Consider the following 72,089-nt stretch of genomic DNA (forward strand, 5'->3'; position numbering starts at 1 on the left):
TAACTTGCTGCACTCGAAATAGTATTGCCGGTGCACGTATACGCAGGATTATAAAAATGCAGTTTCAGAAAAGAACAAACGGAATTAAAAGACAAAAAATTATTTGTTATTTGATAGCAAGCCCTCTCATCCCTTCGAATATGTAATATTTATACTAGCATGAAAAAATAAATTAGATGTCATATTAAATGGCCACACCAAATATGCAAATATGAAATTCAGCAAAATTGTTTGGATTTTAGTCAAGCAGTTAAGCATCAAGTGTTCTAAAATATGGGTTCAGTTCATAATATTATTTATTGTTATGAAAGTAAATTTGACCGCAAATGTAGATGAAACATCGACGTGAATATATCAGTACAAACTGTAGCAACAATCATTTGAGAGGAATTGCCACTTAATAAAACATACGGTGGCCAAACGCGGACAGAAGAAGGTAGAATTCTAGTTGAATCTTTTAGAAGCTGAAATTAATTTTAAAATTGTACTGACGTTGCAACAGCCACCGTAGTGTTTTTTCTTTTTGAAAAACGGTGCAAAGCCATTGAAATAGATCCAATCACATCTATCTATCTATCTATCTATCTATCTATCTATCTATCTATCTATCTATCTATCTATCTATCTATCTATCTATCTATCTATCTGTCTATCTATCTATCTATCTATCTATCTATCTATCTATCTATCTATCTATCTATCTATCTATCTATCGGTTCGAGACTCGGGCTCGGCCAATGTGGGTATGTGAGAAAGCTTCCCGGTAGCTTCTAGTGGGTCGGTGGTTCTTACTGTGGTTTTCCCGGGTTCTCCTCCACCATTAATACTGACCGTCATGTATAGCCTATAGTGTGCTGAAAAGTGGCGTTAAACCCTATAAATCAAGAACATCTATATGTTTGAATATGGTGTGAATATTCATGGAATGCACTTGTTATTGAAGTAAAGATGATGCAGATGTTGTTTAACTGTACCATTTAAATATAGCCATGATATATAGACAATACTCACGTTGACTATGGCCTAATATTCTCTAGAACTTTAATTTACTGACTAGATGAGTTCCAAAAGAATAGATTTGAGGAAATAAGGAAAAGAAATCTAGTGGGGCAAGTTTCCAGCCTTAAAGAGAAAATTACTTTTAGGCCTCAAAAGCTGCTGAATGAAATGGATCAGCAGATGACCAGAAATTATGATCTTTAAACCTTAATAGAAGACTAGCAGGACAACAAACGTAAAGAGCAAGATATTCACATCAACGAAATGTCACAGAATGTTTTAGCAAAGAAATATGTCAATGACCAGTCATAATTGGTTCTTCATGGAGATTACATGGTGACACAGACAAAAACTAATACCCATACTCTTTCAGATACAGACATTCAGCAAAATAATCTCTTAGCGATGACTTAGTCCCCGAACTCTGAACCATAAATGTTTTGAGTAATGTATGCCAAGTCATAGCTTTCAGATCTGCAAGTGGAGTTAATGATTCAATCATCTTTCAATTTTTATATTACAGGGTCTAACAACTAGTCCATGCTTGACAGTGTTTTTGTATATTAATATCAAGCGTAAACTGAAATAGTTCTAACAGTGTTTAAATATCGGAACTGGTTATTTTATGTTTACCATGACTTTATATTAATTGTTATTTGTAGGACATGCCTTCTGTGTTTGTTTATAACAAATACGCAGTCCACTTGGCATGAACATAGCGCTGGCAGTGGGCGGTCTCGCCAAAGTCTATGTTGGCGTTATTGCTAATCATCTGCGGGATGTGGGAGAATCGCTGGGTAAGGTACATCATCTCGGCGTTTGTGTGCCTCCCGTATGGTGGGACTCTTTTTCTTTGCAGAATTACATCATCTAAACCGCTATTGATGCTCTTCACGCGATCGAGGTTGTCTGACTACGGAGCGTCGTCTACGCTAGAGGAGAACGTGAACGGAACCTCTTGGCACCACCAAGGTAAATTGTGCCGCGATGACAACAAGGATAGACCATCTAGCCTAGGGAGGCTTCCAGGGCTGCCCTAGAATAAGTATGCTGGGGAAAAGCACACGGGGTGTTAAAACGAATGCTAGCGAGGGACTCGTCAAGATAACATGCTGGATGCTGCAAGGAATCCTAAACCGAGCGAGTTGACCATCAATAGCTATAACCGGTATAACATATATTGTGCTCGCGCAATTGTAAGCTTTTAGATAACAAAGTAAGATATTGTATTCCATAAGTGCGTTGGTAAGATTGTAATTGGCGACATATCTATCTATCTATCTCTCTCTCTCTCTCTCTCTCTCTCTCTCTCTCTCTCTATATATATATATATATGCTAGTCAACTACATCTACCTGGAACTAATCATTTACGGGACTTACACGAACCCTTCAAAAGAAAATCTTTTTCTAGGTTACATGTGTAATGTGTTAGCAGATTCTTCAGTCATCAAATGAAGTTCCGAATATTGTATCATCTTCTTACCCTGTCTGATTTGCCTACAACTGACTGGTATTTAACGAATCAAGTGTTCTAGTACAGATGCATTCAATACTGTTCTTGGTTCCTGTCGGTATATTATTCCGTTATTTAATGAAAGAACTAATATAATGAGTTAGTGGTTATTTATGACAGATTTTTACTAGCTTCTTCCCTTAATCTTTGAATTTTTGAAAAATGTGCGAAACCCCCTCTGGTCACTCTGGTCCTTCAATCTCTAGTGCAACCATTGTACGTATCATCGTGTACCGGGTGAATTTATTATTAATTATGTACTTTTTTAAAACTAGCTTTGTCCTTTAATCTTCGAAAATGTCTCATTCGTTTTCTGTTAGAAAATAAACATAGATATGCAACTAGCTCTGGCCACTGGGTCTACTCATACCCCTCGAGATTAGATCATAGGATCACATATTTGGGTGGTGGGTGGGACAAAATAAGTGGCGATGGGAATTTATAGTTTGGAAAGCACTCTATTTTTAGATTTCACTGCTACTGTGATAGCAGAAGCTGGCGTAGTGTTTTCTGATGTCAAACCATACAACCGTACTCTTGTACACCCGCAAGTACATACATATGTACGTTCGTCGTTAATCCGTCTTAGCGCGATAGCAGGAACACTATTAAACTCACAGCCGTAAATTTTATATCTTTGATTATGATTCGATTCTCAGGCAATTTCATCAAGTTTTCATGTGGTTTTTTTTTGTTGCTGTTGTTGTTGTGTGCATATCTTTGAACTTTTTGATCTTAGACAACTTGTTGCAAGAATCTTCTTTGCACGATCGAGTGGAAATTATTGAAGATACACAAATACAATCCAGTATGCATATTTGTTTTGATATGTAGACCACCTACTGAAATATTCAGGCTTTGACAGCAATGATTTACTTATTTTTACATTTTAACAAATTTGGACTAGCACTTTTCTACAGCCTTATTAGCACAATTTGAGCGAAGTTGACCTGAGGTCGACACGTGAAATTTGAAATTTAATAGGTGCATTTAAATACGACTCAGTGTAAGCAATAAAATGGTGGATGCATTTTTCCATTTCTATACTGGTGATCTAATTATGCATCTCACCTCACTCCGCATGGGTTTGAGTCTTGGCTCGATCAACGTTGTTTATGTGAGAAAGTTTGCTAGTAGCTTCTCGTAAGTCGATAGTTATTTTCAGTTCTTTCCCCACCAATATACTGCCAGCCATGTATAGTCTATCATGTGTTGAAGAATGGCGTTAAACATATAAATATATTTTCTTTTTTATAATCTTCTGTCTCTTAATTCTTTTGCTGTTCTGGAGACCCTGCTAGTTTGTTATTCACTTCACAGGTGCTAATTAAAAGTTTCAGTGGCTGCAATTGTATATATCAGAAGAAGAATAAAAATTTATATAGATTGTTAATATAATGAATTAGTGGTTATTTATGAAAGATTGTTACTAGCTTATATAGATCTCTCCCGGTTGATCCAGCTTATTCAAACATACGTGTGAAATATCACAATGTACATGTAGAAGTCTATACTAACAATAGCTTACTGTTAATTTAAATTTAAAACCTACCCGGCATTGAAGAGTGGTGGTGCTGTAAATATTGTGCATGCAGAGGGTCTATGTAACCATCACTACCGAACCGAGTTCTGTGGTGAATGTAACTACAACAGTTACTGATATTATATCTAGGAAATATGTATCATCGCTAAAATGTCATCGTAAGGGGGTCTGTGCTGACTTTTTAATCATATACGAAAGCAAAGGATTTATATAGGAGAGAAGAGATCAACAAGGAAAGGAAAGGAACTTAGAAGCTTTAACGAAAATTACATTATTTTAAAAAATACAGAGGAAATTGTAGAAGAAATATATGAATTATACAAAATCTTATATATATATATATATATATATATATATATATATATATATATATATATATATATATATATATATATATATATATATATATATATATATATATATATATAATTGGTGCAGACAATGAAATATTACAATGAAAATATAAAATCATAAAATCATAAAATATCAGGCATGAATATGGTCAACAATTTCTCCCCATCCAAAGAAGGTTTGACTAGGACGGGGGTATCCGCCACAAATAAGACTAGTTTTCCCTGTCATGTCATTTATGTGCCCTCTATGGGTTCAGATATGTAGATTTGGTTCGATTTGTCCTTGTGCATGTGGTAATAGGCGACTATGTGCAAGGCAACGTGTTTGCGTTGGTTTCTGACCCATGACGTTGGAGGAGAAGACCTTGGTACTTGAGTAGAAGTGAAACCGATTGTTTCTACTCCGACGCAACATGCAGCTTCTACGACAAGACTCACATAGATAGGTGGTCCGAAGGATCCGGTCTAATCAATCGGCTAGTCACTCCAATCTCCCTCAACTTCAAGTTCGACGTCTTTTTCGACCATGTATTTTTGATTTGGAATAATTTTAATATTTGATGTCAGATACTTATTGTCAGAGTGACATTTCATGAGGAGTGAAACTTTTAATATAATGGATGCAAATATCTTCACTTGATTAAAAGCCTAAAAAAGATTTAACATTTTAAGACATCTTTTCCATTTCGTGTAATGAAGCTGCAGCAAGCAGAGACAGATGTCAGATCAAAAATAAACTGACACATTTTTCCTCGTGGTGGAAAGATATCGTAAGGGGTGTCAGTGAAAGCTGATTGTAAATACCTTTCTAATGATGCTTATATCATTCGTTTATGTTCAACAGATATACAAATATTGACCAAAAACCAAAGATCTGACTGTCTGGTCTGATCTGATCTGATACAACTTCAAGTTGTCTGTTACTTTTAATTCCTCGACTGCACGCTTATTTGACCCCAGAAATAAATAGTTGTTATCTTCTTGAGAAGAAAATTAAAACTCTAACTGGCCATACCTATGTTTTGTTAATATCCATATTTTTGACGAAGTTATCGCCTAAAAAGTGTAATTCATATTTATGACATGGTCTACAAGATTATAAAAAAAGTAAAAAATTAACGTTACTGTCTAAGAGTATTTATAATATTCAAAAAGAGCATGGTTCATTTTGTAAAAATGAATATTTAACGATTTGTAGCTTTCACGCTTAGAAAGATAGAGATTTAAATTTCTAAAATTGACAGTTCGGCCTAAATGAGGATAGTTGACGCTTTACGGACGTTTAGTAAAATAATCTAGAAGCGGGTGATTAATTGTTTTTGCTTACGGTACGACAGTGATTCGAAAATATAGTAACATATATAAATATTTAACCTTAGAATTGAATTTTCTAAAAGAATCAATACAAAATTTCGGTCCATACGGCAAATCAGTAAGGAATTGTAACATATAAATTAGTGCACAAATTGTAGCGGGAAAGAAAACAATAACATGTTCATATCCTTATAATCGCCATTCAAAGATCTACAGCTAGGTAATAAATTACATAAAATATGATATAGAGTAACAAAACTAACACAGTTTATAAATACATATATGATGCTGTTGTGAAATAATCCAGGTTCATGTGTCTAATAACACCCGGTTTGAGGATATAATCATAACAACTGATTATAGTCAGGAATTGAAGAGACAGAACAGGTAGCGTTATAGGGTAAAAATATACAACTTGAAGTTAGAGTTTTATAGAAGATTTATCCGATTTAATATTCATCAATATCATTGGGATCTTAATTACAAAATGTAAGGCAGATTGGAAAAAAGCGTAGTAATATTATTCATACTGAAACATTAAAAATGTGTAATTATTTCAACAACATGCGTGAAAAGGTAGTTAGACATAAAGGACAACTTTTTTATTATCTATATAGGCGGATTTAGCAGCATTTAAATTTTTTATTTTCAATAATAATTAAATTACCGAATGTTACATCGTTATGTATAAATTATCATAACAAAGTTCGCTTCCTGTTTCTGAACATGTAGAGTTATGGGACATTAACCAATAAATTAACGGCATTTAAACATATAGATCACGTAGCATTATAGGATAAAAAAGACAATTTTATATTTATCAATATTAAGTGTACCTTGCTTGCAATACGTATAGCACATTCCATAAAACCGAATTCCCTTTATTAATATTGAACCGTTAGTAATGGGTTGGCAAAGACACGGGATTCACATCGACGGGCTGAAAATTTACTGGTATCTAGGCCGGTTGAATGATTCATGGGAGGCAACTCTGATGTATATACAATATTACATTGTATAATAGTTATCTCACATTGATATGTTCGTCTGATGCTTATACTGGAAAGAAATGTTTGGAAAAGGTTCTTTTAGGAAAGACACCAGAGGATTCCTTAAAGAAAAATATTTAAGCTTAGAATCGAGTTTTCTAAAAAAGCAATACAAATTTCGTTCGATAAGGCAGACATATTAAGGAATTGTAACAGATAACAACTGTTGCAGAACGGTAATATGAAAAAAGCACCAACATGTTGGTATCATAATCGCCATTCAGAGATATACAGCTAAATAATATACAATATTATAAATGAGATAGGATAACAAAAATAGGAGTTTATAAATACATATATGATGTTGTTTTGAAATAGACCAGCGTCGTGTTCCTGATAATGTCCAGTTTCGGGACATAAAAATAACAACTGATTATAGCCAGGGACTGAGAAAAAGAACATGTAGCGTTACTGGGTAAAAAAAGACAACTTGAAGTTTCAGGATGTCTTTTAGCATAAATTCCTAAATTAAACGATTATGTTGATCTCAGAAATAATATTTGTTTCCTTCTTGAAAAGTAATTTGAAACAGCTAACTTTCTGTACATACTCTTTGTTGACATCTATATATTTGGTGACGTTATCGCCCAAGACGTGTAATGCATATTTATGACACACACACACACACACACACACACATATATATATATATATATATATATATATATATATATATATATATATATATATATATATATATATATATATATATATATATATATATATAATGATTAACCTTATAATCGAGTTTTCTATACACCGATACAAATTTCTTTCCATACGGCATAAATATTAAGGATTATAAAGAGATAACAGTTTAGTCATATGGAAATGAGAACGATAACATTGACATATTTATATCGTTATAATCGCCATTCAAAGATCTACAGCTAGGCAATATAAAATATAAAACATGATATAGGGTAACAAAAATAACAGTTTATAAATACATATATAATGTTTTGAAGTAATTCAGCTTCATGTTTCTGATAATGTCCACTTTGAGGACATAATCGTAACAAATGATTACAGCAAGGAATTAAAGAGACAGAACAAGTATTGGGTAAAAATAGATAACTTGAAGCTTAAAGAGATATGTTAAACTTAAATTTTTTGATTACTCTCTTATTTGATGCCAGAAATACATATTTTTTACCTATATTTATAAAAGTTAACTGGCCATACCTACGCTTTGGTAATATCTATATATTTGGTGAAGTTATTGCTATAAAAAAGTGTAATTCATATTTATGACATGGTGTGCCAAATATTTAAAAAAGACACAAACAAAAATCACTGTCTAAGATTCTTTACACTATTCGAAAAGAGCACGGTCCATTTGATAAAAATGAACATTTACAGATTTGTAGCTTTCACGTCAAGAAAGATAGAGATATTTAAATTTCTCTAAAAAATCAATTTCAGCTTAAATGAGGATACCGATGTTTAGTAAAATAATCTCGAGGCGGTTGATGAATTGTTTTGAAAATATAGTAACATACATAAAATAATTAACCTAAGAATGGACATTTAAAAAAAAATAATACAAATTTCGGTTCATACGCATAAATAGTAAGAAATCGTAACATTTACAAGGTTGCTCAAATTGTAGTGGTAAGGATAACATTACCATATGTATATCCTTGTAATCGCCATTCAAAGATCTACAGCTAGGTAATAAATAATCTAAAATATGATATAGTGTAACAAAAATAAAACTGTTTATAAATACATTTATGATGTTGTTATGAAATAATCCAGGTTCATGTTTCTAATAACATCCGGTTTGAGGATATAATCATAACAACTGATTATAGCCAAGGATTGAAGAGACAGAACAGGTAGCGCTATAGGGTAAAAATAGACAACTTGAAGTTAGAGTTTTATAGAAGATTTATCCGATTGAATATTCATCAATAATAATTGAATTACCTAATGTTACATCGTTAAGAATAAATTATTATAACAAAGTTGACGTCATGTTTCTGAACATGTAGAGTTTTCGGACATTGATCAATATATTTAGTGGCATTAAATATATAGATCAGGTAGCATTATAGGATAAACAAAAAGACAACCTACAGCTAGAGTTATCCTAGAGGTATATACTCGCAAATTTTATATCCATCAACATTAAGTATACCTTGCTTGCAATACGTTTATCATATTCAGTAAAACCGAATTCCTTTTATTAATATTGAACCGTTACTAATGGGTTGGCAAATACACGGGATTCACATCGCATCGACGGGCTGAAAATTGACTGGTCTTTAGGCGGGTTGAATGATTCATGGGAGGCAACTCTGATGTATATACAATATTACATTCTATTAGAGTTATTTCACATTGATATGTTCGTGTCTTGCTAATACTGGAAAGACGTGTTTGGAAAAGGTTCTTCGAGGAAAAACACCATAGTATTCCTTAAATAAAAATATTTAATCTTAGAAAAGAGATTTATAAAAAGCAATGCAAATTTCGTTTTATACGGCACCGATATTAAGGAATCGTAACAGATAACAACGGTTGCTCAAATGGTAATGTGAAAGATAGCACTAACATGATGGTATCGTAAACACCATTCAAAGATATACACCTAGGTAATATATGGATATGTATTTATAAACTCCTATTTTTATTACCCTATATCATATGTATTTATAAACTCCTATTTTTATTACCCTATATCATATGTATTTATAAACTCCTATTTTTATTACCCTATATCATATATCAGAGGATTCGCATAACCACATAAATAGAATGTTCAATATTTACAAATAAAATTATAATACAAAAAATGTGATTGGAGAAATGTGTAAGGTATGGCGAAGAGCCGATCATCACGTGCAGGACTTTAGTCCACCCGTGGGACGTATCGAAAGTTTAAATTAGGCAAACGGATAAGAATCAAAATTGATGGCTCACGGCTGTACAGTTGGATAACAACCAACAGACAAATATTGAGGACACATTTACTGCTGAGTACAAGAAGTTGACAAGGAAGGATGTCACGTTTGAATTCGATGATTTTGTGAAGTAAGATGATGCAATAAGTTCAAAGTTGGTAAGTGCAAACAAACTATTATGTTTAATTAAATCTCCACCCTTGATGACATTGTACACAGCTTGTTGATTTCACTAAAGATTTCTAAACTGTGAAATAGTATTTGGGATTTGAAAAAATTCCGAAACTAGGGGCACTTAAATTCCAAAAACAAAGTTTTCTGAAATATTTTAGAAAAATTCGTATCCCAACGACGAGCGCCAAATTTTCTATTACGAGTCTATGGTCTTAAAATAGGTAGCAGAAAAGAGTGAAGACAACAAGCTTTGTAAAATGTAAGAAATTTATTTTCGTAGAATACAAAGTGAAAAATGAGAACAAAGAACTTGCGGAATTGCGAATTAATCCAAAAATAATTCAAGAATTAAAGATAAAAGTCCTAGTAATAAAAAGTTCTAATTAAAACTCGGTTCAAGTCCCGATGATATTTAAAATTGAAGGCGATGATGTGTGTTTGTTATGGCTTGCGAAGAGTTGATGTGTGAACAGTCTCTTGTTAAATGACAGAAGTATTATTCCAGGTTTCAATTCAATATAAATTCCAATGAATGTCTTTATCAGAGAATTTTTTAGAGCACTTTTGTATTTCCAGAGAAAATAATCACTTGAATTCAACAATTTGAAGAAAATTAATTTCAGCCCACACTGGTCAAAACATAATACAACTTAAAGTACTAGATCTTAAAGCACGACTGGTAAAATTCTCAGTCACAAGATAATATAAATCTCTGCTTGACCTCAGTTCACAATTAGCATTTCCTAAAAACAACCATTATCTGATAGAAAATAACATTCTAGAATGATCTATTTTATTGTGCAGCACAATAGCCTACAAAATTCACTTAAGAATATCAAACCCTGACCCTGATGAACATATTTACACCTTCGGTGCTTACCAGCATTATAATCCTGATAATAAGCTCATGCACATAGAGAATAATGCAGCTATTATAAGCTGTTTTCATAAATGAAATAAAAAAGTCAATCGGGTCAACCAGTAATGAACTCAATTTTGAAGTTCAAGTCCATCATACAATGTTACATTACAATAACATGTAAATTCGGCTTGCAATCTGTGGGGTTGACCGGTGCTAGACATGTTTCTTACAAGGCCAAACAACAAGCTTCCCAATTTCATCTCTCCATTCCTGAACTCAGACACGAGGGATGTCAATAACCTATCTATCGAACTGTTGTTGTTGAGTTTAATTATAGTGGCGTGCGCACAATTGTGCATGTGCCACTTTTTTCTGACTGCACCGCAGCCTGCTAGTTGTTACTGGGGAAAGGAATGGTGCCACCTACCCCAGGCTTTTTATGGATTCAAGGAACCCTGATAGTTTGGCCTCAATCTGTGGGTCCATAAAGGTCCCTTACAGTTGAATGGTTGGCTAACATTAGTGGGAAGAAGAGCTCGGGAACGGTCTTGCTTGCTTTGCATCGCTGGTTTCTTGTTGCATTTGCCCGGTGTTTCCTGCGATTTTTTTCTCGATTGTTTTTCTTTTTCTTCTTCAAAATGTTCTAAAAAAAAGGGGGGGATGTTCTATGCTGTTTGTAGAGGTTCTTAGTAGAAATCATGTATGATGAGAGATTTTCAAGGTTATTATGGTATTACTAGTCGAGGTGTTTAGGGTGTGCTTTCTACGTTATGTTATTTATACGTTTTTAGATATTGCCTCTTTAAGTCATTTATTTATTAATGTTTTTAGAGATTGAATATTATTTATACTTTATTTAGCAAGAGACCGGAGTCCTAGCCGATTACACGGTTCGTTAAGGACATCTAGGACCGGAGTCCTAGCTGATTACTCGGTTCGTTAAGGATAGGAGAGAATCTAGGCCTATGCCTTCGCCTAACAGATCTGATCAGAAAATTAATCCAGAAATGTAGATCATCGATCGAATGTCAATATTTAGATACACAACGTATCAAAAGTGCATAGCTATAATATGACAAATGAAAAATAATTGCAAAAAGAAACGAATGAAACTTGTCCTAGCGTTATTTGAAAGGAAATCATGTACTGTATTTTTGTGACCTCCTTTATCACGGTATCGTTGATGGGCGGGGCTGTGGTAGACATAAATCAAAATAAGGTCAATCTATAATCTAGGTCTCCATCGTTTGCATTTTTCGCAAAACGGTCATTGTTCAGGTATTCATTAATTTTGTAGCGGAAGTCATATTGACCAATCATTTTGAGTGGCATGTTTTTAAACTGCAGTGGACATTTCCACTCTTTTATTTTTGAGGAGGATCGAACTCGCTAGTTCGTCATCCTGTTTTCTAATGTCCTTTAATCGGTTTCTGTCGCCATGTTTCTGTTGATTATTATTTTAACTGCTGGTTTAGGACCTTCTTTTCTTTTAGTTGTGTTTGGTGTCTTTAGTTGTGTTTGCTGTCTTTAGTTGTGTTTGGTGTCTTTAGGGTGCTGTGCCGAGTGACAGTCGGTCTGGCCTTCTCAAATCTGTTCAGTCTGACCAAGGGTCAAATTTTATGTCTTGAGTTTTTCCAGAAGTTATGCATTAATTAGTCATACAACAGTTTAAGTCCTCTACCCATCACACTGAAAGACATGGAGCTTTGCAGTGATTTCATAAAACTTTAAAGACTACGATTTGGTCATATTGGTGTGGTACAGAAAACAATTGTGACGAGCATCTTTATTTACTGAAATTTATTCTTAGGGGATCAGACCTATGTGGTTAGAGCGTCCGCCTTAGTTGCGGCAGGTTGCAGGTATTAACCCCGGCCCAGTTATACCAAAGACTTATAAGGATGGTATTAACAGATGCCTCGCTAGGTGCTCAGCATTAAGCGTTTAGTGTCAGGACTGGTTGGCCTGGTGTCAAGATATTGTGAGTGGGTGGGGCATGATGTTATAAGTCTCCAACATGATGTTCCAGTGCTAGATATTAATATAAACTGACACACTGCAGACATGGTCGCGATATGACTGAATCGTTTTACAGCTACATCAAAAATCCAGATCACAATAAAACAGGGAAACAGTTAAAAATCATTAGGTGTTAGTTCTTTGGAACTAGTTTTTGGATATACGGTCCGTTGACCATTGAAAATATTATAAAAGAAACTACTTTCTTAAATTAATTTTCTTGACTGTAGTTCTGATTTGAAATATAAGTTGTCAAAAACTTATTAAACGACATGAACTAGTCTTCACTCCACTCAGTCAAAATGAAATTAAGGTTTGACAGAACTTCAAAGTAAAAGGAAATTTCAGCCTTATGATAGAGTTCTGACTCTCTTGTCCATTCCTTAAAATGCACTTAAAACTAAGTAATATGGTCCTTTCATAGTTGAAAAGAATGTAAGTGGATTAAGGTATATCACTAACCCTCCTGTATGTGAAAATATAATATTTGGTATATAAATATATTAAAGAGCATGTTAATTTTGACAGCCTTGTTAATCATACACTTAGCTTAGTTGTTTATGTACCACACAGTGGGGATTTAAATGATGGCACGCAATTTCGGAAATTTAATCCACTCAGTATTGCTAATTGATAATTCATTTAAGTACAAGCGAGTTTCTCCATGGATAAATTACATTTATAGTAAATATTTTTTGACAAGGTCAAGTTATATCTATAGAAGTTACGGTCAAGGCTTTATCTATCAGTAAAAAGCAACTAATGCGGTTTTTGGGTATGATTGGATATCATTGGACTTTTTGCTCTAACTTTTCCCTAATTGCAGAACCTCTGGCCAATTTCTTTTGGAACAGGTTCCATCGGTCAGTAGGTATTTGATAACTTAGACGCATTGCGTAGAGGTGCACCAGTTCTTTCTGCTCCATATCTCAGTCAATCATTTAAAAATGTCTCTTAATGCAAGTGATGTTGGAGTTAGTCAAGTGTTGATTCTGGAAGACAACAATAGTGTGGATCATCCAAGGTTACTATTTTTCTAAAAATATTAAACATGCAAAAAATAATTCATTCCACAATCGAAAAGGAATGTTTGGTTTTGATGTTAGATTTGCAACAGTTTGAAGTGTATATTTGTTAAGCTCGTACATCGATTATTATATTCAGTGAATACAAACCCTTTACTTTCGTTCCCAAAATAATAAACAAAAGTCATAGATCGACATCGAGTTTGATGTTATAGGAATACTAGGCTGAAGTTAGGCACATCGGAACAACTCGGTTAAATTCGGTATGAAATGGGTTATTACATCCAGATATATGGACTTGCCTGCTAGCGAACGTAATTCTCCGTTACAATACACAGTTTCCCAGAGCATATCTTAACTCCGTTCAAAGGGCAAATAAGTGTATTTGTATGTGGTATAAATAAAATATACGTATATTATGAACGCTGTATCAATAATGTACCACTCGTATAAATTTTCCATTAAAAGGAATTTCAGCAAGCCTCGTTTTCTTTTAATTAAAAATGTATACATCTCGTGGTATATCACTGATATATAAGAGAAACTGATAATTTGCTTCCTACAGATAAATACATTTATTTGATATTGCAAATTCACATGACAGATTATTATTGGTAATTAATAATAATAATAATAATAATAATAATGAGGACTTTGTATTGCGCATAATCTTTAGAAACTCTAAGCGCTTTACAACATTAGACAACACCTATAACATAAAAAACATATATAATGATATGATTATAAAAAGCAAACACCATGCAGTTAGAAAACATATAAAACATGCTGAAAATATTTACGGGAGGAAACATTATTAGGTCTTTAAGTTTGTTCTTGCAGTCGAAATAAGTGAGTTTTAAGAGCACTCTTGAATGAGATCACTGTGTCTTTGTGTCTAAGTTCAGTGGGCAATTCATTCCACGTTGCAGGGCCCTGGTATGCAAAAGAACGTTGTCCATATGACTTTGTTTTCACAGTGGGAATAATGAGTATACGATTGTCAGAAGAGGAGCGTAATTATCTTGCTGGTGTGTACAAATGGATGAGGTCGGATAGGTATGTTGGACTGGAGTCCGTCAGTGAAACTTAGCAAAGAGAACAAATTTTGCGTTTGAGTCTGGATCGAATGGATAGCCAGTGTAGGGTACAGAGCAGCGGGTAGGTGTGCTCTGATCGTGGTACGCTAAGTATGATCCGAGCAGATGTGTTTTGAACTTTTTGAAGTTTCTGGAGCAGATATTGAGATGAACCAGATATAAATGAGTTACAATAGTCCAGTCTTGAAAGTACTAATGAGCACACAAGTGTTTTAGTGGCATCAGCTGAAAGATATTTGCGAATTGAGCTGATGCGTCTCAGCTCAAAATATGCAGCCTTGCATATGTTCATGACATGTTGGTGCAACGTGAGAGTACTTTCCAGAGTAACACCTAGGTTTCCTACTGACTGTTGAATGTTTGTGTTACTGATATTTACTTTTTGAGGTAAAGGATGTGAATGAGAAAGTCTTTGTGTTGTGATCAGAATGGCCTCAGTTTTGTCATCATTCATCTACAGCTTGTTAATGTCATCCATGATTTCACATCAGTAATGCACCTCTCTACACCTTGGATGGTAGCATCAACTTCATTTGGGTGGTTAGATTTGTATATTTGGGTGTCATCAGCGTACAATTGGTGAGACACGGGATGATGATCCATGACACTTGAGAGCGGCTGAGTGTATATAAATAATGTAAAGCTCGTATTATTATTTATATGCACTTTTTAGGAGTATCATTGAAAAAATGTAACCACAACTATCCCGCAAGCTTTGGTAGGTAGGTAGGTAGGTAGATAGATAGATAGATAGATAGGTATATATGTCCGCATTTAAAGCCAGTGACCCTACCAACGATCCTATGGAATACAATAACTTATTGTGTTATCTAACAGTTTACAATTGTGCAAGCGCAATATATGTCATACCGGTAGCACGCGGCGTCCGAGCTATTGATGGTCACCTCGCTCGGTTTGTGATTACTGATATCCTGCCGAGTCCCTTGCTTGCATTTGTTTGAGCACCCCAGGTGGTTTTTCCTGCATACTTACTCTAGGGCATCCCAGGAAGCTTTCCTAGGCTATCCGTGTTGTCATCGCGGATCTTATGTTGTAGCATTTTTGTTTCTAAGAAGTTTATGATTATAATGATAATAGTTGTTAATATCATTACGAGTATAATTCTTAATAATTCTAGAACTAAATGGAGAATTATAAGAAAGGTAGCAAGAAAGAAAAGAAGAAATTAGTCAGAACTGGACAGAAAGAAATAACAAAAATCGACGTAATAAAGAAATGTGTGTTTTACCTTAATTGTAGCCTTTGATTTATGCCGACTTGAACCTAAATGTCTATGCTGCAATATGTGTTAGTATCAATGAATCGTAAGCCCTAATATAAAGAAGTTCGGTAAATGGACATTTACACTTTGAGCAGTATCATGACATAACAACAGCAAGCGCCGTACCTTAATTTATTATGTACTGCCGTCTTGAATATAAGTTCACTTCCGGTTGAATAAGAAATGTAATGACCATATTAAAATCGTTTGACCTTCCCTGGAAAACCAGGCTTTGTTTATTAATTTATGTTACATAATATGCCAGGATACCGCTCAATGTTTGAAAATCCATTGTAACGAAAAACCTGAATTACGTACAGCACGGCCAACATATAGATCTCCAACTTTTTTTGTGACATTCCTGGTAGCAGAGACCAACCGTGCAAGACACAATTTGGAATGAAGCTTTCACCCACCGATCAGTTCTACTATCGTCCGCTCACTAGTAATTAATAAACTTATTTCGATTAACCTTTGTATGAGAATGGTAAGTGAAATCCCTCTTCTTTTGACCCATGTCATAAAGTTCTTCTGGACTCTCACTTCTTTAGTATTCATTCCTATGAGAACAGAGTAACTGCGTATCCATCTGTCACTGACCTTTTATTAAATTGCTGACTCTAACGTGGAAAGCAGCGTAACCGCAAGAAAAGAGTAACGCGTGTTGACAGTCTAGCGAGGAGTATGTCATTAGGAAGTGACAGCTGCTGTTTGCTATATTCCACTCTCTGTTGCAACTTGGCGCCTATAAGGATGCAAATTTCTGTCGATCTATGAAAAGCGCATAAACTCTGGGGTCAGAGAACAATTAATTAGATTTATGGGGACAAGCTCTGGTTAAATCGCTATACTGCAATGATTTCTAATGTCGGTGTCGGGAGACGAAGTTATTTTTAATTAAGCCTACGTTTACATAGTCGTTAGACGACTAAACAAAGGGACGGTTAACTTCAATTTTATATCGGAACTGTCAGAAATTGAAGTTCTCCATAACAGTTAATCGGGAAAGTAGAGGTCAGGCTGACGATGATTTTGGCGCATAAATATAAAAGGCGGTAAATGAATTTAGCCATGATTGGTTACGCTGAATAAGAGGCTTGTTTCCCATACGAGATTCGTTGGGCTTTAAATATCCCCCGCCCATCAAAAATCTAATCAGTCTGCATTTTTCCTGCAAGAGTGAAACTATAAAAGACTGCGAGACTGAATTTTGAAGAAATTCTCTCGTAAAACAGTTATCAAAGGTGCCAGATGCCTGGAAAGTCAACGCACACAATTCTGGCGGTATAAGCAAGCAACGCTTAAAGCACAAGGCATTTGCGTCAATTTCATATAATTTGGTTATGCCAGTATTATGACTTGCATGAATTTATTTGCATGAATTTATTTTTTTAAATTCGTAGATCAACGTTCTTTATATAAGATAACTGTGTTTGAGTTAATCTGAATACGTACAATAATCTTCTTTATATAAGTTTGACGAATTGGTTGAAGTTGTCGTCTTGTTTGTATAGGAATTGGGTATTCTAAGAATTTCATGCATTGCTTTAGTTGATATGAGATATGAGAATCCGTTTTTATTCAGCAATCTTAGATGACTTCACGCTTGATAAAGACTTGAATGTGTTTATTAGCTGTAAATAGCGTAGTCATTCATCTAATGAATTGCATTCATTCATTTGTGTAATTGAGACGAGAATGGAACTGTTATGTCTCGTGTGCTGTCAATTTGAGTCAGGATCAAATAGCCATTAGGAAGTACACTAATCTTATAAAACTAGGTTTGTTTATGGTCTGCCATGTTTAGCTGTCCAGACAGCCTTGGTATCTGTGTGAATTCCGATAGAACGATATCTGACCATAACGAGAGGGGAGTAATGATAAATTCACAGTAGAATAACAAAACAGAAAATTTATGCTGCTTCTCTGTTTATTTTAAAAAGGTGAAAAGCTCCTCTCACGTATACAGTGACGTATCCACTGACGTATCCACGTACTCACTGATACAAGTATCTACGTATCTACATGCTTATGTATCCACCTAGGAATCCCTGGAAACGAACAAGCCGACACAATCGCAAAAAACAAATTAGGAGACCTCAACCCTATCCCATTAAAATATAGCACAACCAAAGCACAGAGCATCGCTGTAAACTATATAAACCAAAAATGGCAGGAGCATTGGAATATCTCCACCAAAGGTAGGAAACTATACACTCTCCTACCAGAAGTTGACCAATCATCAGACCACCTAAGGGCTCCAGTGTAGACCAAAAACTCATTAACAGAATTATGACAGGAAAAACTAGGTTAGCAGGAATCTTTGGCAGATTTATCGGACCCAAACCAGCTAACATAAACTGTTATAACTGTCACACTGTAGAAAACCTAAACCATATATTCAATGATTGCACAAAATACAGGAAAGCAAGAAACAACTTCCAGAAAGCTCAAAAGGAAATCAGATCACCCTATAAATACATAGACTTCTTACATACATCTAATCCAAATAAGCACTTAACTACTCAAAATATATTAAGATTTCTAAGAATGACAGGACTAAAAAATAAGATATAATCAATAATCAACAGCTTAATTAAATAATCATTCAAACCCCATATCAAACTCGGGTAAATAAATATGACGGCCGACTATGTCTCGTGGTTTCACAGACCGACACAGCCGTTCACATCACACGGACACTTCTCTTCACATGGGTTCATTGAAGAGCACTCCACTTCACATGGGTTCATTGAAATCGCCAACTCAAAACAATCTCGTAAAAAAATGTAGGAAAAAGAAAATAAATAAAAAATAAAAATAAAAAATATTTTTTTACTAAATAAATAAAAATAAATAAATAATAATAAATAAAAAAATTAAAAAAATATATAAAAAATAAACATAATAAAATTCTCTAATTTACACTCTCTTAACCCCATTATATATCTCTCCTAATTATTAATAAAGAAACAACACAGGATATTATCCTTTCCATGTCTGGAAACAATAGTTCTCTAAAATCAAAATTCGACGCAATCATCAATCTGGATCCGGGGGACACCGCCAAGGACAGCAGATGATAGCCTTTCTGCGCTTTTCCTCCCTTGCCACGTCCGGACACCAAAAGTAAAATTCCGATATATTAACATAAAACTGAGTGAGTGCAGGTAAATTCCCACTCAATCAAACAAGTAAGCAGAAATATTTTAGTAGTATCATGCGTGCGTGGGTCCTTTCTTTTTCATGAATCAGCCCTCCAGTCAGACCGCAATGGGTCAAAAAAAAAGGTCCCGCGGCTGAAGACTAAAATTATCAATGAACCGTGTGCACATAAACGCCTGGGGTATGAGGGTATCATTCCTTTTCCCAGAAACAATTATCAGGTCGCCATGGAAGAACGCAGCAGCAGAGGGACCGTAATACATATATACAGACCTAGCCAGCTAGCACCCAACCCACTACACTCACTAAAGTGAATAAACTACAGCAGACGGATAAACCACCACAACCAGCAACTACCAGTAACAAGGGATAGGACTAAATCTAAGGCTGCCCAGGAAAAGAATGACCACGCTCCAGCTCCATCCTCGCAAAAATAAAAGGTAAAGAGACATTTGCCAACATTGTCTCTAAACCTCCACCACCACCACCACAATCACCTCCGCCAGTGAAGATCAGGACCACTCCTAGCACAAGCACTCCAATTACAGTTTCTAGAATGTAACAGGTGCTACCAGAACAAATTATAGCTGATATCAGATAAATCCTGCTATCACCACAGGTCACATTAGAACCACCACCGGACAAAACCTTCAAAGTCACCGTACAGGAAGCAGAGGTAGCAACAGCACAGGATGAAAGCGACCCAAACAAAAAGCGACTATATGCACCGGGACTTTAAATGGCTCCAGCTGACATCAGGTTAGCGCACGATTAGCGCACGATTTTATGAAAGCAACTATATTTATAGCCTGGAGGTCAATTAAGGACAGAAAACCCACGTCGCAGCAGTGACACACAGGACGTCACATCCTCAAGAAAAGGTTCAACGTTGCCTACACTCAACATCCCGTGAATACACTGATAGAAGCAGCCGAAGTTTTAAGCGGGTTCCATGGATTCGAATGTTTTCCAGTCAGAAAGCGAAGGGAAACACAGACAGCGGAAGCAATATGCGAGGAAGAAGTTAGCCGAGGCACCTTCCCGTCTGGGGAGAAATAACAGCCCTTGTTAGGGCTACAAATTGACATTTATTTAAGGGGACCAGTTTGGCTTGGTTTCCCAATTCGATAAAACCACACAAAACTGACTTGATCGTTTCGGTTGCCTGCATCAAAATTTCAACCCAATTACCTAACAGTGACTAAACTTTTAATTGTCCCTTAGAAATTTACGAAAGCAAAATTGTTAGGGCATCTCACTATGTACTAGTACTATTTCAATTGTTAGGAGCTAGGAACATTATCAGACTCATTTGAATTTGACTCAGTTGCAGAGGTGGCTCACACAATATTGGTTGTTAGGGTTCATTTACAAACAACTGGACATAATTTGGCTAAGTACATGCGGGTTGTCTGATGCTGGAACTCCCCTCCACTTCCCACGTCCGGACATTCGTACAAAGGGCGGAGATGTGGAACGATTTCCACCCGCTTAAAATTGGTGTCCCAGTGTGACGTCATTGTCACCAACCACTCGCGACTGACGTTACAACTGCATTGGTCGACACCACAGTGATTGGTAAACAGAAAATTTATTTGAGTGTGTGTGTCCATTCCCACTCATGAAACAGCCCTCCAATCAGACCGCAATGAGAACCACAAGGACCCGCGGCTGAAGGCTATAATTACCAGTGTACCATGTACACACAAACGCCTGGGGGATGAGGCTCTCTTTCCTTCCCCCAGAATCAATTATCTGGTCGATGTGCGACCAGTAACAGTGGTACATCCACAACGTGTGCACATCACTATAATCCAACTAATCAATCAATCAATTCCCATTTCGTTTAGAATTTTATTCATGCAGGAATGATGCCAACATTTAGAAGACGTATAAACGGGGTATTTATTAAATACAAAACCGCATTATTGTTTTGTACTGAGCCGGATGGGTGAGGGGCTAGATAATTCGTTTGATACAGCAAATGAATACATTTGGTCCTGAAGACCTCTTCATTCAGGACAGAAACGTCGACTAGAGTACATCGTGCTTGCTTCCAGGAGGCAAGGGTGTAAGCAGAAAAACTGGAAAATCACACTGTCACATAGAACCAGTAACTTACCATAACGAACAATGGAGCATGTCACCAGCCCTACACAGACAATAGATTGCAGTGGATCGCATAGCATGCTGCATAATAAGCGACTAACCCACCTACCTTACCAAAGAAGCAAGTACTTTACGTCCAATTATTGGTTAGAACACCGCTAGGTTGTGCTGGAGAGAGCCAGTTTGACAAATTTCAGAAGGAGGCCAGACCAGAGAAGCTGGAGGAGTAACCGACTGAATAAAGAATTGGGTCTAGAGATAGCTACATGGAAGGTCCTTCGACAATTCCTATGGTAAGACGGGAAGCAGGGCCGGCGCTACCATATAGGCAAACTACGCAGCCGCCTAGGGCGCTGATTTCAGGGGGCGCATTTCTCCAAATCAACAACAGTTCTGAAAAATAAATAAATACATTTCAGTTTTATTTAGGGTCGTTTTTTATCCTGGTTTATTTCATACAGGGACAATTAATCGGGTAGATTCAGTCTGACCGAAACACCTGATATTTTCGGGGGGGGGGGGGCCAGAATCTAACCTTGCCTAGGGTGCCAGATAGTCTGTAGTCTGGCGCCGGCCCTGACGGGAAGACAACACTCCATAAGAATGTGAGTCAGCCACCGGGGAAACCTTGGAATAGAGCTGACCCTGTAGTGCGGCCTAAATATACAGCCGAAGACCAAAGATGATCATAACCAGATATTCGGGTGTGAAAAGACCAGATATACCACTAAGATTGCCTGAATGTAAATGATATTAAGTTTCCATTTTGAATTGGAAACCGCTTTTGATTATATCATTATCTATGGTTTTAATTTGATCATTTCGATACCGCCACCAAACTTTATATTCTGATTTATTTTAAATGCGTGATACTAACAATATTTTAGTCACTTTGACTTATCTGAATGGCATTTTTCAGATAATAGAAGTACACTTTGCATACAGAATTCAAATTTCATTGATGAATCAAGAAATGTATTGACTTATTTGATTTGATTAATTGCAAATGTGGCTTACACCTTATTGGTATTTAAATATTGTCCATTATATAAACTGGACTAGATTTGATAAAAGTACGAGCTGGCGTTTCAGGGCACTGTGCGCTTGCTCCTTTAGCCGGGTCCCTTGCCTCCTTGCCTCTCTCGGACATTTCGTACCAGGACGACGATGTGGAAAAATTTCCACCCGTCTAAAACATCACGTATCTTGATGTGACATCATATACGCAACCAATCGGGACTGACGTCTCGCTCTGCCTTTGTTTACACCTGATATCCCAGTAGACCAGATTGGACCTTTCTAACATGAGTGTGTGTCGGATCTATTCCCCCCTCATGTATAGCCTCACATACAGGTTGCATAGGACTTTATAGTCCCACGACCTGTCGGCTAAATTAACATCACTCTTTGAGTGTATTAATGCCTGGGAGATTTGACTCGGATTCATTCCCCCAGGTATAATTAACATCCTGTTGTGCAAGAATTAGCAAGACGTACATGCCCCGATGGGAAAACACCTTGATAATTCAAATAATCAATCAGTCAAAATCTGAAGACCTCAATGTATCACCAAAATGGAAACACGTGGCGAACAGGCACAAAAGTTATTCTAAATTGCATAGCATAATGTAGAGCAAACTCAGCGACACCTACCGGGTTAAAAGTAACACGTGTTTCATTTTTTATTTTATTGTGTGCTCAATACCACTATTTAGTTAGAACTATCATTTTAAAATAACTATTCTGACTATGCAATGTTTTCTTTCTGCCAGAAGATCATATAGAAATTTGCAAGTATTTTAATGTATATACAGTCTACAAGGCCTACCACAATCCCATGGTAGTACCTGGATGAGATAGCGGATTTCCATTTTTTTTTCTACGTCCACAAGAAACGCCATTCTGATAATATATTGAAGAAATGCGTGTGATACGTTGTTTGCAAAAGACGTTGGCTGTATACAATACTGATTCAGAATTTGTTCCATCAGTTAGAATATATTGTTAGAGAAAAACAGTAACCTTGGAAATTGCTATTTCAAAATAACTTAATTAGAGAGATCTATATGGTGGCAGTACTATACGTAATTAAGGTTTTTAGTTACAAGAGATTTTCAAACCTTGAGCGGTATCCTGACATATTATGTAACATAATTTAATAAACAAAGTCTGGTTCTTCAGGGAAGGTCAAACGGTTTTAATATGGGCATTACGTTTCTTATTTAACCGGAAGTGAGCTTACATTCCAGACGGCGGTACGTAATAAATCATGAAACGGCGTTTGCTGTTGTTATGTCATGACACTGCTCAAAGTGTACATGTCCGTTGCGGCTATTTTCCCGACTTATTTATATTAGGGCTTACGATTCATTGATACTAACACATATTGCGGCATAGACGTTTCGGTGCAGGTCGGCATAAACCAAAGGCAACAAATAAGGTAGAACACGCATTTCCTTATTTCGTCGATTTTTATTATTTCTTTCTGTCCAGTTCTGACTTATTTCTTCTTTTCTTTCTTGCTACCTTTCTTATAATTCTCCATTTAGTTCTAGAATTATTAAGAATTATACTCATAATGATATTAACAACTATTATTATTATAATCATAAACTTCTTAGAAACAAAAATGCTACAATATAAGGTCCAAGATTGATGATGTACCTACCAAAGCTTGCGGGATAGTTGTGGTTACATTTTTTCAATGAAAACTGTATTTAATAGCACGAGCTTTACAGTATTTATTACGCATACTAATCTGTGAATTCGCAATATCAAAGAAAGGTACTCATCTTGTAGGAATCTAAATTTCAGTTTCTAATAAAGAAATAAATAAATGAATAAATGAATATATATATATATATATATATATATATATATATATATATATATATATATATATATATATATAATATGTATTCTGTATCATTGATATACCACGAGATGTATTAATAATTAATTAAAAGGAAACGAGGCTTGCCGAGTTAACCTTTAATGAAACATTTATAAGATTCGTATTTCATTGATACAGCGTTCATAACGCATAAAAATACACATATTTGCCCTTTGAACGGTGTTAATATATGTTCCGGGAAACAGTATATTGACTGAGAGAATGAACGCCTCACATCTCAAAATTTAGTTATATGCGTTTTCTTATTGTTCCCTTTTCATGTTACTTTTCTTATTAACATTAAATATCCAAATATGGACATACGTATGATTCTTGAGTTTCGCTTGAATCTCAAAGTGAGGCTTCATAGTTTATTATAGACTATCGTCTGGGTTTATGTACGTCATTAGACAGACAATTCTTCTATGTCAACTCAGTTACCCATTTATAAAAAATCTTTGGAATTTGTCTAGCTCGTCTATCTCACAACTTATCGAGTGTAGTTTTTAGCTGACTTATGATACAAGCGAAACTTATAAAGAATTTTGCCTTTTGCTCATAAGGGCGCAATCTTTATTAAATAGTATATAATTGTAATACCGAAATAAATGGATTTAATCTCAATATATTTTAATAGAAAATTACTTTCAATATAATTTAATCAGAAATTACTTTTAATACTAATTAGAAATTTTTTCAATCCTATTACTTTTACTAAAAGTTATGTCATAATACAACGATGAATTTCCACATATTAATCATAATGGACGTATGAAAATAAAGTTAAAAAAGGATTAATAATGTGGTTCACAATTTCATCGCAATCCTTTCTGCTTTCTCCCTTCCCCTTTATGCATAACTGACAAACTTTGCAGAAATTTATGTAACTTGTTAAATGAAAGTCCGTTTGTTTGGGCTCGCCAAGGCTCGCAAAAGCTGGACATTATACAACTCCTTCACAAATTCACAAATTCATTATTAAATCGTTACGGAGTCAAGGAGAAAGAGACATAGTAACAAATATACACACCAAAAGAAACGTAAGTTGCTATACCCTGAGTTCGAAAGGAGAATGCTAGACAATATAAGGGGAATAGTTCAATATAATTAAAAATTATTAACATACATATAACTCTACGAAAATTCGAACTGTAGCATCCAAGAATAGTACCTTCCGCTATGTGGTGTAGATTGGTAATTTTGTAACAGAACTTCTGTATACCTCAATTTCTGAAATAACTGGGTCGATTTTCGGCTGTGTCTGGGAAGTAAAAAAGCCTAAATTGTAAATACTGACCTATGCTCTTAAAATAGGTAACAGAAAAGAGTGAAAAACAACAAGCTTAGTAAAATTTAACAACTAATTTATTTTCCTAGAATAAAGAGTAAAATTGAGAAACAAAATGAACTTACGAAATTGCGAATTAAATCTAAAAATATATTCCAATAAGTACAGACATAAGTCCTGGTAATTTAAAGTCCTGAATAAAACTCAGTACAAATCCCGAAGAAATTCCAAAACTGAAGACAATAACGTGTCTGTTATAGCTTACAGAGTGCTGGGGTGTCAACAGTTTTTTTCTTTAAATGACAGTAATATAATTCAAGGTTTGAATTCAGTATAAATTCCAGTGAATGTCACTGTCCAAGAATTTTATCAGATCCCATTTGTATTCCCAGAGAAAAAAAGTCACTTGAATTCAATAATTTGAAGAAATCAGATTCATCCTATCTGGCCACACCACAATACAACTGAAAAGTGCATGATGTTAAAGCACGAATGACCAACTCGTCGCAATTACAAGATTGTATAGTTTTCTACTTGATCTCAGGTCACAATTAGCATTTTCTACATTAAAAAAAACATAACTACTGGAAACAAACTTTCTAGAATGATCCTGTCATTTACAAAATCCAAACCATAACCTGGATTACTCTCAAGAAATTCCAAAACTTAGACCCAAATACACATATTTCCTTTTTCTATCAATAATGATCATGATATTAAGTTCATACACAGAGAGAATGATTTAGCTTTTTTTTCTTCTTCTTTTACACAAAATAAAATTAAAGAAAGTCAATGGAGGTCCAGCAGAAATGAAATCAGTTTGGGGCATGGTCAAGTCTTGCATACAATGTTACATTACAATAACGTGTAATGAAAGAAAAAATTAAAACTAACATATATATATATATATATATATATATATATATATATATATATATATATATATATATATATATATATATATATATATATATATATATATATATATATGAAAGATAGAGAGAGAGTTTTATTTTACAGGGAATTTTGACCAATGGGTCCCGAATTTTATCCAGCTATCGGCAGGATGAAAAATACTATTCCAATGATTCCAGGTAATATCAATTGTAATTTTCTCTTTTTCAAGTTTATCGCTTGATGTCCTGCAAAATTATATTTAGATGAAAACATTCTTCACTGTCTCAACAAAAGATTAAAACGGGTGCATATGTTCCTCGAGATAGATTCTCATCACGGTTGCGACTAATCTAGGGACGTGTATACATTTATAATTGTGTTAGGATCAACAATGTCAATTGATCTATTACTAGATTTCTTGTAAATCCAATTATTGATAAAACCAAATTAAATATACTATTTTGTACATTAGTACAGTGCGTCCTTACTTTTATCTCGCCGCCTAAATGATCAGGCAAAATGTTAAATCGCCCTGGATGGTATTCTAATTGGTAATTTATTTGTTTTTAGCAGCGCATACCGGATTTCCAAAACACCTTGCATTGCTGGACTCATCATATGTTTCGCACGGGTATTTCTCCGGATTCCATGGAGCAGAAAATTCGTACATTCTACTGTTCCTCTTCCTGGCTCTTGGGATGTATCTCCGCAATAATTTCACTTCTCCTAATAGCAGAGCAAGCGGTGGAGCTGGAGCTGGAATTAACGGTGGTGCTGGTAATGGGAATGGTATCGTCGTCGTCGTCCCCGATGGTAAATTGTACCTAACTCAGCTTCCTGTTTGGAATACTTCACCTTTCAACTGTGCAATATCCTTAATATTTGTCACATGCTTCATGTGGTTAGAGTAATTTAGGGGTTGCATCATGGTTACAGTTTTAATCCCCAATCTCAGGTTGTGTAATTGATTTAGGTTTTCAATAAATTACGTCACAATTGCAGGATCGATTTTAATAGAAAAGCGTCGCAAAAAGACAGTGGCATCTGTGGCAACAAAAAGAGCTATATGTTTATTGTTATTATTATTATTATTATTATTATTATTATTATTATTATTAATTTTATTATTATTATTATTATTATTATTATTACAACAACAACAGAAGCGACTTGAAAGATAAGAAAACATCCCTATTGACTAAAAAGACATAATTATATCTAAGTAGATGACCTGTGCTTATGCCTGACGAAATGTGTGACGCTCTACCTACACATTGATCAGTATAATTAAATGGTATTAATTGCTCCAGAGGATGATGCTAACCATAACAGTTTATTGGTACCTCTTTCTGACTCAGTAAGAAACGCTTATTCTGTGTTGTGTTTCGGAGATGCTCTGGCCATTTTGTTGTGTTTCTAATTGTATGACGTCTTTGTCCTGGCTGAATGTGACAATACCTTACTCTCGTGTTTGAAAAAGTGGAGAGATGATGGATAGGTAATTGTTACTAAACACAGTCACTTTGTATGTCACCAAGGAGACATATACCAATCAAATCAATCAATACAATGAATGAGATACATGTATTTTATTTTACAGTAATAATTAAATATAAAGAGTATCAAATATAAATAAATGTGCGAAAAGTTTCCTTGTATGGCCTTACTACAACAGTATTTGTTCAACTCATGTAAATATATTTGGGTTCTACAATTTCCTTCAGAACAGGCTCCTTTCTCAGGCAACATAAACATGCCCCTAATGAACGCGCACGGATAAGTGGGACGGGGATATCAAACGTCATCAGAAAGTTGCCTTTCATCGCGTCCTCATCGTGTCTCCACTATGTCGGAAGATTGATATTATTCAGGATTTCCTCACGTACAACTCCCCATGGCTCATATTTAAAGTGGGGACGTGAAGTTTACAGTTCATCACCTTAGCGTTTTTGAAATTTACAATAAAAGTGAGCTAAAATGTAGATCAAAGAGTAACACTAGTTCTAACATACATTTTGAACTTGATATTTACTTTTACTGTATAATTGTTATTGGGAGCAAAACTGCAGTTAGTTAACTCGAAGGACGTCCCTTGCTGGACACGTGATGCTATTCATCTGCATCATTGATTCAACATCTGATTCCTACTCTCTCTCTCTCTCTCTCTCTCTCTCTCTCTATATATATATATATTAAAATATGGGACGGGGAAGTGGTAAGATTAGACTAAGATTATAAGATTAGTTAATTTGAAGAAGGACAAAATCGTAACCTAAAACCTTTACCTGCAGATGAAGGAGAGCCGCCGACTGAACCAAGATTGCAAACATGTTCAAATCCACCACCAACATTTCCTAGATGGGAATTCGAGTCATCCACAGGATTTGGTGTTGGAGACACGGCTACTTATAACTGCAGTGCTGAAAATGATTGCTATTTCGTGGAAGCTAGCATATGTCAGGCTTCGGGAGACTGGAGTATTTTGTCTGCTTGTGATCCAATCGACTGTGAAATAATATCCTGAAAATTAGGACTTCGTGAGTTTTCCACTCTCTCTCTCTCTCTCTCTCTCTCTCTCTCTCTCTCTCTCTCTCAAAAAGCTTTTTAATGTTGTGAATTTTGGCAGAAGGAATGGAAACTGTAACCAAATTTAAATGTTTGTTCTATGTCCATTTTAGTAAATATTAGGACCCATTTGTAATTAAAAAAATTCAGTTTTTCCTGTCAGTTAAGATTTGTTAGAATACAAAGACTTAATGTAACGAGCAAGCAGCGAACCAGATCTGCGAAAGTAATTACGAAGTAACTACTCGACCTTTACCGTCTAATTGTTGATATACGAAAACCGTTTCTGTTTATATACAAGTCATGTATTAAAATTAATATTAATTAGTCCTATACAGGTTTTACCATACTCTGTTTTGTGTTGCTCATTAAATCAAAGTCATTAAACGTGGCCTAGCTGACCTTATATAGTAGCAAATACCTTGTATAGTTATCAGTAATTCATAAAATATAGTTTGTACCTTGAATAATATATCAGTAATTCATAAAATATATTTTATATCTGAGAAGAACTTATGAATTATTACATTACTGGTAATTAAGTTTGCAATTAAGAGAATTATTACAGCTTGACTATAAACGTTATAATTTAGATTTTTTTCTTTGTAAAGTTGAAATTTACCTTAGGTACTGACCTAATGACACCACGTATTCATTAATTAGGAAAAGCATCTTATAAACACAATCTATAATTAAATTCTTTAATATTATTTGGGATCTTTACCACACATTTTATAAAATAAATAATCAGTCTTCGTAGCTCAGCTCCATCCTTCCCTTAATTGCTTCACCTAGCAGCTCTAACTTTATTTACACGCAGTTGACGGAAAGTGGTAATATGATTCACAAGACTAATTAGAAGACAATGCAGGTCTGGGATCCTAAATTTAACTGGCAGGCGAGAAGGGATGGGATTATGATTAATATTCAACCAAAACTCCTTTCTATTGCGATTTATAAATACATTCCACAAGTATTCCGTGCACTGCTACATACTCAGCTAGTGGTATACCTAAAATACTACCATATATACCCAACCAGTGGTATACCTCAAACACTACCATACATACTCAACTATTGGCATAATTAAAACACTACCATACATACTTAACTATTTGAAATTTTAAAGACTTGTATCCTGCATGAATTGCATCACAGTTCTGCAAAAGGGTATACAATGCAAATGCACAAAACGGTCTTGATTCAAAACATAAATTGCAACAAAAAACTAGCTCTGACTTTTAAATATTAGACAATAGGACACAAAATCACATTGTCAGGAGTATACGGTAGGAGAGAAAGAAGACGAAAACGAGGCACTTGATTTAACAGCAGGGGGTGTGAACATACCATATTGAGGAAGATCCCATTTGTGAAATCAACTCTTCGACCAAAATGACAGATACGGTCCAGAAAGATACACCGAGGCCTCTAACGTGTTAGTTAGCCACCACTTTATCGCAACTTGACCTTGTGTGTCAAATTTCCATGGGCGTCTTCATTCATGACCCGAGACATTCGTGTTGGTCCTCAGCCTCACCCATGCCCCTGCTGCTGGTGGGAGTAAAAAACAGTAGCGCTGTCAAGTGACGTAATTAAATCGTTGGTTACGTATATAAATGAGTGATTCTGCGCTAATTATGGAATCTCGTACCGCTAACCTAGCTCGACAACGAGAAGAGGCAATTAAGAAATATCTTCCTGTCCGTGATTCTGTCTAACAACAACTGCAACTGCATCAGGAAGGTCAAGTAGAATTTGCAGAAGATGCTTCAGTATTATTTAAACCAGTCACAGAGACTACTAAAGGTCTCCATCCATCGCTGAAACAAATCGCTAACATAGCAGAAAGAACTAAACAAATAAAGATTATACGAGAACTTTCAGCCGAGATAGCTGCTGCTCAACCGCAATTACAAAACAATGGATAGTATTGATGACGTTCATGCGAGGTGAAGGATTTTGTTACACACGAACCAAAACCTAATCCATAACCTGTTAAAAATACCCACCTGCTGAATTTACTGACAAAGGTCATCAATACTTCGTGAAAACTCCATAGCAGTTGCTTAAACAGGATATCCAGCTCGTTGTGGCCTGTTAGATCCAAGTACCGCCGCTGTTCCAAAAAACTGTGGACTCGTTTTGTGTTTTAAAAGTACCATTATAAAAAATCAAATCAGCAGTGAATTTATAGGTAAATCTGACAAATTTGAGAAACAAGTCAAAAAAGCTAGAAAAGCGCTATTACCTAGAGATATGTTTTTTATACGAAAATTCATCATTCAGTCCACCTCATATTGAAGGAGAAGTAGCAACTGGAAGTGGCCTTGTCACTCGCGATCGACTTAAAACAACAAACCTCTCTAGTTATCGAAGATAAACATTGCCATAGCAGCGTCCTCGCTGATGTTGATCTACTAGAAATTCTAACTGGTGAAAGAAGAACCGGCAATGATTCTCCAGAAATCATAAATGAAGCAGCTGTTATTTGTCAGCGTTTACACTGGTCAACAGTGAAATCATTACTGACTTGAAAAGGCCCTAATCTGTAGTATTTTGGTGTGCCGAACACAAATATGACCGTGAAAAATTTGTATTGGCTCTCGTTTTGAAGATATTCATATACCTCATTTTCTATGTTTCACTGTGTAAATTTCTCCAGTAGGACTGCAGCAACATCCGGAATAATGATGTAACATTGCATAATACCATCATGCTCACATCATCCACAGTTGATTGCATCATTTTCTGATGCAATGCAATACTAATGCCATGCGGCTGCTGAAGTAAGTTGACGTCAGCAGTGTACTATACATGTGTAGGCCTATTATACTAATGCCAGGCGGCTGCTGAAGCTGACGTAAGCAGTGTACTATATAAAGCCCAATCAGATAGGTTCAGCATTTAAAATATTTTAGACGTTGTGCGAGACAGTTCAAGCTACTGTTACATAAAACTTATTATTTTATCCATTTACGTACAATAAAGAACAGTAATGCCTCGAAAGTGTGTTAATACCGCGGACAATTTTTGCTATATTTGTGGGGAAGTGACATTTGCCAACCAGAAGAAAAGTATCAATTCTCAAGTAAAGAAGGCATATCATCTTTACTTCGGATGCAAGGTTGGTGACCAAGACAAGCCTTGGGCTCCGCATATATGCTGTGCTACATGTACAACACAGCTTTCACAGTGGTTGAATTGCAAAAGGTCATCAATGCCGTTTGCAGTCCCAATGGTGTGGAGAGAGCCAAGCAACCACCTAAATGACTGTTACTTCTGCTTGGTTCCTCCTCTTTCCGGCGGAATAACGAAGCGAAAGAAGTCGAGAATAGTCTACCCAAACATTCCGTCTGCATTGAGACCAGTTCCACATGGTGAGGGACTTCCTATTCCAGAACCTTCAGCAGAATATTCTCTTGATTCATCTGACGAAGACAAAGGTGAGTCGACCTGTTCTTCTCCTGGTCCATCAGCATGCAGTGATCCAGATTTTCACTGTGGTGCATCATCAACCCCACACAGAATAACACAGGAAGAACTAAATGACCTGATTCGTGATTTGGACTTATCAAAGAACAAGGCAGAATTGCTAGGATCAAGACTCCAACAATGGAATCTTCTAGAAGAAGATGTCACAATTACTGCATATCGAAAGCGCCACCAGCAATTGGAGCCTTTCTTCAGAAAGGAAAGTAATCTGATATTCTGTTCCGATATTGAGGGCCTCATGAATGCTTTAAAAATCACTCATGACCCACAAGAATGGAGACTATTTGTGGACTCTTCGAAACTGAGTCTCAAGGCTGTGCTTTTGCACAATGGAAACATTCTTCCATCTATTCCAGTAGCGTATGCTGTCCACATGAAAGAGACATACGATAACTTAAGGCAGCTACTGAATTCCATTGAGTATAACAAGTACAGCTGGCACCTCTGTGGTGATTTGAAGGTAGTTGCCCTTTTAATGGGACTGCAGCAAGGATATACAAAATACATGTGTTTCTTATGCGAGTGGGATAGCCGAGCAAGGGAAATGCACTACATGAGGAAGGAATGGACTCACAGGCAGAATGTAGCCATTGGAGAGAAGAATATCCAACACCCAGCTCTGGTTGAGGCTCAGAAAATCTTGCTACCACCCCTTCACATCAAACTAGGTTTGATGAAGAACTTCGTGAAAGCCATTGACCGGACTTTGCCAGCATTCCGATACCTGCATGAAAAATTCCCTCGACTCAGCGAAGCAAAGATTAAAGAGGGAGTTTTTGTGGGTCCTCAGATTCGAGAGCTTTTCAAAGATGACCGGTTCAACAACTTGCTGGAAGGTGACGCGAAATAAGCATGGAATGCTTTTCGCCTAGTTTCTACAAACTTCCTCGGAAATGTTAGGGCAGAAAACTATAAGGAACTAGTAGAAGACATGTTGATGAAGTATAAGAAACTTGGCTGCAATATGTCTCTAAAGATTCACTTCCTTCATTCCCATTTGGATTTCTTTCCTAGCAACTGTGGTATTGTTAGTGATGAACACGGCGAACGTTTTCATCAAGATATCGCAACAATGGAACAAAGATACCAGGGAAAATGGTCCACTACAATGCTGGCTGACTACTGCTGGACACTCCTCAGAGATGCTCCCGAACAGCTGTACAAGAGACAGGCGAAGAAATCTAAGATGTAGTCAATGACTTGATTTTTTATAGGTAGGCTATTACAGTTGACCTTTTACTATTGGAATGCATTTCGTTATGTAAACATTAATTTCTTGCAGATTACAAAAAAACTAGAGCCAATTTTGCAATTTGACTGTCATATTCGTGTTCAGCACATAAAAATTGATAAGAATTGACTAATTTTATTTCAGTAACATGACTTTTGTAAAAATTTGTTGTCCAGTGTTATTTACCGGTGGCGTCATGAACAGTAGCGTCTATTGGGCACTAATGGATACATTTACCGACGATTTCTACAGCGATTGATCAGTTAGATAGGCGATACCAAAATAATATGATTATAGACAATGCCCAACGTGGACCTGTAATAAGATAAATTAACGATTTCCAACATATAAAAAACTATGTACAGAGATGGACATGGAGATGTTGTTTAAGCTCTATTCAGAACGGTAGCCGCAAAAGCGATTCCGACTTCAAACAACTGGGAATGAAAGTGATTGATGTTGTTTGTGACAAGGCTATTGACACCTTTAGTGATGTTGCTAGTAAAGCATTCGCAGCAATCAAAGAAAGACTAGCACGAGTAATTCGCAGATCGGCAGCGGTCCGACCGCAGCCAGTGAAACTTTACAGCACCGAAGTGAGGGCATCAAGTGTCAGTAAAATAATAAATCAAACTACAAATGAACGGCTAAAAGAATTAGCCGGTGTTAACGACGGTGAAACATCTCGGAATATAACAACAAACCTGATCGTGGGTAGTGGTTAATCTCGTCGCCGACATTAACGTCGGTGATGCATCATTTTAGATAACAGATGGTATATTTATTTGTGTGATACCGTTGTCACATATCTTCGGATTCTGTAGAAATGTTAGAAAAGTTATCTTTGGGACCAAACATACGGTTGAGTTTGTTTGAAAGGCCACCGACAACGATGCAATGGGGCGAGATAATGATGTAGTTGCTGATAAAGTGGAACTACCAAAACTTGCTTTATGGATGCCAACGATGACAACATCAATCACATTTAGAACAACGGTTTCTCTCTTTCATGGATAGTGGCGATAAGTCGACGCTGTCTTGGTTGACAATGACCACCGACTCGGTTACAAGCACAGCGCATTCGCTTACATGACAAATAACATCTCAGCAAGGAATTGTAGCACAACGACATACATGCGTTGCATTTCAAGCTTACGCAAGATTGGAAAACCAAGAATGAAACCGCCTGTGTTTGACGGCTTAAGGGCGAATACGATTTCAATAAGAATAAGCGGACACCAGGAACCATCCGAAGACATACTACTGAATATTGAAGAAAACAACGTAGCACGAACATATAATACTTTGATGAAATTCATGGGGAGTAATGAACACATTGATACTGGTCTGCAGATATCTCATCGTGATTTCTTGTCGTTGTATCTGATCGATCTTTTCTTTTTGAAACGTCTAGATCTGTTAGACAATATGTCGTTGACATACACGTGCGACCTACTGTTAATGATATACCGATCGGTCCTGGCGGATATAGTGCAATCGCTTTATACTGACAGATATAAAAAAATGCATCTCGAAGGTGTTGGTAGACGATTGAGGGTTGTTTACGCACCTGTGGAGAATATGTAATCGGATCACTCGTGATCTACTGAAAAGCAATTGGATCATTAATAATATTATTATTTCATATCAACACGTCAACGTTAAAAGAACTGCAGTCAGCGTAAAAAAGGAATTTTGGAATAAAATAATACTGAAAGCAACACAGGTCGCTAGCAACCCCAAAGGCCCAATTGAATTATCACAGAACATCAGCTCAGACACTTCAGTGGCGCCAAGAAATCAAAGACAGGTATCAGACTTGATTTTTATACGGCTGCCATTAATGATATAGCAACGACTGGCGGAATATTTCCATTTTTTGCATCTATACCAGCATTGATTGTCACTGCAGCTCCAGCTGTTTTAAAAGCAGCTACGCTTGGTTCATCTTGGGATGCTGCCAGAATGGCATTGAAGAAAGCAACAGGACATGACCTCCGGGTTAACCCGGGAAAGGCCTCCAAAAATATAAAAGAAGAAAGAAAGCGGTGACCAGGTCTACGATTGTCAGGAACACGGTATGGTCAAGGTCTGAGACAACCAGGAAACTACCATCCCATTACTGACACGCTGCCATGTCCAATTTTAATTTGCTGGATGCTGCTCGTTGATTAATTTAGTGTTCAGTTATCAAAACTTCCAAGTCACGTTTAAACGGGTATCATATATCTTGATGGTCATTTCGGCCCTGGTACTCACTGGGTTACATATGCTGCAGATCCACGTAGTGTTGTTTATTTTGATTCATATAGATTGGTACCACCAGAGGCTTTGTACAATATATCGGCAGGGTCCAAGGAACCCGAGTGTATCGGAACGCGAGCAGAGTGACGAGCACTCCATCACTATGGTATTCAAAGTTACCAATCCCTATTATAACATATCCACCTACATGTGGTCGTGAATCGCTAACGATTCTAGATGCTATAACAAAGTCGTGGGCTACCAATGGTCCATTACCGCATGAGTATACCAGCCTTCGTTTTAAAGATCTCTAAATCTTATAATGGTTGATATTTAAGGAAGACCAGCCACGGCTATTGGTAGGGTTAAGAAATCTAGTGATGTTGATTGTTAAAATATGCGAAACATGATAATCTTGCTGAAGTTACGCACCTCGCTCGGTTTGGCTAGGATGAGGTTGAAGTTTTTCAGGATCAGCATGGGGGTCTAAAGACGAGCAGTATCAAGTTGGTCGATATAATCCTGCGAGTTTCAGGTGCGACTAACGATAACATCGCGGGTATTTAATGATGGCGGAAGAATTAAAGATTCATGCGTATTAATCGCAGAGACCGTATGAGAGATCTTTAAATGTGTTGCTAAAACCGGCGATATGTTGACTGGTGAACTCAAAATGGACAGTAATACAATTAATGCTCTAATAGAACCAGAAGCAGACAATGACGCTACAACGAAGAAATTGGCAAAAAACGACATCGCGATAAGGACCTAGTTAATAACAATCAGTGATAAATTGGCCATATTCAGATATGACTATAATAATCATTTAACCACGTTTACGAACTTTTTCAGAAACATAAGTAGGGTCGCTATAGATTTCTTTGGAAATCCTATGTACGCAGGCGTTAAGCTCACAGAAATCGAAGAAAAAAGAAAAAAGATTAAAAATAATGTAATTCATGCGACTTCATTCATCAACGCGGTATGCACTGTAGTGTCTGAATCAGCAATATGGTCACAGCAAAACAACTTCATCAAACATATCGCTGAGGTCATCTGGGTGTACAGACTCTCCGTGTCCAGCTCTGTGCGATATTTACTACATTTCCATGGCGTCATTCCATCGATAAATTTTCCGGAACCGTGTCAGTCGTGTTAAATCAAAGTACCGAAGAAAACGTTCGTACTAGTACTAGCAGATACAGATGTAACCGCAACGACGTATTGGTGGTGTCTTGCATTTGTCGCAAAAACACCTCAATTAATTAATTAGCATTCGAAGTGTTAACACTTCACATAATGAGCCCATCGTTAGTGATAAACAACTGTCTCACACAATGCTATAGATATGAACAAGTTTGTATGTGGCAGAAATCGCTGGAAAATATCATCGACAGGCGCATGGCAAAACAGAAACAAATATAAATACCGCAGACGCATAATGTTATAGACATTGTTGTATGTGCGGTATCCACCATAGTAGCTGGAACAACGACGATATTCGGTATATTATCAGCGACTGAAATGATAGCACTAGTAATATGAATTGGTGTTGCTGTTATCGCTGATGTTCCATGTATTCTTAATGTCAATGTGATGAAACTATCAAAATGCGCGACTGAGAAATTACTTGAACATACAACGCTGTTTTCAGCGGTGACACATGTTCATGCGCGGTTATCATCGTTGATATAAGTGGGGTTGAATGACAGTCTAATATCAGATAAAAAAGGTTATGGAAATGATTAATATTTATTATGATCGTGTAGGACGCAGAATGTAGAACGTTCCAGCCTAGTGACCAGCACCAGGGATAAAACACCGAGTGTTAACACTCTGCGTGTTTCAACGCTTGGTGTTTCATATTTAGAATCTATAGAAAATAATAACAGATCGTTTTACGATCACGCTGTTAGAAATCATTGTCCCTAACAACACCAACAACAATCACAATGGTGTTAGCGACGTCAACGGAGTCGGAGTTTGACATTAGCTTCCCACTGCCATCCTAGCCAGGGAAATATCACAGGTACAATTACGAGTATATTAAAAATGGCCAAAAATCAGAGAATAGTTGTTTGGTGGGTTATCCGCAAATAATTCTCTTCTTATAAAAAAAATCTGATGGAACACCAGACTGGAATGTCGTCGGCTTGCCGACTGGGAATTATCAAACGAGTAAATCGACGTTGAATTTCAAAGCAGACTTTTCTTTTACTGGATGACAGTTCTTTACTGTCCTTTTAATTGGTGGCAATTATTGATTGGTTATGAACAAAATCAACTGTGATTATCATGTACGGCGATCATGGTCAACCACCACATTTCATAGCTGGTTGAAAGAATATGTTGATTATTACGTAGAAATGTTAGAGCAATTGATGATTCATTGAAGAAACTAAAAGAGGCGATGTGACTTAAATCCAACCTTACTCGATGCACAATGATGCGTGAGGAAATTCCAGAAACAACGAACGACGACTTTTGTAATTTATGGCACCTTAATGATCTAATAGTCGCATCTAGAAAAATAGTTCGTGATTCACTTCTGAGTAAAGTATTTTCCCTTCATAAAGATTGATTTTTAGATTTATGTGTGCCATTGTGTTATCACCCAAATGATACCCATCGACAAAATATTGATGTTGAAATTCTGGGGACTAACGATAAACAAAAACTCGTTCTCAATGATCTTGTTGTTGTTCCTGTGGATGTTGTTGAGAAATCCTTAACACAGCCATCGTGCTGGACTTTAGATATGCAATAACAATTCATTCATCACAGGTACTGACAATCAATAATGCCTATATTTGGAGTGTCGATGATCGTTTCGAATGGTCAACTGTAATATATTTGACAGTATCGAGAGTTACAAAAACGTTTCAGTTACATAGGATGTTTTATACTATAGAAGACAATCAGCCTAAAAAAGTTAACGAGTCCAAGTCTAACACAGTAAAAAAATAATTAGCTGATCACAATGACTTAAAGAGAAACTCGAATTTTATCTTGATGTTGAATTTAGTATGACACTGAAACAACGACAAAAAATCATTGTGCTTGCTGTAACGCAATTTTGTTGTGACAATATTCTCCTAATAATCCACGACAATTTACCGTGGACCGAATAAAAAGTAATCTCGGCCACACACATGTAAATGTGCTGCTAGCCTGTCTTGAATGTAACCGACGTAGGGATGATATTGCTTTGATTTGCTAGCGAATCCATTATGGTGGTAATTGTGAATTTTCAGGAATTACTTGTAATTGTTCACGAACAAATCCACGCAGATGGGCCGTTGAATCTAGCCTGTAAATTGCAGGCGTGCCTGTAGATCTTACAACACTGACAATTGTATGTACGGTTACACTCAAAATGGGATCGGTTATTCTCTTGCTACCACCTTCAAGTTCGCCAGGTTCATATAAATACCTGGCCGTCACTTTACCGAGTAAAATGGTTGTTGTGAGGAAGAGTCATGTAGCTTAGGTGGTATGTGTTTCTTCGAGATAGCATTTATGGGTTTCCTAAAAATTCTACGAGTAACTTCATAGTTTAAAGCAAAAAACACATTCGGTAGTCTTGCAACCTATTCACAAGATCTCTTGTCTGTTGAAGTTTCATGATACTTATATCCAAACAGTCGCTTAGCAAGTGTTCGATTAAATTGCTCAACGAGTGCCTGATCGTGATGAATAGCGGTGTGTTCTCGTCTGATTTTTAACCTTATGTTGTTGCATTAGGTATGTTACTGCTCCATCATTTCTTCGCCAGGACGGGGATATCAACAATCTAGTGTCATGCGATGGCCATCACAGGCGGCCAGACGGTCCAGGTACACGTTGATAAACTAGTTTAAATGCGACTGCACTTTCAATTGCTGTTTAGTTGTAAGCGGCTATACTTCTTTGTACCTACTAGCAACGTCGACGACTGTCAACGCGTATTTGTATGTGCGTGAACGACTTTGTCGTTTGCGTTTACCAGTGATAGCATCACGGGATAAAAACAAAATATCTGTCTGATGAACTTCGTTGTGTGTGTTAACATAAAACCATCCGTTCTGAATTTGTTTTAGGTGGCAGTAGATACATTTGCCATATTGACTGTCGGTCTAACCAATCCGAGGCAACACCAAGCAAGAGAAATGTTGCATCACCGATTTTGCTAATCGCTGCTCTACCCCTCTAGTATCATATGGGGCTATAATAAACATACTCTATTATTATAATTATTGGACAATTCATTCCCGGCCCCCATGGCTAACATACTTCTCATAACCGATTTTATTAGGCAATTTAGCAGCGATTCTCTTACAGATTTTTTTTTTTACAGACTTCAATTTGATGTCTGCAATATGTCGTTGTAGATCTTGATTTGTATACGCGAAATCATAAACATGGCACGCTTGATCTATGACATCCACTGGATATTCTCCTGGTTTTGATTAAGTTTTGTTGTCGAGTCTAATATCATGCTGAGTTCCAGGACCATAATAATTATATTCCGGAAAATGTTTCTCACAAGGATACTTAGCCCATGGAGTCCCTGGTAATTTTCCGAGACGACACAAATCTGTATTTTTGTACCACATTTCACGCAAGTGCATGTCGACAATTCTGCACCATTTTCAAGAAAATGTTTGTTGTTTTTAATCCACTAGTATCAGTGACTTTTTTAATCGAACGCATAACAAACTCATATTCTGATCACATAAATGTAATTGACTTCTCACCATTGCGAGAGCATGAGTCAGTTAAGTAACATCCGGCATTACAAAGACTAATATTCGTGATATTATCATTTGTCCATTTTATCATTTGAGTTTGGTAAAACTCAGTTGCTATTCAGCCTGACGATGAGATGGCTCAATTGAAAAAAACTTTATTTAGTAGCACCATCCGTAGATGACCAACGATGCTATCATGTTCTTAAGAAAAGGATGTAGAAAACAACGACGACGGCAGTGACCTGACTGAATTTATCGCTGATATCGTTGATGCTCGGAAAACCCCATACGGATTTATCACGATAAATGTACACGATCCTAAACTACGATATCGCATTGGTCTGGATAAAATCTTTGGTTAAGAAACCTGTCACCTGACACCGCTACTTCTTTTTACTCCCACGAACAACAGGGAGTGTGAGGACCAACACGGATGTCTCGGGTCATGAACAATGACCTCCGAGGACATTTGACAAACAAGGTTCGGTGTGTGTGTGTAAAGTGGTGGCTAACTAACACGTTAGAGGCCTCGGTTTATTTTTCTGGACCTTACCTATCATTTTTGGTAGAAGCGTTGATTTCACAAATGACTGTCCTCGTTGTGATCTGTTCACACTCTCTGCTGCTGATTTTGACTCAAGAACGTATTTGAAAAAAGTATTTTACTTTAATTTTTATGCAATGTAAAGTCACAAATGATCAGTTGAGGCAGTGGTTGATTGATTCAATAAAAAATCTGATTTGCTAAAAACGATATGCTCAATATCATCAATGTCATATACAAATATTTATTTTACACGTATAACTAGTAAGAAACCTCACACCGATTGCACGAACACCTAATTCGGTATAAGAACAAGGTCCAAGGAAATATAGAGAGCGTGTGTGAAACTTAAAGGACCGCAACGAGATTTTGTACTAGTGTGGGAAATTTCCGCAACGTGTCTACATATGAAAGGAATATGATTAATAATGTTGTCCTTCATGTGAACGCGTCTTTGGAAACTATATGCCCACTGAGACAAGTGTCCATGTAGTCCAACAAATTTTTATTTTACAAACATCTATCATCATGTCTGTCCAGTTTACATAATTACTAAGCATCTTTCTTAAAGCGGAGGATACGCATTTTTAAATAAACTTTCAAAAATCGTCTGCTTTCCTGACAGTACAATAGTTTAAATTTAAGATACGTGGTACCTTAGTTTTAGTTTCGTGTCTAACATTTGTTTTGTCCATTGAATGAGAAGTATAGATTTATGATGAATATTTAATGCCAATCGTTGTAGCATAGGAAGCACCTGTCTCTGTAAATTATTATCGAAAATACCTTATAATATAAAGATAATACCTACGGTATTCATCGGAATGTAACCAATGCACGGAATAAAATAATTATTCAGAATGGCCCGATATACAGAAGAAGAAAAAAAATCTAAAGAACGGGTAGCGAGTCAAATTAACCTACTTTCATTTTTTTAATTTTCATTCCTGCTTTCCATAACCATGGTATCAGTATTCAGTTATAAATAACAGCTAATAAAGATTTCTTACAGATTCATGTAATTCTTTGCATTGAATTCATTCTGAGCAGTCATTATATTTTTCTACCAGCAGTTAAAGAGAGGTATTTAAGATCTTTATAACTTTATCAAAATTATGGATATTTTGCATTACTTTTTCTAGTAGTTGTTTCTTAATTTATATATTTTTCTTTTCATTTATAGAAATCCAGACCACGATGTCCTGATAATTTTGTGGAGAAAAGGCTGTTATTTGTTTGTCACTATCAGATTATCAATCTTCTATTATCATCAATGATATCACAATTTGAAAGAATGTATAAAAATATAAATTGAAGAATGCTTGGAGAATAAATAAATGAATACTGAAATAGACATCCACACTACCAGAGTTAAAGGAGTTATTTTATTGTTATATATGCATATTTCTGATTCTTATTATATACTGGAACCATATGAACATTGAGATTTTATAAATGAATGTGGCATTTATGCAAAGGATAATAGGAAAGAAGAAAAAAGGATGTCAACACGTTTGCATTAAGTCAATACCGACTGTTTGCTTACTGCTACGAACTCAACACTCTAAGTTATGCTTTAGCTTGATTTCATCGAAACTCAATTTCATTCAGTATTTCGGCATACAGTATATCGTCCTCTCTTGCAATTTTATGAACAGCTCAAAAGTAACATGTTTAACTCAAGTAAGCAAAACAAGTTTGCAACAGAGAAAACAAACTACATCTATTACCTAAATATAACCAACAATATCTCTTATGGGGAACAACGTACGCAAAGAGTAAATGTTACAAACTCCGTTTCCCAATGCAATTAAATAGGCTTTGTTCCAATAGACTTTGTTTCCAATGCAATCAAATGGGCTTTGTTCCTAATGCAGTCTAATAGGTTTGTTGCCAGTGCAATCAAATAGGCATTGTTCACATTGCAATAAAATAGGCTTTGTTTCCAATGGAATCAAATAGGCTTTTCTCCAATAGGCTTTGTTCCCAATGCAATCTAATAGGTTTTTGTTCCCATTGCAATCTAGTCGGCTTTGTTCCAAATGCAATCAAATATGCTTTCTTAAAATAGGCTTTGTTCCCAATGCAATCTAATAGGTTTTTGTTCCCATTGCAATCTAGTCGGCTTTGTTCCAAATGCAATCAAATATGCTTTCTTAAAATAGGCTTTGTACCCAATGCAGTCTAATAGGATTAGTGTTCCTTTTATGTTCGGGTAGATGTACCCTATCTGATGACATAGTAGAGAATATAATATTTGGTTATACATATCTAAAGCAGGTCTTTTCCCACAAGGGACGTCGTTTAGCAGTTGTCTGAGAACAGTGAAAAATTAACATTATCCCATATGTTGTTTTATGCGACACTCTGGAGAAAAAGGAACTTATAATAGTATCAGACAGCCTAGAGACAAGAGGAATATTTAACATCGGATTTATTATGTCCCAAAACTTACCTAGAAATTTAGGGTCATGGGATTGAAAATCCTGGGGACAAGGGAAAATGTATTATCAAGTTTTTTGTTATCTACAATTTAACATATAACTCTACAATCCACACACACACCATATTCTTTTTGATTACTATCCAAAGCTACCATATACATCATCCAATACTTGCATTTGTATCTCTATCACAACATCCCTCCCCTATCACACACAAGTGGGTAGGATGTAAAAGAAGGGCATCAAACATCATCACTCTTTCACATTCATATTATACTATCTCACAAGGAGTGTCTGTGTATGATTTGGATTTTTAATGTAGCTTTTTTAGTCATATCGCTACGATGTCTGCAATGCGACAGTGTATAGTGATGTCTGGCACTGGGTCATCCACCCAGTCAAATTATCCTGGCAACAGGCCGACCAGTCATAATACTAACCTCCTAATGTTGAGCGCCTAGCGAGGCAGCTGTTAGTACCATTTCTAGAAGTCTTTAGGTAGAGGGTCTTACCTATGAGCTAACGCATCCGAGGCGGACACTCTAACCACTAAGCCACTGGAGAACACAAGGGGAGCAAATGTGTATATTGACACAATTTACAGTAAACACATACGCCAATTCTATCTTCAAACACACCCGTCTTTTCACACACTCTTGTGTTTAATATGGCCTTGTCTGTGATCTTGGTAATGGCCCATGATGCATTCACATAGATCGGGTAGTCTGGGTGAATCAGCATGACCGAAACAATTGGTGGATTCTACGATGGTCTATTTTATTTGCGGACACCTCCGAGACCTTTAGCTACGAGAAACTGACATGCCTTTGAAATGGCTCCATTTAGGTCGAATAATACAAGGGATCATATATCTGTTTTGATTTCTATAAAACAGGCTTGTACTTTACTCCTTAGGCATTACACATTATGACTAGTTTTCTTGCCTGTGTTTGTGAGTTATGATCCTAACCAGGGATTGAAATTAGTTCCATTTTGTGTATGTGTGTATGTGAATAGATGTCCTTGATGCATTGTCGTACTTCTTGCTATTAAACCACAAGTGTTTTTGTATAGACTGACCTAAGGTCTAGCCCATATTCTCCTTGAGATGTCTTGAGAACAGATAAAACCATTGGAGAATACGTCAGAATATAGCCTGAGACAGGATTGAAACGGATTGAAATGCTCCATTAATCATAACATGCGTCACAAAATTTAGTCATATTGCATGGTCTACCTTCAATTCAGAAGACGTCTCCTCAAATATTGTTTAAGTACAATACATGTGAAAATGTACTGGGGAGTTTCTGCTGCGGATACTCAGATTAATTGTAATATGACCACAACTACTAATTCGACTGTAGCCAGTATTGTTCTTCCAGAAGATGATGACTTCAGTTTAGCTTTGCCTGATTTCCAATCGTCTCTGCAAGAACCTTTGCCCCCGACGTTAGTACAAGCTATACCGCTTTCACCATCATGAGCATTGGTGGATGATTTCTGTTAGAAACACACACACACACACACACACACACACGCACGCACGCACACCCATCCATCCATCCACACACACACACACACATCCATCCATCCATACATACATACATACATACATACATACATACATACAGACAGACAGACAGACAGACAGACAGACATGCATGCATGCATGCATACATACATGCGTACATACATACATATATAATACGTATACATGTACATAATAGGATTTTGTCCCTTTTTAGACAAAGGATGTAAAACTTAGTCAAATCAAAGTCTTGAGTAAGAGTGGAACAATGGCATTATTTCATCAAGAAGCCAAAAAAAGGAACTAAGAAACGCCGCCGACTTTCGGTGTCACCGCATATACTAAGTGAAGAGTTACCACAAGTGCATGTCATTGACTTAGGATATCACATCAAAAGAGCAAATATCCACCAATATAGAAAGTTTTTCAATAGCTCCTGAAGATTGCACATTCCAGAATCCCAAGTGACTTCCAGAAAACGTAGAACCATCTCTTACAAATGTACGTTAAATTTAAATAGTTTCAGTACTGCGTGCCACGAAAGAAAATAGCCGGCTTCATGGGATTGATAGTTAGAGACATTGAAACTACAGTGCCAAGCTAATGATGACGATTGTTTGAGACTATCCATCAATTTGAAGTCTTTTATTCAAATATACAGAATGTACATGCAATAAGTCTCTTACAAATAAACAAATCTACAGTATATAACCATAGAGAAAATCCAACACACAATACAACCTAAATATACATAACTCCTCCCCTCAATAAGAAAAATCCATATTTATGCAGTAAAGTTTTCTTTTACATAATGATTAAATATACATATGATACTATAAGAACTAAAATTGCACAGAACAATGTCTTATGAACGACATAAAATATTCATAAAGCAATAGAGTAATTACATGCACACGAAAGTGCATCTGCCATCAGATTATCATTTCTCTTGATGTGCCTAACTTCAGTCTAGTATTCCTACAACATCAGACCCGATGTAGATCTATGATTTTTGTTTATCATTTTGTTAATGAAATTAAGGAGGTTGTATTCACTGAATACAATAATCGACGAAGGAGCTTTAGAAATATACACTTCAAAGTGCTGCAAAGCTGACATCAAAACCAAACATTTCTTTTCGATTGTGGAATGAATTATTTGTTGCATGTTTAATATTTTTTTTATAGAAAAATAGCAGCCTTGGATGATCCCCGCTATTTCTGTCTTCTTGAATCAGTACTTTACCAACTTCAATATCACTTGCATTAAGGGAGATTTTAAACGATTGACTGAAATATGGAGCAGAAAGAACTGGTGCACCTCTACGTAATGCCTCTACGTTATCAAATAACTACTGACATTTGTGAGACCAGTGGAACCTGATTTTGTTCCATTGAAATTGGTCACAGGTTCAGCAATTAGGGAAAAGTTAGAGCAAAAAGTCCAATAATATCCAATCATACCCAAAACTCGCATTAGTTGCTTTTTACTGATAGAGAAAGCCTTGCCCGTAACTTCTATAGGTATAACTTGACCGTGTTAAACAATATTTACTAAAACTGTAACACTTATGCATGGGAAAACTCATTTTTACCTACATGTCCTGTCAATTGGCAACACTGAGTGGATTAAACAATTTCTGATATTCCGTGTCATTGTTTAAATCCTCACTGTGTGGGATAGATACAACTAAAATGAGTGAATGATTAACTAGGCTATCTAAACAACGTGCCCTTTAACATATTTATATGGAAAATATTATGTTCTCACAAACAGCAATGATATAACGTAATCCACTTAGTCTTTTCAACCATGAAAGGACCATATTATTTAGCATTAAGAAGATTTTAAGGTACTGACAAGATAATCAGACCTCTATCACAAGACTAAAAACTTCTTTTACTTTAAAGTTCTGTCATACCTTAATTTCATTTTAACAGCGTAGAGTGAAGATTAATTCATGTCGCTACACAAGCCTTTGACAAAAAGTGCTCTAACAAAATATTGGATAAAGACATTCATTGGAATTTATATTGAATTTAAACATGGAATAATACTTCTGTGATTGAACAAGAGACTGTTCACATATCAACACTTCGCAGGCCATAACAGACACGTCATCGCCTTAAATTTCAAATCTATTGGAACTTGTTCAGAGTTGTATTCCGGACTTTTAATTACTATGACTTGTGTCTTTGTTCTCATTTTTCACTTTGTATTCATGAGAAATCAATTATTTGTTAAATATTACAATGATTGTTGTCTTCACTCGTTTATGTTATTTATTTTAAGAGAAAAGACTCGCAACAGAAAATTGGACGCTCGTCTGTGGGATACGAAGTTTGCTAAAATATTTTAGAAAACTGTTTTTGAAATTTGAATTCCCTGTTTCGGAATTTTTTAAATCCCAAATATTATTTTCATATTTTAGAAATCTTTAATGAAATCATCAATGTCTTCAAAAGTGGAGATCTTGATTTAAGTACACTTAATTTTTTGTTTCCATTTATTGACTTTGAACTTTTTGCATCATCTTACTTCACAAATTCATCGAACTAAAATGTGACATCCTTCCCTGTCAGCTTCATGTATTCAACAGTGAACGGGTCTAACGGGTCTAACATGGCCTAAATATTTTTCTGCTGGTTGTTGTCCACTTGTACAGTCGAGAGCCAACAATTCTGATTCTTCTCCGTTTGCCTAATTGATATTTTCGATACTGCACGTGATCAATCTTCGCCATATCCTTCACTTTTCTCCAATCACATTTGTTGCATTATACTTTTAATTGTAAATACTCAACATTCTATTGATGCTGTTATGAGCATCCTTCACATTTCAATTGTTTTCCATCTGTGCAACATAGCTCTCGGTCAGGATGTCTTACGTAATCAAATAGTCAACGTAATTTATCTTTTGTAGCAAACGGTGGATACGTTCAACGGGGAAATGAAGTTCTGCATGGATTGATCGACGATTTGTCGTTCCCTATGCGCTTCACATTTTCATTGTTTCCGATCTGTGTGACTTAGCTCTCGGTAACAGTTTCATACAGAGTCAAATAGCGTAATTTCCATTTCGCAACAAAAGATGGATGTGTCCCAGGGGGAACTGAAGTCTTGCACAGGATGATTGGCTCTTTTAACCTTTTCCTTCACTTTTTCTCCCTTACCTCGCCTAGATAATGATACTTTGCTTGACATTCATGTAAACATACTATTTTCCGTTCACTTACCGACTTTTAACTTGCTGTATCATCTCACTTCATAATTTAAGAGAATTCAAATATGACATCATTCCCTGTCAACATTTTGTATTCAGCAGTGAACGTGGCCAACGTTCGCCACAAACGGTGGATACGTCGCACGGGGAACTGAAGTCCTGCACGGGATGATCGGCTGATTTTACCATTCCCTTTACTTTTCCTCCCTTTCCTCGCCTAGACACTGATACGTTTAACTTTTTGTATCACCGTACATTACAAAATCAGGGAATTTAAACATATCTTTTCTGTTCACTTACCGACTGAACTTTTGCGTCATCTCACTTCACAAATTGAGAGAATTGAAGTGTAACATCCTTCCCTGTCAACTTCTTGTATTCAGCAGTGAACGTGTCCAACTTCTATATTTGTGTGTTGATTCGTGTCAAGTTTTACAGCCGTGAGCCATCAATTTTGATTCTTATCAGTTTGCATCGTATCCATTTCGCAACAAACGGTGGATACGTCCGACGGGGAACTGACGTTCTGCACGCGATGATCGACTCTCCGCAATTACCTTCACTTTTCTCCAATCGCATTCTTTGTATTATAAATTTAATTGTAAATCCTCAACATTCTATTTCTGCGGTTATGCTCTTCATTCAATACGTGGAAATAACATAGATGCACTAATATTATATAGTGATCAAGCGTCAATTATTTATATAGTAATTTTTGTCCTATAATTGACAATGAGTCTAGGGCTTGGCCCGATTACACTCAATCTCAAGTTCATTTTCAGGTCAGATCCTTCTGTCTCAACTAAATTTTGTTTCTCCAAAACTTTCAGACCCAAGCTCTAGTTCAATTATCCAGCTCAACGAAAGAGAAAACAACCGCAGTCTATATTCAGCAGAGAAACCGGCTGTTGTCAATATGTGTAAATTCGTCAGGTCGGTTCATAATTAATTTTACAAGTAGTCCCAAAAAGACAGGAGTCTATTAAAATATTTGTACAGGTGAGCTCTGTAATCGTTACTCTGGTTATATTTAAAGGTCACCGGCCATACTCCAACATTTTCCTATTTATATCAGATTTGCATTACATGATTAAAAATAGTTATACTTCCCCTTAGTTACGATTTCCCCATCTATAGAAGACGCAACCGGAAATGACGTACATTTATCCCTACAAGACGAATTACATGCCTCTTGTTGTCGAAAAAAGAAGGAATATATGATAACAATGCAAGGATAATTTCTTTCATTTTATTTTCAAACAAGTGTATGTTTATCAATTTATTTTGTACCGTGAATGTGTGTGTGTGTGGGTGGGTGGGGTGGGGGTGGGGGGCACAAATTAAACATAAAATGATTTCCTTTCTAATTTGTACGGAATAATGGAGCAAATATGATTGACGATATTGACCAGTAATGACAAGCTTTCAATTTACGCGCGCAAACACAAAGACAACTTGAAAAATAAAAACAATAAAATTAACTGGTAAGAGCTTCAAATTGCAGCAACTAAACACTGACAAAATGCTCAACATTATTCTCTTTGTCTCTCTGTGTCTCTCTGTCTGTCTGTCTGTCTCTCTCTCATGTGTAATCTAGTATGTATTGTATTCAGCTGTGTTACAATGTGAAGCCTACAATTAAGTATATTTGTTACAATATCTCATGTACACTACCCTTAGCAAAATGTATACATATTATGTTGAATATTATCTGTCATGTATTTTTGTTTTATAAATGATTATTGACAATTTGACCGGAAGAATTAAACTGAGAATGTCGTTGTGCAGATGCATATATTTTTTAGCATAAAAAATGTATGTAAATATTTTTATCAGAACAAGCAAGATAGTCAGTTTGTGTTTTCTCTCATAAATATGTACGTTACGAAGTATGATTATTTTCTTTCAAAGAATATCAAAATAGTTTGTTTAAATTTAGTCCCCCCCCCCCCGAAACCTATCTTACATAGCATCTACCTTTTTGGTGAAGAAAAAGAACGTACAAACTATTGTTAAGTTTGGCCGAATTGTATTTCGAGTTGGGCCGAATTCACTATAATCCGGCATAAATGATACAATTTTCCCATCCCTCCCTATTCGATCCCACAGATTACATACACTTTTTTTTCTGGTAAACATGGTTTTTCGAAAAAAGAAAGAACGCTTTTTTCCCCATCATCATTCTTTTGGTTACATCCGTATGCAACATAGTGCACCATCTTTGCTGTTCTAAAGTACAATCGCACGCTATATCACACATACATTTACGTGGGGAAATTAAGCACTTAAATGGCTAGGTTAAATAGAAGGGATAAATGTACGTCATATCCGGTTTTGGCACGCGGAAACTACCGATTGTTTACGGAGATTGCCGAATAATGTTTTCATTTTTAAAAGCTGTGTTTTAAATCTAATTGAACATTTTTATGGTGTGCATACATAACCAATTCGTTTTGTTTATAACTTTAATAATATAACAAGTTTGTACAATATAGGTGGCAGGTGACCTTTAAGCTGGGATCCACGGTAACTTCTTGGTAGTGTTGAACTTGTGATTCAAGGGTTGCCCCGGCCAACCCTACACGGTTATCTCGATGTGTTCATGGAAAAGACACTTTGAATCAGTTTACTCGGCATCGCATGGTCTGGCGCCTTCGTATATGATGTGACAGGGAAGACATACGTACAACATGAAAAATAACATTTTTCGATTACTTTGAAGTAGAGATACTATAAATTGATAAAAACAATTTTGTTTTGTATTAGTTTTCAATTTATTGTTCATAAAACCTGTTTGAGTAAATTTTAATATTCTATAATCCTAAAAGCTAGACTTTCGTATGTGATAGTAACCTTGGAGTAACAGCCAGTGATAAAATCCATTGGTACAATCATAATTAATGCCTAATTAACGACCACGATGAGTGGCATTTACAATGCAACGTTGAGGGTAATATATCACTAAACACAATGTACAGCAATTAATATGGTATCATAACAACAACGAAGGCCTGTGGCCAAATAATAGCTATAGGGAAATAGTATAAAGGGAAAAAAAGGGAGGGGTGGAGGCAATTATAATATCCTCTGTGGATATTACCCTAAAGATACATACCCCCCCCCCCCCGGAGTTTCTTCCCCCCTTTTCCTTTTTCCTTTTTTTCTTCTTTTTTTTCTTCTCTCTCGTCACTCCCAAATTCAATTACAACCACCAACTCATGAGGGGCAGGGAATCTACATGGGGAAAGTCGAAGACGAGGACATCATTGGGCTAAATCACATGGCGCTACGCGAAGTGGACAGGCCCATGAAAGAGTCTTGGAAAAACACCCCATGTAGAACATACGTACGTACCAAACAGTAACACAAAGAAACACTTGGAGACCTTAAAAACTTCTCTATCCCAAAAATCATACAGCTCCCGCACTGTATGGTGGACCAATCTTAGTGGTCAAATAAACAATTTGGGAACTTTCAACAGGGAACCTAAAGCGTAATCTGTAAAGAAAAGGAGGCCTAATTCGATCCAGGTGAAGCACAATGGAAAAATAGGAGGGTGTAGCCTGGATCGAAAGCAACCTACCTGTTTAAAATTCTTATTAAATAAACACGAGGAACGACACACTTTATCACTCAAATAATACAATATGATATTTTTTTTAAAACAATAAATATATTAACACACCGTTCCATCGTCCAAATTCTAAAAACGGAAAATAAACTAAATTAATAGGAATGGAACTCCATTCCAAAATATAGGAATACAACTGGGGAAAGATTTGTCTTAATTTGCTGCCTCAAACATAGAGATCATATAGCACACATAGAATATAACATTATCACATATAGCAAACACTGAGGCTTAGGAGACCTATAGCAAAGGTCACACAAATTGACAAGGGAAGGAACCCCGAGCAAGGTGACAGAAACCAGACTCGGATGACCAACCCACACTAGGAAAATAAGATACCCCTTCAAAAATTTTCAAATAAATTTTTGATATAAATTCTGTCATTAAACAACAACACACAACATATCTGAGGGGGTACACACATATAAAACACCCTTTTCATTTTTTTGGAGGGGGGGGGCATCTGTCTCGTGCCCCCAAAAAATAAAAATAAAATAGTATGGAACGTTTACCATTGAAAATACTGGATGTTTATACTTTCAGTTGTGCTGAGGAAACAGATTTCTGTGTGTTCTAGGATGCATATGGCATGGATGAATTTACCTGGTTGTAAAGACAAAAATGTAACCCATAATATTAAGCATAAAATGTAACTCAGTGTGACCTGCTTTGAATCATTCCAAGTATGAAGAAAACTGATTAAGGAATCTAAGAAATATAGGCAAATTATTTTTTAATAGTATTTTAACGCACATAATATATGACTGTGGGATTGACCATTAGAGCATGGAGGGAGATGACTATGTCGTGCTGGGATGAACTGAATTAGCACCTTATGAAAAACCATTTGCGTAATCATTGCTCTTGCAGCAATCCATTACTTAAGACCTGCAGGTTCACAACCAAAAGAAGACCATATTGATACATGTATTTCAATTCCATCGTGATATGTGCGATATTAATGGTCTACTGAGCTGCATTTATCGAGGTTCATCATCAAACAAGAAATAATTTAATAATAATAGTGATTATTTGTAATACAGGCCAGCTATAGAGGCATAGTGATTACATCGACTTAATTTTCTCCAGCAGCTTGTGCCTAAATATATCTTCACATCCCTGGCTGAACAATCTAAAAAAATTATTTTCATCATTTACGCCCTGAGTACACCAAACATTGCAAAATCTAAATGTCAGTAGAAACTTTGTAACATTGTTAGCACAGCAATCACAATTTTCCCTCACCTCCATCTTAACTGTAAATATTAGCTTTGTTTAGGATATCTGTCTTCCGGCATTTTTAGAATTTTTATCCAATATTTTAAGATAAGTTTATATCTTATGCATTCCATACCACTTCGTCATAATTCGTTATACACAAATACATTTGGAGTAGACTTAGGTGTACCAAGGATATATTTACAAAATATCAAATTAGCTTTTTAAATATCATTGGCATCATGAAATGCCACAAACCTCAGCTCCATAATTAAGGATGGGAGCTATCTTTGCGTGAAACAGACGAAGCACCATTTACGGGTAATCTGTCATATTCTGAAAGACTTTGATTCAATATATGCATAGCCTTCAAGGATAAAGCTTTTTGGCACATATACCAATAGTTTGTTGAGGGAAATAATAATGCTAAATACTTATAATATGATTCAATCTTTACCTCTGTATGGCCATAGTACCACTTTTCACTTTTTGTAACATCTTAGATAACCACCTCTGCGAAATAAAACAGTCTTGCTTTTTTTTCTTCTCCATATTTACTTTCAATTTCCAGTGTAGGCAATATGTTTGCAACCTATTGAGCATATTTTGCAGCTGGCGAGCAGTGTCAGCAAAGACAATTAAATCGTCTGCATACAGCAGTAAAATAGGTCTGAGGTTTCTACAGATAGTCCCCTGTTTCTTCAGCTAAAAATAGCATCAAATCCTTCAGAAATAACGAAGAGATTGAAGGCGAGAACATACAACCTTGGCGTATGCCCAAAGGACAATTAAACACATGGGTAATACGATTGTTGGCCTTAATACATGCTTTTTCATCATTATAAATTGCCTTAATAATTCTTCACTTTTTCCACTAATATTTTCACTACTTAGCTTTTGGCACAGTAAATGACTCTCTATCCTATCAAAGTCTTTTTCATATTCAATAAATACTGCAAAGAATCTACACCTTCGTTTCCTTAAATATTTACAAATTGATGTACATAATATAAATAAATTATCTGCTGTAAAATACCTTTCTCTAAATCCTGTTTGCTTTTCGCCCAGTGATTCGTTTGTTTCCACAAGAATGATTGTTAGCCTACAGAGATAATTTCTTCTATGAAAACTAAAAGAATATATATATATATATATATATATATATATATATATATATATATATATATATATATATATATATATATATATATATATATATATATATATATATATATATATATATATATATATATATATATATATATATATATATATATATACAATTGAAGCAAACGAAACTTTTTTTGGCACTTGTGAACTGAATAACACACTTGCAGGGTCTTCAAAACGACAAAAGATTTAGAAGATAGAAGATTGTAAAAAAAAAGAAACTAGATTTGTGATGACAGTATATATATGGATGGTAACGTCATTGTTCAACAAATGATATACTATACATGGCTGGCAGTATATTGGTGGGGAAAGAACCGAGATTGGCCATCGATCTACGAGAAGCTACTAGAAAACTTTCTCACATAAACAACTATTATGTATACTTGAATTAATTATATCTGATTTAATATATATTTATGTAATTGTTTGTCAGTTTTTTATTTTTTTTTATTTTTCATTATATGCTATTGTTATGTAATTATACTCACTAGAGATGATACTTTTCCAAAAAATAATTTGACCTTGACACTTCGTTTTGTAAACAACCATGTGTTGATCTAGACCCTGACATTGATTCAAAATTAGTAGTAACCATGTAAATAGGTTGTATTATTATTTTAATATGATTGGTTGTTGTCGAGGTCCTGATGGGACTACGTGTTTAAGATGTAAACAAGTTGTTTTATATTTCTTAGAGTAAAATGACTGTTTTTGTCCGGACCACACTGGGTGTACGTGATCTTTAACAAGTACCTTATTTCTTCGAGGTTCTAGAACATGATCACGTGACCCCCTTTTAGCGTTTTAGAAGACAAAACAACCTTTGTTTTGGAGAGACGTTTTCAGTAGAAGTTGGGCTGTTACACTGGAAGTTGTATGTTGTGCAGTTTGGAGTTATTTCAGATTACTTGGATTGAAGTTATTTCAAATTATTTTGAGTCAAAAGGATTAATTCTTTTTTTCCCTGGAAAATAGGTGTGCTCACCTGAAATTGTTGAACGAGGACATGTTTTATAAAAATTTATTCAGATTTCCAAACCCGAGTGATAATTCTTGTTTCTACAGTGAAATCAGTAGAACACGTTGCTATTAGGACTACTAAAATTTTATTCTTGGCTTATTTGTGGATTTGATTCTATAAAACCGTTAGTTCATATTTTTTCATTTTTACAGAATTTTTCCAGGAAAATAAATTATTATAATTTTTTTTCCAAAGCTCGTTCTTTTCACTCTTTTTTGTGTTACTGTTTATTCGAACTTAAACATTGCCTACATTGAGTGTTGTTTACGTAATCTGCCTAATTATATTCTAAGTCTAAAAGTCCAAACACGTGTAAAAACAAAACTTCGTTTTGCTGTAGCGGCCTGAATATTTAATCTAGTAATCGCAAATTAATTTAAATACACCTATCTAATTTCATGTATCGACCTCAGGTCGACGTCACTCAAATTGTGCTAATAAGGCTGTAAAAAAGTTTAAGTCCAAATTTTTTTAAAATGTAAAACTAAGTAAAACAATGCAGTCAAAGATTGAATATTTCAGTAGGTGGTCAACATATCAAAACAAATTTGCATACTGGGTTGTATTTGTGTATCTTCAATAGTTTCTTCTTGATCGTATAAAGAAGATTTTTGTAACAGGCACAAAGCAGATTAATCGCAACACTCATGTTCCCAGTCACTAAACATTTCTAATTATTCATGCCTGACTTAGAACAAATTGCAGTTCATTTAATCAGCTTTTATATTTGATATGATCGGATCATCTCTTTGGAAATGTGGATTTGTAGAAAGTACACACCACTTCTTTTCTTTCTTTCTTTCGTTTATTACCAGGAACAACGCATCGAACTGTTTCAATCACACACACCTATGGTGCATTAAATTTGAACACTCTTTTCTATGCTGATACTATGCCTCTGTATGAAGTATACATTCGTATTTTTAATGTCGCTTATACATGTATTCAAGTTAAAAATGTTTACTAAAGCGCACATTTACTAACGCGCATGCACTTCCATGAGTCTTGAACATTGTTAAACGGCAATTTCTAAATTTTACCAAATGATTCACCATCGCCTCCGAAACGACTGACTCTAGATGCGATGTGATTTGGATTTTTAACGTAGCTTTAACAATTGTTCATTCATATCGCTACGACGTCTGCAATGTGGCAGTTTATAGTGATGTCTAGCAATGGGTCATCATGCCGCAGACATATAAAAATGCCACGTCTAACAGTGACATGTTGACATGTTGATCCTTCAAGAAAGCAGATAGAACCATAATAATGTTACTGAGTTTCTCAAATAGTATTTAAGGTTAATTTCATTGTTAGGAATGTTTCCATTTCTCAAAATAAATAAAATATTGTGATACTCACTCATAATGTTGCTTTACATTTCTAACACATATGGAATGACAAGTTGTGAATCCTTCTCATTAAGAATTCGTTGCCTGGACTTGTTCGATTATTTGGTAACTTGATTTATTTTTGCATTTCAATATATTTCTGTATCGTTATCATTTATTGAAATATTTCCGTTTCCACATTTCACTGCATATTCATCCAGCAGTTTATTTTTTACTGTTTGGATACTGGCTGTTTCTCTCCGCTTTGAAATGCTCTTCATGAGTTCCTTAATACTGTTATCTTGGGCTTTAAGTTTGGTGTTTTGTTGTTCAAGCAGTGTTTGAAGAATGTCGTTTCTGGCTCTCTGCTCCTCTAATTCATTTCGAAGATTCTGCAGACGTTCCAGAACCGACTTTTCCATTCGAGCGACACGATCCTCCAGGTTTCCGTTGGGAAAGTATCTCGGGTTATTTATTGACCATGACCATTCATAGAAATGTTGTCGAGTGCTCTCCAGGCCGTAAACTGTGTTTGATACGAATTCTCGCAGTAGGATAGTCGTCACAGATATCATTTTCATTCTTTCCTATGTGGCTATATCTGATCAAACACAATGTGTTGATAAGACATCTACAATATCCTTATATGTGACACGTAATGGACCTGTGAGTTCTATGCGTTGCTGGGTTCTACTTTTACTCACTGGCACTTAGAGGAAAGCAGTTTAATATCGTATCTTAATTATACGTTTATCAAAAAAGAAGCGGGGTCGATACGAAGAAATGTAAAAGGTCTTCCACGTCAAGCACACAAACACACACGCACACACACACAAGTAGTATGTAAGATCTAGATTCTAATCAAACCACCCGTATATCTTTTATAACGTAATGCCACATTTTAAGTCACCAACGATACTATTCTAAACACCTATCCTTTGTAAAGAGTTACAAGCTCTAATATTTTACCCGTCACACAACTGATATAATAAAGTTTTTTTTATCACAACCTCGACCATCCTATGCACAAAATGTTTTGCGACAACTGTTAATCACATACAATAACAGTTTTTCTCGAAACAGCATGCTACGAACTCTCCAATGTAAAAACAATCCAACATTAGACCACCATTATTTAAAGTTTAAGAAAAGCACGAGTCCACCAGCATTCTATTTATAATAAAAACAAACCAAATCTGAACTTTTCCTTGAAATGTTACAGTAAAAGGCGCACGTATTAGGGTAGTTAGTAGTTCAGACAAGATGATGTCAGTAATTAAGAAACATATCTGCGGTACTGTAACAGAAACAGACTTAGATTATCAATATCTTCTAGAGGATTCAGACAGTTAGTATCCGAAATAAGAGATTCTCATATCCAATCAACTTGACTTAGCTGTTAAACCTCACAACTTAATTTGCAGCCAGTCTAAATTTATTCTTGCTTAGCAGCAGAGGGGGCGAATCGGACATTTTGTCCAATCGTTATTTTGCTTAATTATTACTTTCTGCACTCAATGATCTAGTGTCGTCAGTGCCTGGTAAAAAAAAAACGACGACGTCGTTGGGGGATCGTCCAAACGTCATTTGGTTTAATTAACACCTTCTGCGCGCCGATCCCCAGCGTCGTCAGCGTCCGGTAAGCACATCGACGACCGCGTCGATGTCATCGCCCCCTCTGCTGCTTACAATGAAAATTATTTACAACTAACCGAATATTTGGTCAAGTCCGATACGATATCGTGTCCGAGGATCATGTAAATTTATCGTTACGAATCCATGTGGGGTCGACTGAGCATGACTAAAAAAGTTTCGAAAAACATTAAAGTCCATGTCACCGCCGCACCATGTCTGCCAAATATTTCGTAGCGTGTGTGTATCAACGCCGTTGAACACAGCAAGAATATTACAGTTGTCTCTAATTACTTTTGGAATCTGAGTGTATCGTTGAGTGACATATATCACGTCAGTGTTTTTATGCCTGCCTCTGGAAAATATCCTAGCTGGGTTTTTTTGATTGTCTAACATAACATCATCGTACACGACTAGATTGTTAACGTCGCCATCAATATCATCAATACCCGGTGCATCATTGATATCCGTAATAAACTCAATAACATTTTTTTTAGCGATCGCTGATGCATTCTCGTTGAAATCTTTCAACACCTCGTAGCATCGTTGATCATCTACGCTAGGAGCAACCAAATACAACTTATCCCACTTCATCCATCTCATTATTAAATTGAGTAACAATTGCGTCTTGCCGGATCCAGATGGTCCGATGATAATCATCCGGATCGAGTTTGGTAACGCTGCAACATGCTTAACTGGTTCTCTTGTTTTAGTCGCCGAAAAATCAATTATATTCATATCTCTATACATAAATTATGGATCTATATTGTGTGAAGTGTAGAGTACGTACTGGCACAAATGATATGACAACCGCTACAACAAGAAATAACAGATCGGCCCTTACTGGCAAGTGTGTACAATGCGGTACAAAGAAATTTAGATTTATTTCTATTAGACCCGGAGATGTTTTAAAAAAAAGCGAGGAGGTGACATCGCAGCCAAATTGGCAAAACTCCCCGGAACACCGTGGGCAAAGTATCCAGGAGAAAAACACCTCCCAGGATATAACTACTGTGGCCCCGGAACACGATTAGATATTAGACTCGATGATCAAAATCAGCCCAAACCCGGTGAGTATCCAATAAACGCTATCGATAAGGCGTGTCATGCTCATGATGTTGCTTACAAAAGTAGCGATCTGCAACAGCGTCATATCGCGGATGTAAAATTAATTCACGCGTTAAATGCTATTCCTGATAAATCATTCAAAGAAAAATTGGCTTCATGGTTGGTAAAATCGGCTATGAAAGGTAAATTAATGATTGGAAGCGGAGCTTCTGGCGCTGGAAATTGAAAACGCTAGCGTTTATAATAACAACATGGAATCCATCTATTATTCTCCGAGAGGATACTGGAAGGGGAAGGCCGCAATTGGTAAGCTTGCAAGCGCTGCAAAGGTAACAAAGACCACTGCGGCTAATTGGTTATCCAAACAGGCTATATGGCAAATCTATCTACCACCGCCTAAACAAATCAACTTCTCGCGCTTTGATGTCAGCGTACCTAATGAGGTTCATCAGGCTGATATACTATTTTTGCCGCATGACAACGGTTACAAATACGCGCTAACCGTAGTTGATGTTGCGAGTCGATACAAACAAGCGGAGCCGTTAAAAACAAAGTCAGCAACTGAAGTAGCCGCTGCGTTTGAAAGAATTTATCGAAGAGGCCCTCTGCGCTGGCCAAATCTATTACAAGTTGATCCTGGTAGTGAATTTCGCGGCGCTGTTTTATCAACGCTGAAACATCATAGCGTCGCGATACGACGAGGTCATACTGCGCTACATCGTGATCAGGCAATTGTTGAACGATTCAATCGGACTCTCGCTGAACGGTTATTTGGATATCAATACGCGAAGGAATTCATCCAAGAAAAACGATCTCGTGAATGGGTTAAAAGGTTGCCAGGTGTAATTGCAGCGTTAAATAACGAGATTACCCGAGCAATCAACATGAAGCCCAGCGACGCGATTAAATACGAGTATATACCCGGAAAATCAAAAATAAATAGCGTTTCCAAGCCGATTCTTGGCGATGTCACTGTTAGATATCTATATGAACCAGGAGAGCTTGAAGGCGGTAAAAAAAGGGCTACCGATCCTATTTGGAGTGTTACCACACATAACATATCAACGATAACACGATCAACTGGTAGACCACCGATCTATAGACTGGATTCAACTGCTCCTCAGCGCGGATTTACACGCGAGCAACTACAAGTGATACCTAACGATACTCAATTACCCCACGTGGTCTTAACTAGCGCCGTTGCGTCTATTGCACTCAAGACAGGTCAACCTCACATTGTTTTTGACATGACCGAGACTGTTATCGATCCTATCCACGGTAAATTGGCGAGCGTCTTTATCCGAATAACGCCAACTCATTATACAATTGCAACTCGCGCAGTGATTATTCTGTTGTTGTCGTAGCGAGATTATTAATTCGGCATCAATATCAAAACGCCGCTGTTTTTTTTTATCCTGTTGGCGGTAACCCGAGAGTTTTCTATCAATGACGCTTGCATCGATGGTGACTTTGTCGCCGGCTTCGTCGGTGGCTTCGTCACTGACTCCGTCAACAACAATTCTTCGAAGCTGATTTATCCTTCGTACTCTGGACACTGCAAGATAGACTAGATTCGACCATTCGATGCGATTATCAACTATCCAAACAATTGTGTCCGTGATGGTTAGTCCCTGCGAGGAATGTATTGTTGTTGCGTATCCTAGCGTCCACGGGGATTTATCAGCACGTAGCGCGTCCTCGACGACACCGATATCAACGAGCACGATATCATTCAGCACGAGAATTTGTTTTTTTGCCCCCGACGCTGTCGGGGCTGGAATTTCAACTTCAATGTTCTGCCGCCGTGTGTCCGCGGGTCTATAACATAACGGCACTGGACGCGTTGGAAACTTTTCCTTATGCAACGTAAACAACTTCCGCTGAAGTGTGTCTCTGACTATCTTTCTACTCGCTACAATCAAATCGTTTGGTCTCCATGTTTCCCAGAATTCATTTAACGGCGTTTCCGGAATCACCTCGCGGATTATTTCACATTGAATTCTATCCGGCTGTAATCTGATTAATTTTTTAACCTCGCGCAGTTGTTCATCAAGTGCTCGGTAATCAGTATCGGTTTCTTCATAATAGTCCACAAACCCGCTCAACCAATCATGTGGACCCTCGCCGACAAATGGTGGTGGTTGGCCATGGTCGCCACACATGATCACCGCTGTATTCGCGCGCAGCAACCACTCAAGAAACATTTGTAAAGTATCTAACGAAACAGTACATATCTCATCCCAGATGATAATGTCGGGAATAAATTTTTCACCCATTCGATCAGGAGTCCACTCACCGCCGCTGTATCGAAAGAAGCTGTGATAAGTAACGGCGTCAACATTTCGTTGTTTTATCTCTCGCGCTAGTCTATGGGTCGGTGTAAGCACGATTATACTTGCCCGCGTTTGAAATAATTCAATTGCCCGAGTCGTCTTTCCTGACCCGCCACAGCCGCTTAAATAAACTGTTTTATGTCTACAAATTGGATCAGAACACGATGGTGCATTAGACCATTCTGATAAATTATTACCGCGTAGGTAATTGTTCTCAACGATGACATTTGCTGACGGGGAATAATCGCGTCGTATTTCATTTTTAATTCTCCATGTACCCCAACTCTCGTCCGGACTAGTAAACTCGGCTACGTTTTCCTTATACGCTACGTCTATATAAAACGAATCAACTGCTACTCTAACCGCGGTATCGGGGAATCTATTTATCATCGAGAATAAATTAATAGCGGCATAACCCAGCATAGACGCCCTCAAATGCGGGTATGCCGGGCTGTCTCCATCGCTGTAGGTAACAACTGTACCCAACCTTGTTCCATTGGACAAGAAAGCTGTTTTGCAGTTCACGTATCTATTTTTCGCCACTGCGTCCTTGATTACGAAATCATATTCTGCGTCATCTATAATCAACCGTGAGCAATATCGTTTGTAATCGCAGTTTTTTCCACCTTGTGTAAACTTACCAATTATTCTTCTACCGAGATCTTTTGCCTCGTGGTTTCGTTGGTTGAATATCCTCCTGGACCATTCGATGATATATTCCTCGTCGGCATCAATGTTTTTTCTGGACTCGTCAATTATGCTGTCTAGACGCTCCGGTTCTGGTAACCAGACTTCAGTCTGCGCCCGGTATGATATAATTGCGTCACTGACAATCAACGAAACTAGCATGCTACAATCAATCATATACCGTAGCAGCGCTATTGGCAACCACTTCTTTTCAGCCATGTGTCTACCGATCCAAATATAGCAACAGCGATGAAGTCCTGCCGCGAACTCAAATGATACTATGCGAGCGAATCCGGTTAAATCAAAATCAGGCAGTGGTCCATTAATAGCAACACGAGTCATTTCATGTCTGGGGTGTCCAAATCGTTTGAAATACTCAGCGGCGGATCCATACCCGAGAAAACTCGCTGGATAACAGGCAACCATATCAACCGAAATCATAGCGTCGCGGTTGTATTCAGTGTTCCATAATCCACCGTGATAGTATTCCAAACAACTGGATTGTACATCTGGTAAAAATTCCTTGCGCGTTGGTCTCCACGCATTTTTCCTTGCTGCAACATGAGCTACAACCGATGGAATCGTAAAACAATTTGTTAGCAGTTGTTCATCATGCTCCTCAAATTCTATGGCGGTTTTTTTCATCCTGTTGTGAAATGCTTCAGTGCGATATAATTCACCGTTTGGCCTTACAAACTGATCAAAGGTATCCGCATCGTTTTCAGCGCTGCGAAGTAACCACACTGATACAGGGTCGTTTTTACACAAGTAGGCAATAGCATCAAATAGTTTCCTCTCCGCGAGAAAACCATCCCGGGAGAATTGTTCTCCCAGGAATTCTTCGGGTATATACTTTACTGTTCTATCCCGTGGAAATATTGTGATCGCGGGCGTCCATGCGTGTTCGTTATGATCAATAATTTTGATTGGGGCTCCCTTCGATTTATACTTCGATTCGTATAATACTTCACCGGTTATCGTTGTAACGGTTATTGGAAATCTCAGCGATGTTTCTAATCTCGCTATGTCGCTGATGGTTGCTCCACGCTCTTTTACAGTTAGTTCCCACTGGTTGATTTTGCTACGTCGTAAATCAGTCAATTTGTTTCCTCGACATGCATTTGTAAAATGCTCTATTATTCGTTCTGCTACACAATTTATCCCAGTTGACTGTTTCATCGGTTTCAGTTTTCCGATATCAGGTTTCTTATTTAACGGGTATATTCCATAAACAACTGCTGTTTCAGGATACGCTCGTTCATAGTATGGTCTGTCAATTCCGGTTAACAACCCCGGCTTGGAGTCGCGGCTGACAATGACTGTTTTCTTGTCGCTGAGAACCGGTTCAAATTTATCACGTATGATCCAATCGCCTGATTTCACCCGGACAATGAATTTTACTCTGAAGAAATATCTTTTACCGTCAAGTTGTGATATTATCGTTGCTGCGCGGTTGTCGTTCATGGTAGCATCAACAATGCCATCAATTTGAAATGTTGACCAACTGTGAGATGCGCCATCACGCTTGAATTCATTGATACAATCGCGTATTTTATTCAACAGGGTTTTATCGTTTATTAACGCTTTTGGTGTGTCCTTGAGGACTCTATCGAGATTGAATTTAATATTTTTCCGGGGCTTAATTGCTGCCAATCTCTCGAACTCATCCATATAATTAAAACAAGTATTTAAATGAAAGAATATAGTATAATGAATCACTGCAAATGGTTGATGATTGGGTCGATAACCCCGTGCAATAAATCATGTAGAGGTGAATTCTGCGGATATCATTTACAAAGCGTTCGTAATGGTTCTCTTGGCCCCCTCCCGTGCTTGGTTTGTCACGTCGGTGTAAGAGGAAAATCGCAGTTGTGTATTGATTGTGGCGGAAAGCGATACAGGGAACTAAAACGCTATTATGACAAGCGAATTAAAAACGCCGTCATTGACCCTACCGCAGACTTCGTCATCAAAACCCCCCAAGACTACGTTGAAAGATTTATAATTAAACCAAATAATAAATTAGACAAATAGTATTATTATACAAATGGACCAAGAATTTCAGCCGCATCCTGTGCTCGTCAGTTACGAGGCATCTCGCGACGGCATTGTTAGAAACCGCAAACTGAAGAAGCCGGTTGGTACCGTGAATAATCGGGGGTATTTGACATTTGGTGCCGGAAAGAAGAAGTATTATGTTCATAGGATGGTATATGAAGCGTTTAACGGATTGATCAAAGATGGTCTCGTTATTGATCACATTAATTCTAATTGTCAAGATAACAGACTGTGTAATCTGCAAGCTATCTCTCAGAGCGAAAATATTAAAAAAGGCCAAACTGGTAAATGTTCAAATCAAGCAAGAGGTGTCAAATCGTTTAATACATCAACGCACGAGGAAAAAACATTTCACTCCATGCATGCGGCAGGAAAATATTTCGACATTTGTAGGGCCTCAGTACGATTTGTTGCAGAACGAGTATATCAAACAGCGATCTCAAAAAGGACCGGACACAGAATTCGATTTTCATATGTAAATATCAGCGAGTGACGAAGTCACCGGCGCCTATGGCGCTGACAAGGCCACCGGCGCTGACAATAAATTGTCCGTTCCGGAAGAAAACAAAGTATGAACACCTCGGAATTGATACACGGGGTTTTCATTTTTTTTTTATTAATATTTTTGATATTAGAAACAAGATGTTTTATAAGAATAATGAATATCGAAGACATCAATAATATATTAACTGAGATTTCAAAATTAAAAAATCAAGGAATTGAATTATCTGATGGTCTCGACAGTGAAAAAATATTATCCGATTATGAAATTATTAACGAACAATCGAAACGGGGGCGTTTTACCCTGGCCCGCGAGTACTTTTTTATAAAACGATTACAACATACGATTAATGAAAACTTGTACCACAATGACGCAAATGCATTCATTGGACTATTTACTGCCGTTGAAATAATACGAAAAAAACTCGGACGTGTTTATGAACGACGCCGGGAGATTTCTAGCAAGATCAAAAACATTAGAAGGATTATAGACGAAAACTCCGGCGAGAAATTAGAAATTGCTTCGCAATTGCAATAATGGTAGGCGAATCACTTACTACTCGGCTAGCCAGAGAGCGGCTAGCGGCGCTTAAAAAGTTCATACCGTTACGAGACAGGGTCCGAGAGCAACTTCAAACGCGGCAGCAACTACAAACCGATTTTACTGTTGGAAGCGAACAACTCTTTGCCCCGGTAACTAAAGCGACCAAAGATGTTACGGCGGCAACTGTACCCGTTCTTGGTGCGCTTGAAAAGATAGCGGCTCAGACCGAACAAACAAAAAGGTCTTTAGAAACACTCCCTGCAAAAATAGCGGCTGCTACAACACGGAGGCCACCACCACTCGCTATAACCGAACCACAAGAACCTTATGTTACAATGGCCGACGAGGAAGAACTAGGCGCTACTGCGAAAGAACCGGAAGAAGAAATACCCGAAGAAACACCAGAAGAAGAAATATCGGAAGAAAAAGAGGGGAATATACCCCGTATTGTACTCAAGAAGAGCACAATAGATGAAATTAGAGGCTTCAGCAGCAGGGAAGAATTAATTAATTTTGCTGCCAACAATTTTGCTAAGAGCATACGAGATAAGAAGCATATCAATAGCGGTTACGAGAAAAATATAAAGTCGTTAAAGGACTGGGCAAGAATAGTGTATTTAGCGAGTAAACATAAAGAAGCATTACCACATCGTGGTGATCCCGATTACGATGAATTCCACAAGGAAGTTAAGAGTATAACACCAAAAAAAGGAAAAGGATACTCTGTTGGTAAAGAATCCTACGGCGTTACCTGTCCTGGCAGTGTTCTCAGTGATATATCACGGCTAGAGGTACTAATCGGAGGAAAACGAGCCGGAAATAACTCTCCGGAAATAATCAATGAGGCCGCTGATATTTGCAAGCGGTTATTTGCAGGCGGTATTATGGACATTAATGCATATCGAACGCTCATAGACGAACTCGTGGATGATTAATTGGAAAACTGGTGTTTTTAATAAGGATGATCATACACTACAACCATGATAAACCAGTACTCGTCTACGTGGTAAACTCGCGATTGCCTATTTACCGCGCGTACTATGGAGATGGTCTCGGTAGCACCATTGCGGGGTTATTTACAAGAATGGCTCCAAAAGTAGCGCCGTTAGCCAAACAATTAGGGATGAAGGCTATTGATGTTATTCGTGATAAGGGAATTAGTGCTATTGGAGATGTTGCCGGAAAGGCGCTTTCAGCCGCGCGAGACAAACTAATGTCGTTGGTGAAATCCAGGAGAAAAAAACAGAAACCACCGGTAATGCCATCAACGACAGTGATGCCTGCAAATGTCAGTAAAGTAATAAATAACGCCGTGGAAGAAAAACTAGAGTCGTTGGCGGCGACTCAGTCGTTGGCGACGACTCCGTCGTTGGCGACTTCGCCATCCGCCGATGCGGCAACCAACGCACTCATGAACGCGATAGCGGGGAGTGGTTTAAATTCAAAGAATTTACGACAAAAAAATCGCAATTGAAAACATCAACATGATAAATAATAAAATGTTTGCGCGTACCGCTGATCCCGCGTTTGATATGGACGCCCCAGTGCACAGGGATGATTCTGTCCGCGATTATCAATATTATTCTTATTATGCAGCGCAACCTGACCTACGATCGCGAATTGAACTTCAAGTCCAAGATACCAGTAAATACTTTTTGCCGTGTGAAGCGTTTATCGAAATTGAGGGAGAACTCGTGACAAATGCCGCCGATAATGCACCATACGCAGATGACCATCGTGTTCGAGTTGGCTTCGTCAACAACGGTATCATGGCGTTATTTGAGAGCGCCAGATATCTTATTGACGGGCGAGAAATTGAATCAATAGAACGCGAGGTTGATGTTGCAACGACGATAATTGGGTTGGCGAGATACTCGGATGATTATACAAGATCGGCGGGTCCATCTATGATGTTTTCGAAGGACACCACCAATAACGCTGACCATCTTCAGTACATCAACGTGCTGGTGGAAAGAAATACCGCAACTGACCCACAGGCTGAAGCAGCCAATCCAGACCGCAGAGCAAGACCAGGCGCTAATTTCAATATTATAAAAAGCACCAACAATGATTACAATCTAGGATTCGCAGCACGAGTAGGAATGTTGCAAGGAATACGCCGAAAGTTTTCATGCGCGATTCCACTCCATCACATATTTGGATTCTGCAGAAATGTCAGAAAAGTTGTCTATGGGGCTAAGCATACAATCGCGCTGACGCGAAGGGGCGATGATAACAATGCAATATGGCGTGCTGCTGGCGTCGCTGCCGGTAAAGTCGTTTTAACTAAAATGGCATTGTGGATGCCGGTGCTGACTCCATCAGTTACCACGGAAGCACGATTGTTAGCATTTATGGAACAGGGAGGGAAATCGTTGTTGAGTTGGCTAGCGGTAACAACTGATGCTAAAGAGGATAACGTCGCCGATACGTTTACATGGCACCTGGCATCAAAACAAGGTGTTTCAGCCCCGCGTCATATATTCATAGCGCTGCAGAATAGGGAACGATTGGGCAGTCAAGAACACAGCCATATGATATTTGATCAATTAGGAGTCAGGGATGTTTCGCTGAGAATAAACGGACAACAGGAACCATCCGAGGATATACAGCTTAATTACGGCGACAACCATATCGCACGTGTGTATCATCGATTGCTGTCGTATATGGGTCGTGATCAAAACGTCGACACTGGTTTGCAAATATCACAACTTGATTTTAAAAACCTGTATCCGATTTATTATTTTTCGCTGGAACATCTTGATTTAACGAGACAATCCGTCGTTGATATACACTTCAGAGCTCGTATAGCCCCGGGTGGTGTTAATTATAGAGCGGTTGCTGTCATTCTCAGCGATAAATCAATGCTGTTGGAAGGTGTTGGTGGACGAATGAGAATCGTTGATGCACCAGTGGAAAACATGTAATTGAAAGCACAAAACGCGTTTACAATAAAATGTCGTATAGTGTCGTCAGTGTAGAGTTGACTGATGGTCAAGTCAAGAAATTACGATCAAAGTCGGCTAAGCAATGCGGAACCACAATAACGCTGAAGCCGTCACAGATGGCAGGTGGTAATCATAAGATATCGTTGACGGCGCGTCAAATAAAACATTTCAATGATGCGATGAAGAATAAAAAGGGTGTTCAAATAGATTTTTCAGCCGCAGCGATTAAAAACATGGAAAAGACCGGTGGGATATTTCCGCTGTTAGCCGCGATTCCGGCATTGATTGCCGCGGCCGCACCAGCAGTGGCTAAGGCGGCAGCGTTAGGAGCCGTTGGTACCGCGGCGGGAATGGCATTAAAGAAGGCAACCGGGAAAGGCTACAAAAAAAAACGACCCGTGGCCGGAAAGGGTCTAAGACTACCGGGAACCCCGTATTCATGGTACTCGGGAAAGGGTCTAAGACTACCGGGAACCGTTTATTAACGCAAGAGTCATTGACTCCCATGTCTAATTTTGATTTAATAGACGCCGCAAACGCGCTAGCGATAAAAAACTTCAGAGGTGTTTTTATGAGGGATCAATTACCGGCGGCACCAAGGAATATTGAAACCGGCATAATTAACCTCGATGGGTCCTCCGGAGCGGGAACTCATTGGGTTGCGTACGCGATTGATCCGCGTGCAATCGTCTATTTTGATTCATACGGGTTAGCCCCGCCGAACGAGTTCATGCGGTATATCCGGGCGTGTTCAGCCCCGGCGTGTTCAGCCCGGGTTTTTTATTCCACGTTGCCAACACAGCAGTTAAGCGACCCGCCGATATGCGGCCGTGAAGTATTGAACGTACTCGCGGCGATTTCATCATCGCGGAAACCACCTCATGTGGTTGTAAACGAATACACTAGTGGGAAATTTAGAGACAATTACATTAGATAATAATGATTGATATTTGGGGACGACCGGTTTCGGCGCTGAAAGAATCCACGGAAACGGCCGCCGCCGACATAAAAAAACTAATTGAGGATGAAATCGCTGATACGTTGAATCTAACAAGTGTTGACCCGGGCGAAATAGTTGTATTTCAAGACCGCCAGGGTAAATTGAAATCCGGTAATGTGTCACTGAATGACGTTTTAATACGACAGCGTGATGCCGCCGAGAACGCTATCGCGCTGTATACCAGCGACGGACGACTCAAACCGGGTGAAGATATATCGATGATAGATGGAAGAATAAGTATACTTGGCAACAATTATATAACCATGTCGGATTCGTTAAAAAATTTGCATAATAAATTTAACATACAAGCAATTCAGTTCGAGGGGATACAAGTATCTGTCGCCGGTATGCAATTCATTATCAATAGTTTTTTTGGAACCGCGACGATAGCCGAACCAAATCTTAAAACAATAACAAATGCTATTTTGGAGTTTACGGCGATGTCGGCCAATTTACCCCTGTTGCGAAAAAATGTTAACAGGATCGATGACAACTTTGATAAATTCTTTGGTAAAAAAAATACCAAGCCGGATGAGATTACAATAACTATAAATGATATCACTGCGTATGGACAGGAAATAAAAACAATCAAAACTGATGTTGCAACAAACAAAAAGAGTGTAGACGCGCATGAACGGGAAATAGAAATAATCGGCGCTAATGTTGCAACGATCATAAATAATGTAGACTCGCATGGACGGAAAATAGAAACAATCAAAACTGATGTTACAACGATCATAAATAATATGGACACGCATACACAGGAAATAGGAACAATCAAAACTGATATTGAAGCGAACAAAAAAAATATAGACGCGTATTGGCGGGGAATAGGATTAATTAAAACTGATGTTGCAGCGAACAAAAAAGGTATAGACGTGCATACATATGAAATAGGAACAATCAAACTTGATGTTGCAGCAAACAAAAAAAGTATGACCGAGAATACACGGGAAATAGAAACAATCAAAACTAATGTTGCAGCGAACAAGAATAATATAGACGCGCATTGGCAGGAAGTAGGAATAATCAGAACTGATGTTGAAGCGATTAAAGACGGGCTACCGAGAGTAGCAGAGCAATTTGAAAAAATAAAAATCCCTCATGAGAACATCATCAACACAGTATACACAATTCGGCATGGATCATTCGATTGGACTCCTACACAGAATACAGTAAATATCACCGCAACTGTTAAGGGTATTTATCGATTGACACTGATTTCAATGATGCAGTTTAATATATTATCGTCGAGTTCATCCGGGTTTAACAATACAATATCAACAATTATAGACAAGAACGCAACTGAAAAGTTTACAATTTATGCCGTTGATAGAAATCTAGCCGGGGCAAACATTACATGGTATGTGGAATTTGTAGCGAATCTAAGTAATTAAAAACACTAGCTCTTTTAAAATAAAATGACCACCAAGGAAATTGAATCAGAGGTATCACCGACGTCACATCAATATCGATTCGATACCGCAAAAGAATTCTCCGCGAACTTAAAAACGCTTTCCGAACAATACCGTGCAAAAATAAAAAAATACCGCCGAAAAATAACCGCCATCGACGCGGTCGTGTACTCGGTATCGGGTATAGTAGCCAGTACCGGTGTTATTTTATCCACGGTGACCACGATAGCCCCGATCGCTGTTCCAATCGCTGTCTCCGCGATGACAACAGTTGCTGGAGTCGCCAACGCAATCACTAGGAAGATATCATCGTGTTTTCAGAAAAAACTCAACGAGTATACAGTAAAACATCAAATAGTATCCGACGCGTACTCGAAATTATCCGGGTTGATCTCGTTGTCAATTGATAATTTGTTCGTATCCGATGTTGAATTCTCCACGATGGTCCAGTTGTATAGCTCCGCGATGTCAAAAATCGAGGATTTTCAACTGGAAGCCGAAACCACCTGGTTGTTAAAATTAGACACTAAAAACAACGAATAATAATAATGTCGCTGAACCCCGAAGGGTCTCAATTACTTCAGCGGATCGCGGAGAACACCACTCCGGTACAAACAAGTATGATATCGATAACATCAACGAAACCCGAATTCAGTGTGAACTTCCCATCACCGGTTCCAGTAAAGGAAATAGCGCTGGCAAAATTGCGAGTATATCACAGTTGGCCTAATATCCGAGCGGACGCATTTAACGGACAACAACCTAATAACTCGCTGGTTTTTGCACGGACAAATAAACCCGATGGGACCCCAAACTGGGAGGAGGTTACAATACCAACTGGGTCATACCAAATAGAGCAAATCAATAAAGAATTTCAACGCAGGATAAAATCGATCACAGGAAAGGAATCAAAAATCGCTATTACGGTTCATGAACCGACGTTATCGTCGACGATTGAAATAAGCACACCGGGGTATATGGTTGATATTTATAACAGTTCAATAAGAACCATACTAGGATGGCCTGAGAATCCA

At 37.1% G+C, this 72,089-nt stretch overlaps 1 protein-coding gene across 4 annotated transcripts; it reads left to right on the forward strand.

The window, feature by feature from the left end:
* Positions 1 to 9,668: 9,668 nt before the first annotated feature.
* LOC149793371 (uncharacterized) lies at positions 9,669 to 42,658 on the forward strand. Of its 4 annotated transcripts, none has more exons than XM_089966368.1 (5): positions 9,669 to 9,839; positions 26,595 to 26,689; positions 27,063 to 27,305; positions 28,784 to 29,029; positions 42,485 to 42,658. In XM_089966368.1, exons 2-4 carry the CDS (start codon positions 26,629 to 26,631, stop codon positions 29,014 to 29,016), a joined length of 537 nt encoding a protein of 178 aa, XP_089822494.1. In that variant the 5' UTR covers positions 9,669 to 9,839; positions 26,595 to 26,628; the 3' UTR covers positions 29,017 to 29,029; positions 42,485 to 42,658. The 4 variants fall into 4 exon arrangements, with proteins under 4 accessions (XP_089822494.1, XP_089822493.1, XP_089822492.1 ...); XM_089966367.1 differs by having other exon boundaries at positions 26,616 to 26,689; XM_089966366.1 differs by lacking the exon at positions 9,669 to 9,839 and adding an exon at positions 23,729 to 23,854 and having other exon boundaries at positions 26,616 to 26,689.
* The last annotated feature ends 29,431 nt before the right edge of the window (positions 42,659 to 72,089 follow it).

Source organism: Sinohyriopsis cumingii, chromosome 8 (genome assembly GCF_028554795.1).
Source record: "Sinohyriopsis cumingii isolate HCF-2022 chromosome 8, ASM2855479v2, whole genome shotgun sequence".
NCBI classification, from domain to species: Eukaryota; Metazoa; Mollusca; class Bivalvia; order Unionida; family Unionidae; genus Sinohyriopsis; species Sinohyriopsis cumingii.

Bases quoted from the DNA above. Each gene is read 5' to 3' on its own strand.
- LOC149793371 (XM_089966368.1), top strand. From the start codon at position 26,629: ATGGGTCCCGAATTTTATCCAGCTATCGGCAGGATGAAAAATACTATT. The intron at 26,690-27,062 runs GTAATATCAATT...ATTTGTTTTTAG, and splicing joins TACTATTCCAATGATTCCAG to CAGCGCATACCGGATTTCCA. The intron at 27,306-28,783 runs GTAAATTGTACC...CTTTACCTGCAG, and splicing joins CGTCGTCGTCGTCCCCGATG to ATGAAGGAGAGCCGCCGACT.